This window comes from Globicephala melas, chromosome 2 (assembly GCF_963455315.2).
Source record: "Globicephala melas chromosome 2, mGloMel1.2, whole genome shotgun sequence".
NCBI classification, from domain to species: domain Eukaryota; kingdom Metazoa; phylum Chordata; class Mammalia; order Artiodactyla; family Delphinidae; genus Globicephala; species Globicephala melas.
The window spans coordinates 105883477-105955565 of record NC_083315.2 but is presented as its reverse complement, the minus strand read 5'-3'; positions in this window follow the sequence as shown (position 1 = coordinate 105955565).

Genomic DNA, 72089 nt, shown 5'->3' with positions numbered 1-72089 from the left:
ACATATAAAAAAAAAAAATCTTGCTGTGATTTATGTCAAAGAGGGTTCTTCCTATGTTTTCCTCTAAGAGTTTTATAGTGTCCAGTCTTACATTTAGGTCTCTAATCCATTTTGAGTTTATTTTTGTGTATGGTGTTAGGGAGTGTTCTAATTTCATTCTTTTTTTGTTTTTGCAGTATGCAGGCCTCTCACCGTTGTGGCCTCTCCCACTGCAGAGCACAGGCTCCGGACGCGCAGGCTCAGTGGCCATGGCTCACAGGCCTAGCCGTTCCGTGGCATTTGGGATCTTCCCAGACCGGGGCACGAACCTGTGTCCCCTGCATCGGCAGGCAGACTCTCAACCACTGCACCATCAGGGAAGCCCTCTAATTTCATTCTTTTACATGTAGCTGTCCAGTATTCCCAGCACCACTTATTGAAGAGACTGTCTTTTCTCCATTCTATATCCTTAGATTAGTTGACCATAGGTGCGTGGGTTTATCTCTGGGCTTTCTATCTTGTTCCATTGATCTATGTTTTTTCTTTTTGTGCCAGTACCATATTGTCTTGATTACTGTAGCTTTGTAGTATAGTCTGAAGTCAGGCAGTCTGATTCCTCCAACTCTGTTTTTTTCCCTCAAGACGGCTTTGGCTATTCAGGATCTTTTGTGTCTCCATACAAATTTTAAGATTTTTTCTTCTAGTTCCGTAAAAAGTGCCATTGGTAATTTGATAGGAATTGCATTGAATCTGTAGATTGCTTTGGGTAGTATAGTCATTCTCACAATATTGATTCTTCCAATCCAAGAACATGGTATATCTCTCTATCTGTTGCTATCATCTTGAATTTCTTTCATCAGTGTCTTATAGTTTTCTGCATAGAGGTCTTTTATTTCCCTAGGTAGATTTATTGCTAGGTATTTTGTGCTTTTTGTTGCAATGGTAAATGGGAGTGTTTTTATAATTTCTCTTTCAGATTTTTCATCATTAGTGTATAGGAATGCAAGAGATTTCTGTGCATTAATTTTGTATCTTGCAACTTTACCAAATTCATTGATTAGCTCTAGTAGTTTTCTGGTGGCATCTTTAGGATTCTCTATGTATAGTATCATGTCATCTGCAAATAGTGACAGTTTTACTTCTTTTCCAATTTGTATTACTTTTATTTCTTTTTCTTCTCTGATTGCCATGGCTAGGACTTCCAAAACCATGTTGAATAATAGTGGTGAGAGTGGACATCCTTGTGTTGTTCCTGATCTTAGAGGAAATGTTTTCAGTTTTTCACCATTGAGAATGATGTTTGCTGTGGGTTTGTCATATATTGCCTTTATTATGTTGAGATAGGTTCCCTGTATGCCCACTTTCTGGAGAGTTTTTATCATAAATGGGTGTTGAATTTTGTCAAAAGCTTTTTCTGCATCTATTGAGATGATCATATGGTTTTTCTTCTTCAATTTGTTAATATGGTGTATCACATTGATTGATTTGCATATATTGAAGAATCCTTGCATCCCTGGGATAAATCACAATTGATCATGGTGTATGATCCTTTTAATGTGTTGTTGGATTCTGTTTGCTAGGATTTTGTTGAGGATTTTTATATCTATATTCATCAGTGATATTGGTCTGTAATTTTCTTTTTTTGTAGGGTCTTTGTCTGGTTTTGGTATCAGGGTGATGGTGGCCTCACAGAATGAGTTTGGAAGTGTTCCTTCCTCTGCAATTTTTTGGAATTGTTTGAGAAGGATGGGTGTTAGCTCTTCTCTAAATGTTTGATAGAATTCACCTGTGAAGCCTCGACTTTTGTTTGTTGGAAGATTTTTAATCACAGTTTCAGTTTCATTATTTGTGATTGGTCTGTTCATATTTTCTGTTTCTTCCTGGTTCAGTCTTGGAAGGTTATACCTTTCTAAGAATTTGTCCATTTCTTCCAGGTTGTCCACTTTATTGGCATAGAGTTGCTGGTAGTAGTCTCTTAGGATGCTTTGTATTTCTGTGGTGTCTGTTGTCACTTTTACTTTTTCATTTCTAACTTTATTGATATGAGTCCTCTCCCTCTTTTTCTTGATGAGTCTGGCTAATGGTTTATCAATTTCGTTTATCTTCTCAAAGAACCAGCTTTTAGTTTTATTGATCTTTGCTATTGTTTTCTTTGTTTCTATTTCATTTATTTCTGCTCTGATCTTTATGATTTCTTTCCTTCTGCTAATTTTGGGTTTTGTTTGTTCTTCTTTCTCTAGTTCCTTTTGGTGTTAGGTTAGATTGTTTATTTGAGATTTTTCTTGTTTCTTGAGGTAGGCTTGTATAGCTATAAACTTCCATCTTAGAACTGCTTTTGCTGGATCCCATAGGTTTTGGATTGTCGTGTTTTCATTGTTATTTGTCTCTAGGTATTTTTTGATTTCCTCTTTGATTTCTTCAGTGATCTCTTGGTTATTTAGTAACGTATTATTTAGCCTCCATGTGTTTGTGTTTTTTACATTTTTTCCCTGTAATTGATTTCTAATCTCATAGCATTGTGGTCAGCAAAAATGCTTGATATGATTTCAATTTTCTTAAATTTACTGAAGCTTGATTTGTGGCCCAAGATGTGATCTATTCTGAAGAATGTTCCATGCGCACTTGAGAAGAAAGTGTAATCTGCTGTTTTTGGATGGAATGTCCTATAAATATCAATTAAATCTGTCTGGTCTATTGTGTCATTTCAAGCTTCTGTTTCCTTATTTATTTTCGTTTTGGATGATCTGTCCATTGGTGTAAGTGAGGTGTTAAAGTCCCCCACTATTATTGTGTAACTGTCAATTTTGTCTTTTATAGCTGTTAGCAGTTGACTTATATATTGAGGTGATCCTGTGTTGGGTGTATATATATTTATAATGTTATATATTCTTCTTGGATTGATCCCTTGATCATTATGTAGTGTCCTTCCTTGTCTCTTGTAACATTCTTTATTTTATTTTATTATTTTATTTTTTTAACGTTCTTTATTTTAAAGTCTATTTTATCTGATATGAGTATTGCTACTCCAGCTTTCTTTTGATTTCCATTTGCATGGAATATCTTTTTCCATCCCCTCACTTTCAGTCTGTATGTGTCCCTAGGTATGAAGTGGGTCTCTTGTAAACAGCATATATATGGGTCTTGTTTTTGTATCCATTCAGCAAGCCTGTGTCTTTTGGTTGGAGCATTTAATCCATTCACCTTTAAGGTAATTATCGATACGTTTGTTCCTATTACCACTTTCTTAATTGTTTTGGGTTTGTTTTTGTAGGTCCTTTTCTTGTACTGTTTTTCCTACTTAGAGAAGTTCCTTTCTCTTAGCTTTTGCTTGTCTGTAAAGCTTTTTTTTTTTTTTGTTTTTGCAGTACGCGGGCCTCTCACTGCCATGGCCTCTCCCATTGCAGAGCACAGCCTCCGGACGCACAGGCCCAGCGGCCATGGCTCATGGGCCCAGCCACTCTGCGGCATGTGGGATCTTCCCGGACCGGGGCACGAACCCACGTCCCCTGCATCGGCAGGCAGACTCTCAACCACTGCACCACCAGGGAAGCCCAAAGGTTTTGATTTCTCCATCAAATCTGAATGAGATCCTTGCCAGGTAGAGTAATCTTGGTTGTAGTTTCTTCCCTTTCATCACTTTAAGTGTATCATGCCACTCCCTTCTGGCTTGTAGAGTTTGTGCTGAGAAATCAGCTGTTAACCTTATGGGAGCTCCCTTGTATGTTATTTGTCGTTTTTCCCTTGCTGCTTTCAGTAATTTTTCTTTGTCTTTAATTTTTGCAAGTTTGATTACTATGTGTCTCGGCATGTTTCTCCTTGGGTTTATCCTGTATGGGACTCACTGTGCTTCCTGGACTTGGGTGGCTCTTTCCTTTCCTATGTTAGGGAAATTTTCGACTATAAGCTCTTCAAATATTTTCTGTTGTCCTTTCTGTCTCTCCTCTCCTTCTGGGACCCCTATAATATGAATGTTGTTGCATTTAATGTTGTCCCAGAGGTCTCTTAGGCTGTCTTCATTTGTTTTCATTCTTTTTTCTTTAGTCTGTTCTGCAGCAGTGAATTCCAGCATTCTGTATTCCAGGTCACTTATCCATTATTCTGCCTCAGTTATTGTGCTATTGATTCCTTCTAGTATAGTTTTAATGTCAGTTATTGTATTGTTCATCTCTCTTTGTTTGTTCTTTAATTCTTCTAGGTCTTTGTTAAACATTTCTTTCATCTTCTCGATCTTTGCCTCCATTCTTTTTCCAAGGTCCTGGATCATCTTCACTATCATTATTCTGAATTCTTTTTCTGGAAGGTTGTCTATCTTCACTTCATTTAGTTGTTTTTCTTGGGTTTTATCTTGTTTCTTCATCTAGTACATAGCCCTCTGCATTTTCATCTTGTCTATCTTTCTTTGAATGTGGTTTTTGTTCCACAGGCTGCAGGTTTGTAGTTCTTCTTGTTTCTCATACACACTGTCTTAATGACAAGCATCACTTAGCACCCCAACAGTCAGCATCACCCTACTGCTCTCTGCACTTACACCCCAGTATGCAGTCCTTCATCTCTACCATATCACCACTCCATTACCACCATAACATATCATCTTGCTCCTGGACTTTCCCAGGGTCCACATCCCTTCTTTGTCTACTTTCAGAGGGGCCTTTTAGAAACACAAGTATAGTCATGTGTATTTCCCTGTTTAAAACACTTTGGTGGACTCCTTCTGCTTAGAAGATCAATATAAGTATTCTCAACAAGGCCCTGCAGTGTCTTGTCTCCACTTAGTTTCCAGCTTCATCCCACCACTCCTTCCCTCTCTCCTTCCAGTCCCGTCCACTCCTACTTCCAACCGGGAGTCCTTTCCATTGTGGAAGGGGCAATCACTTGTCTTCAGCAGAATAAAGTGCATTCTCTCCCCACCTTCCTTCTTCAGATCTTCATCTTTGGATTTAATGACTATCTTATACACACTATATTATTGTACCTAAATTACCTCCATCAGGATATTCTCTTCACAGTGAAAGAAGTGAAGATATACTTTGGCATTCATGGATTTACCGATTTAATCAGGTGCTCCATAATCCTCTAATATCTGATTGGTTACTCTTTTCATTTCTTTTTGTTTCATACCCATTCACTATTTTCACCCACTTAAGCATCAGTAGTACAATATATTTTAATAATTTTTAGATAAAAATTTTTACAAAATATGTTGTATTTTCTTTTGTCTCATTGATAATACTAAATATTTTCTTCATCCTCCAATATTGTCAAAATGTGCTAAAAATATTATGCTTAATTATAATTTAGCAAGGCCTTCAGACACTAGTGTGGCTCTTAGGGTTATTTTGCTCCACTCCAGATGATGCCAGAGAACAGTTTTATTCCTTTTTTCCCTATGGTCTCTTCTTTCAACAGCCATTTCTCATTACTATCAATGCATGTTTTTTCTGCTTCTAATTGGCTGCCACGTGTTTCAAGCTATTCTAAGTGAATGCAGTGTCTCAGCTTCAAAACTTTCTTATAAGTAAAATCTTACATTTTGTATCTTTTATTTGAGCTGAAAGGCTTGATTCATGTTTTTCTGGTTTCAATCACTTTCCTGGATAACTAAATTTGTGGTAGACTCATCTTCAAATAAATCAAACATAAAATAATACTTGAATTATTGAATTAATACAACATACAGATCTTTAAGACTGGCACAGTTTAATGATACATTTGATTGGCCAAAAAGTGCATTCAGTTTTCCCATGATCTGCTATGGGAAAACCAGAATGAACTTTTTGGCCAGTCCAATATACTTTAGGTTATGGAAATCATCATAAAGTGTGATTATCTCTAAATAATTCGAATGTGTTTTCATTTGTGTATATATTTTAGAATAAAAAAAATCAAATTCCAGCCAAATCAAATGCTCTTAGTGTCCTATTTATGTCATCATGGTGCATTTCTCTTTGTAAAATGCCATTTAACATAGTAAGATGTTTATATCACATAACTTCCTGATGATATGAAAGAATTAAAATCGTTTTGAAGATGATCACATGACACCCAGAGATGTCTTGTGACATTATATCTCTCTGGCTCATTGACTTGGTTTTAGAATCCTAAGCATTGGGATCTTAAGTGAGAAAATCATCTGATCATTGGTGGAGGGGTTAAGAAAATGAAGCACAGATGTTTGCACACCACGTTACTTACATCCACAGTAGCCCTAAAATTATAGGAGTGGGTACATGTGCAAAAGTGGCGAAAGAGGAGTGGTGGGGATTCTGTGTACTTGTTTTGAGGGTAGAGTAGCCACTCAGTATTCAGCATGTTTTAACTTGGTCTTGCATCCTGTCCTTTTCTTAGCCTCTCACCCTTCCTTCTTTTGTTCTCTTCTCCCCCTAATCTTCCCATCATCACTTTCCTCTTCCCCTCTATTCTTTATCAACTGTTGGCTCTCTCCAAAGTGTAAATTAATTTGTGGACAAATTATAGTTATGCTTGGAGAAAGCAGGAGAAAAATGTTTGGCTCCTTCTCCCTATCTCAAGCCCTTGTTATCCCTACTGTGGTTTAATTTCATTTCTAGGATTTGGATCAATAAATTTGTAGGAAACACAAAGCCAGTTTTCTCAGTTTATTGACCTTCTGTTGAAAGCAGACACAATTTAGACAACATCTGGACAATATTTGTCAAGGCCAAGTATAACCCAAATCCAGGCCAGAGAGTGAGTTGGTGCATTTGTTAGTTAAGCCATTTGATGTGCTTATAAATAAGATTAAAACATAAAAATAAAAATAAAAAAGCCAGCTGCTTTTAATCCCATGCTAGGTTTATTTTCAGCAAGGCACTGATATTCAGGGTGAACTGACATGCACACACCATGTTTTCTTTCTTTTTGTACCTAGAGGATGCTCTTGAACCCAAGTTTCTCCTCCTGACTAAACCACTTACTGTCTTGGACATTGGCCAACTTTGGCAGCTGCCTTATCTCTTTCAAATGTTCACTTTCTATTTATTTACAAGGACCATTATAGATTGTCTCACTCTCAGATTGACCTGGTAGAGGTGATAAATGGAGGGCCTTCTGGCTGCATTCAATAACTTGGATTTGCTATGGAGGGCAAATGGGAACCAAGGAACAAACCATGGGAAAGATGCAAGCATGGATTTTAAAAGGTCAGTTACGGGGAGATTGGGGTCATTTATGTACAAGGCAAACAGTGCCTGGATCCTCAAGGTGGTGCTAAGTTTATATGACATAAGTGATGGAAAGGTAAGCATTGATCTTTGAATTTGAAGCTCTTTAATGGTAATACTATATTCAAATTCCTCATTGGTACAATTGAACTTAAAAGGCTTCTCAGTGTTATGGGCAGAGGTTGAATGGCGCCTGACCTGGGGGAAAACTTGCCAGTACCTTGTTCAATGCATATATTCTGTCTATTACCTTATTTGTGACATTTACACCAAAATAAATATGTGAGGAAATAGTTAGACCCCAACTTCTTGTGGATATAAAGTTAACATTAGCCATAAAATGAATAACATGATACTTAAAATCCCTTTTGTATCTTTTTGTGTTTCCTGATTTACGTTTTTTTCAAAATTAGTTTAATTCGATTAGTTATTTAATTTGATTAGTTATTTAATTTCTGTATTTCTCCTAACTAGTGTATGTATGTGTGTGTATAACTTACACATACTTAACTGGACTTTGGAGAGAAAGTTCATGAAAATGCTTTCCCATCATATTCCATTGTGGCAACACACCTTGAGAAGGCACCAGATTTCTCATCTATAGAGGTGAAAGGAGAACAAAGGTTTGTTCTGAAGGGTAATTGCTGATTCCCCCTTCAGCTTGGCCAGGATGACCACTTCATCAGAGGTCGCTGAAAGAGGTCAAATTGTAAAACTCATTTGCAGTTCACTTTGAAGTCTGCTAGGTCATAATTTTAGACTAAGGCTTGCAAAGCTAACTGGCTATTAACTCCTTTGATCAGAATCTAATCAAGTGGTTGTAAAACAAAAAAACACTGAAGTTCCCAAAGGAAGGATTTGATTATTGGGCAATGCCCTGCTGGATGACCTTTTCTTTACCTTTTCTTCTTGGCCATCTTAAATAGATACACGTTATTCTTTCAAAGTCTCCAAAGTGACTGATTCGATTTTCATCTATTCTAAAAATATTTTCTCCCTCAGCAGAGGCCTAATTCTCATATTAATGAAGACCACGGAATAAAATGGTATTAATCTGTTTCTTTGGGTAAGCAATTTTCTAACAGTGTATGAGCGCTTTACAACATTTTATGAGTATAAGTACCTTTATATTTACTTCTTAAAAAGCAAATGAAAATCTATTAATGAAAAAATGTGGTTAGTAAATCAGTGAAACTTCAAGAATATTCACATCCCTTTCTCAAAATCTAAAGCTGGTAAAATGTACTATAGTACAGTACTTGCGTTTCTGAAATATTATTTATGAGTCATTAAAATTCAGACTGGTAGTTTTTAAATGTCTAATTCCATGTTTCTTCTAGCCACGTTTATTGCTTATCTAAACTTCTTTTCAAATTGGTAATCTCGATTACACTTCTTTGAATTTAACTGAAGACAAAATAGCTTGCTTTTGGATGTCTCCATGTAATTACAATTTAATTTTGTCTGGTTGATATGCTAAAGATAATGGCTTCTATTTTGCAAAATGCGACCTAGCTACATGCAACACCACTGCCAGAGCCTATTTCAGATGCAGGAGCCAACTGTTCTCTCATTCCTGCAGAGTTCAGGCTTTCAGATTTTGGCGACATTTCCGTGCTTGAACGGAATGAAAATTTCTGTTGGTCTCTGTAAAACTCCAGCCTCCCAACTCAGTGATGTGCATTGTGGAACAGTAGCGGGCTGCTGAGCCCCTGTTGCCTGCAAAACTGGAACTGAGGCTGGTGAACATTGGACTTTTCTCCCCTTTCAGTCTCTTGTCCAATAAGGATATTGCCACTGCTCATGCCTCATCATTGCTGTAAACAGGGATTTGGGAAGGTAGTCACTTGACCGACCCTAATAAATGTTAAACATTACCAAATCGTCTCAGAGAATAGAGTCTGAAAAGTTCCATCTTTTTCTAACCTGAGACATTCGTGGTCTTTTCTTATCCTTGTCATTGTTGATCTTATATGGCTTTTTGGTTTCTGCCATCAGGATTATCCTCATCCGTGGAGCACATAGGCATTGTATATAGATCTAGAAATCTATGGTTCCATTTGGAAGGCAGAGCAGCAGTTTCTGTCAGGCAGTGCAGTGTTCTGTAGTATAATAGAAAAGGCACTATTTCTTCTTCAAGAGTTAGAAGATGCGAGTTCCAATTCGAGAGCTGTCAACTGACTCTGAGGCTTTAGGCAACTGTCTTCATCTCTCTGGATATCACGTTTCCTCAATTAAATTAACTCCAAAAACCACTTCCATAAATTTGCCTGCTTGATTCTGGAGACAATTAAAAATAATCATATGCTGACTCATTTTGGAACTTTCTTATTGATTTGTTTTACCTCTCCTTTTTTCCTCCTCCCCTTAATGTCTTCTTGAGGTGACTGCAAAAGAGGGAGCAACTTGGCAAAGAGAAGTTGGTGAAATCAGATAATAAGAAAACCAACAAATGTATTGAAATGTTCAAGTGGACCCGTTTGAAAATTTCTACCGTCTTTAGGAGAGAGTCCACTGACGTTTAAATTCATGTGCATAGATAGCAAAGAAACAGGATGATCAAAAGGTAAAATACCTTTCTCAAGATCTTAGTCAAAAACTCAGAGAGAGAACCAGACCTACAGCTCAGCCCAAAAAGTGGGGGACAAATTAAAAGTCCCTTAAAATACTATTATAAAACAAACACACCCAAAAATTGTCTAACACAGTTTTAATATCTTAAAACTATCCCATCCAACAGAAATTGCTTTAAATTTATGATTAGTTTAAGAAATAATTAACTTTGGATAATCAGTGGGGGGGGTACTTTTCTACTAATGGCCTACTTTTACACCACCCCCCAAATTTGTTTATCTTTAGTCATGTATGGACTACAATGAAAACATGAAACCTGGTTTCTTTTCATGTATACTATTTGTAACTTAATACTTAATTTTTCTATAACTGTTAAATGATTCTACTGCTTTTTCATCATTAAATTTGACAGGTGCCAAAATGATAAAAGGGCTAAAAATATGACCCATGGGATAATTGTTTTAGTCACACTAGCTTGACAAACAATATAATAAAAATCATGATTTAAAATTCAGCATGGAACTTGCGAAACATGTTATCAAGTACTGTATCAAATGCTTGAACATGTTTTTAATTGGCAAAACTTTAATGCCATTAAGAGTTTTGCATATGCTTCAACTAGCTTTTGTGCAGTTGAGAAAAAAATATCAATACCCATCTGTCACTATGAGTGGAGCACATATGGTAACAGAAGACCTTAAAATACATCAGATGTGGTTTCTATTATCCAAGTCACTTCAGCACCAAAAGGACTTCAGCCACCTTGATGTAGCTTTGGCTATTAGAAGTTTAATTTTGGCAATTAAAGTTGTTATTTTGCATGAAACTATAACAATTTTGCCTGTATTCCTCTGCTGTATTATTGACAGTCATAAATAAGAATTCTTAGCGTGCATAAATCCTTCTGTTCTGATTTGAATTTCTGAATAGTAAAGGCAATGGCTCTGCTTTTAAGTAGACACCCTCTGGGTTGGTTAAGTGATCATTGTTGGCAGGGGTCCTTTGTAGATGCCTTCTGTCCTTTCTGGAACTGCCCTAGTCTGACTTCCAAAGGCAAGTGAAAGGGGAAGTTGAGTCAATATTCCAAATTTTAAAGCCCAAAATACAAATGTGCAAAAAGCAAGATTTTTCTGACATGGGAAAGGAGTTGTATAGTCAGATCTCATTCATTTATCTAATGAGGGGCTTCGCTATGGCAGACACACTGCTAGATATCAGAGATGAAAAAATAGACTCATGGCACCTGCCTTCAAGAGCCTGTAAAGATCTAGTGAAGGAGGAGCAGATACAGAAACAGTGCAGTGTAAATCCCGTTATAGAGTTATCTAGAGGATGGTCTAGGAACATAGTAGAAGAATGATTCTTAGGGCAAAATCAGAGAAAATATTAGAGAAAGAAGAACAGGAAATTACCATAAGACACGTTGGGAGAAATGCTGCTAAAGTCAATAGGAAGAACACACGTAAAGACATAAACATGGGAAAGAGTGTGCAGAATTTGTGGAATGGTAAGTAGTTCAGTGGAGTAGGAAGTGAGGGGACTATAAGGAAAGATGGGCTGCAAAGAAGGCAGAGACTAGATCACAGTAAGTTTTCTATTTCTGGATTTGGAACTGTATCCCAAAGATATTAGGGACCTTTAAAGCACCCTTGAGCAGACAAAGGGCATAGTCATGTTGCAGCTTTGTAAAAAGCACTCTGATTTACAATTGAAAGGATCTGGGGATTAGAGGCAGTGAATTTATTTTCAGGGGACTAAGAGGCAGTGGCAATGGGGTGACAGAGGAGAGGATAAATCAGAAAAGAATATTTAGATTATGAAATCTACAGGACTCAGACTTACTCTGATTTCTCTACTGGTTGAGTTTACCATATAATGTTTGATCTTGTCTTTGTTTGCTGTATCAGCATAGACCTCCCCAGGTCCAGTTAATATAGGGAAATGGGAGGTGGCATGGGGAAAATAGACTTTGTGCTTATTTATACATTCTACAAGTTTGTCCAAATTGAAGAAGAAATGCAGAATTTATAACTGGTGCTACATTTTAACTGTACATGAGAAAGGACCCTCAACATTTATATTTTTCTAGTTATTTTGTAGCAAATTAAGGATGAAACCATCATGATGTTCTCTAAATCATCATTCATTTTGATAGTTTTGAAGTTCTGTTAAGCATTTTCAATGTTTATTCTCACCTTACCTTAACAGGAAGCTCTATACTTGGGCTGAAAATAGTCGGTCCTAATAAAGTAATAAAGTAAGAAACTGAACGGTCATCAGTGTTAGGATAGGGGTTCACCTGCTGTAACCAACAGCGGCAGTGACAATGATTTTCACAATCCAGGCATAAGCAGTCCAGTACTGATTTAGAGACTTGACACTATCGGGGACATACAGTCCTCTCACTTTATGTTTCCAGCCATAGTGTGTTCCTTGGTCATCATAATCCCAGATAGTTCACTATTTCCTCCTCATTCCAGCCAGTGTGACAAATTACAGGATGACGCCTTCTTCTTTTGAAGGACACACATCATTTCCACATCCATCCAAAATATCCCATGGCTAGAACTTGATCACATGATCACACCAAGATGCAAGAGACCATGGGAAAAGTGGTCTCTCTTTTCTGGGGGCACCTGAGCCCAGCTAAAAATTATATAACTTTAGATGAGGGAGAATGGATATTGGGGGACAAATGGCAGTTTCTGACATAGTACCCGCATGACATTTTGGAGTTGCTCCTTCTAGATGGGCTATGCCACATCATGCCTCCACCTCTTTTGAACTGGCTTTCAAGAGCAACCAATCCTCTTACAGACATGACTGTTTACGATCCCACTGATTTCACTTCTTCAGCAATCATTTAGCGAACACCTACCTGTGACAAGTTATGCCATAGGAGCTGGAGATAGAAAGTTAAATAAAGCTCGGTCTTTTCTTCATATTGTTCACAGCTTGACGATGGTGACCTAGAGAGTAAGTGGGGAATTGCCATAGACCATGTTAAGAGCCGTACTGTATGGTAGGCGCTCTCCTCAGGGCATTCACATCCCTCAAGGTCACAGAATAATTTGCTAAGACACTGATTTCTGTGTTCTCACCTCCACAGGAGGGTAATGTTCCCTTCTTCTTCCTTGCCTTTTGGGATTAAAAGATGGAGCCATGGTGGTCTGAGTTCTGGTCTCTTGCATCAGGCTGTTGTAAAAGGTCCTTTCCCTTCAGGCAGAAAACAGAAGAGTTTGGCACTTTGCTCTGAGGCTTTTGTTTGTGTTTCTAAGCAGATTGCCTAAAACTGAACCCTGCCTTCCCTGTGGGGTCAGGGATGTACTGGACTTCTTCTGTCTGTACGGGCCTCTCACTGTCTCCCGTTGCGGAGCACAGGCTCCGGACGCCCAGGCTCAGCGGCCATGGCTCACAGGCCCAGCCGCTCCGCGGCCTGTGGGCTCTTCCCGGACCAGGGCACAAACCCGCGTCCCCTGCATCGGCAGGCGGACCCTCAACCACTGCGCCACCAGGGAAGCCCTGGACTTCTTCTTAAAGTAGAAGGGCTGACCCCTGAGAAAGAAGGCGAGCTTCACGCAGAACTGTTGCAAAGAGGAGACTAGAGGGCAGAGAGCCAGTGGGGTGGCAGGGAGCCGTGTCCCTCTTTGATGCCGTCGCCTCAGGGAGCCCTTATTAGAGACTGCAGGGCCTTCTGTTCTCAGTCCCTTTGAACTCTGACTTCATCTCTATCACTTTCTCCTTCTGTTTCACTCCTCTGGCCTCCCAAGTGTTTTGCCAGCCAGGCCTGCTCCCTCCTTGAGGCCTTCATGCTCCGTGTCCCTTCTGCGTGGGCTGCTCTTCCCCGAGTCACGTGACTAACCTCTGACTTCCTTCCGGTCTTTACTCACCTTCTCTGTGAGGCCTTCCCTGGCTATTTCAAATATGTCAGCCCTTCACCCTGATTCTATATCCATTTTCCTGCTTCACTATGTCTCCCTAGTGCTGATTCTTCTCAATTTCTACTGGGAACAGAGGGAAATAGATAATAAGGACAAGTTAGTTCCAGGGGAGCCGCGATTGTCATCTGTTTTATTCAATACTCTATCTCTAGGATGGCTCCTGGCACATAGTAGGTGCTCCATAAATGTTCGTTAAATGAATGAATGATGATAAAATCCCTTAGGTCCCAGCTAGACAAACAGAAAGTAGAATCTCCTTCATTGAAACTGACCATATGATTTGGAAAATTGGAATCTTAGTAGAAATTCTTGACTTGAGAATAGAAGCCTTCCCTATGCTTTCTGGCTAGTATAGGGAATCTTGCACCTGAGTAACAGAGGGCATAACATCACCTAATTTTTGATTTTTTAAACATGAAGGAGATGTGGCATCTCTTGCACTGCAGTGTCTTGAGCAAAATCTAACCAGTTCACCTTGAATGGGCACAGGGGCCGGTCTCACCTCATCCTGCTAGTTCATGCTGGTGCTAGTATTCCTGGCAGTTTGGCTTCAAAATGGCATTAAGGACTTGATATGGTGCTGATGGGAAGTGAGCAATGGCAAGTGCCTGAGACTAGCACGAGGAGCAAAGGGTTAATGTTTTAATACCAGCCGTGACTTAGTTGGTAGGATACTGCAAATGAGTACTGCAGGTGCATGTGCATGTCTGTGTGTGCGTATGTGTGTGTATTTAAGAAACATACATTGTGTTATGTGCACAATGGCCAGTGAATTCGATGCCTCCATTATTGATGTCATTGGCTGTGTCAGCACTTCTTCCATTCCTTTCTGTCTTGAGGTGTGTGGAAGTTTCTTCTGTGCCATTGGCTTACTTTGATAAAGGAAAGGTCTTATTGAAATAAAGGTCTTATTGAAAATAAGACCTCTTCTCTCTGCTTTTGACTGCTCCATTCTATATAATCAGTTTTCCTCCTTTGCTCAGCGCTCTCTATGGTCACATCATATTACAAATTGTTATAGAATGAAAGTTGTTGCCTTCTATTTTATTCCCTACCTATTTCCTAGAGAACTCAGGAGAAATAAAAGGAATTGGCCCAGGTTAAGATGACAAAAATCATTATCCTTTGTTTAAAAGAAGCAAAGTTTACATTAATAGACTAATTCAAATTTATTTAATTTTCCACAGAATTAAAAATAAAAAAACCAGCTTACAGAAAAATACATGAAATAGAGAGAATATGAAAATTCTCAACAAGATAAGAGGTTAGGAACCACCATTTATTGACTATGTATAGGGTACCTTCTAGAAATTCAATAATTGAGTGGAGAAATTGATATTACTCATCCCATTTTACAGGGAAAGAAACCAAGCTTCAGGGATGTTAGTAAATGCCAAGGACATATTGCTAGGGAGTGGTAGAGGCTGGATGTGTATTTAGATTCCAAATAAACTTTCTACTCTGCTATGCTGGTTTCCAACTGTCTTTAAATTCAGAATGTTCTTAAAATTTTAGCACTGTACATTCTAAACTGAAAGCTCTATATTTCATTTCTAGGTAAGATCATCTTTTCCCTTTGCCAGAAATAATGCCTTTGATTGCTCTAGTGCTTGGTTTGTATGAATTGCTTTCCTTGTTTTCTCAATGCCATGCAGGGATTTAAAGTTCCTTGCTGTTCAAAACAGAGATGAGTTACTTCATTTTTGAAATTCCTACAATGAGTGAGTCTCAAAAGCAAAAATCTGTTGTTAGGGGCTCAGGCTGTGAATCTGAATCACGTCTGCTCTACTTACTGCATAATGGTGGCCACATCACTTCATGATGCTGTGCCTCAGTATCTTTATCTGTAAAGTGGGGGTAATAATGTTAATATAAGGATTAAACTAGTTAATATGTGTTAATACTATTAAAATGCTTTAGACTGAGCTTGACACATAAAAATCACCAATAAAATATTTATATCTACCCAGACACAGCAATCATAAAGAGGCAATCATTTTCATTTTCTAGAGCACAGGATATTAAAGTTTCATAAGAGTCCTTTCTCTCAATGTCTTCCTATTAACTAGCTCCTAAAATCAGGGCTTCTGAGGCATGGACTGGTGGGTTACACAAGCTGGGAATGATGCGTTTTCACTGAAGAGCAAGACATCTGAAAATAGGTCTATCTGCCTCTTTTATTTTTAAGTCCATGCATTTATAATGAAAAAACAGAATTAATTAATAATCATTGGAGGATCCTACTATACCCACTCAATATTTTGAAAATTGGTCAATATGGCAACAGGTTAAAGGTGTACCTTGCATTACCTATGTGAACTATCCTACTAGGTAACCAAATAGTAGAAAATGGAATATTTCTTTTCACAGAAGAATGAATGGATCTAGGCACTGGTCATCAACATCTCCTAAAATCAAAGAGAGACATAGAGAGATAGACATTATGCGCTTCCATTTGGATGAACATACCATCTATAAAGTGGTCTTATCAAAAACTATAACTCACAAGAAATAGAGATGGCAAAAACACGTAAATCTACACGGAAGGGGTACACGCAACAAAATCTAGAATGAGAAAAACCCTATAGGACAAATCCTTATTTCTTCAATAAATAAAGAAATGCAAATATTGGATATTTGATAATACTGTGGAACTGTCAATTTTCTTAGGTGCAGTAATGATAAATGAGTGTGCTTAACAAACGAAAACAAAAACAGTCTTCATCCTTTCTTTACAGATAAAAGGATCTGACTTCCAAGATTTCCTCCACAATAATGTGGGGGAAGTGTGTATGAGAATGGGACGTGACTGTTGTGAGAACTGAATGATGGATGTGTAGAGTAGCCAGGGTTTCATTATACGGTCTTTATTTTGTGTACATTTGAAGTCCTCCATAACTTAAAAAAAAGAAAAAGAGGTTTTTAAAGTGGTCTTTTAAAACTTTAGGTTCAGACCAGAAAGCATATATAACTTAAAAGATATGAAAGTATTCACTTGAGTATTATAGTCCGTTTGGGTGTGCTTGCAAACTCTAAATTGACTTGAAAATTAGGTAATGATAAGCTTCAAAACCAGAGGACATGGAGTCCATGGTCACCTTCTTTAAGAGTCTGAAGTTGTTGAAATAACCACATGAAATGGCCCTCCTCATTTCCTATCAACACTGCAGACCAGTAGGTATGACGGATATCGGTTGGTTATTTAAGAAACCTCGGCAAGGTGAGGCCATTATTTTAGAAAGACAATCCCCAAACTATATCTAAGACATATTTTTTTCTTGATGAATTAAAAAACTTTAACTTGAAGATTTAGAAGTAATTGAAGAAATATTTAAGAAAATCAACTGCACTGTACTGATGTTTTTGTAGTTAGAAATCCGAGTGTTTCAACCTCAAGTATTACATCATGTAAGAGAATTGGACCTATGAGAATAACAGGTCAGTTTATAATTCCAATTGAACATGTTAATTGCATAACAGATTCATACTTGTCATTTTTTGTTCTCATCTTACCGAATCTACTCAGTTTGGACATTTAAGAAACCTTGAGGTTCACCATGGTACGAGTTTAATTTATAAGGGTTACCATACTAAAATGCATAGGAAAGATTGTCAATCAGATGGTTGAGAGACTTAAATAGGAAATATTCAATTGATAAATCTAGTTTAAAACGTTTGAAATATTTTTTAAAGTTTTGTAAATGGGACCAAATATTAATCAAAGTCTCCCTTATAAAATTGTTGCTAAATTTATTACACTTAAGAATCGAATAAGATTTATAGCTGGAAATCAAAAGCCTCAGAAAAACTAGATTTTTAAATTTATAACTTTAATCTGTCATGTATTAATTTTGAAAACAAAGTAACCTTTCATTAGTGGTTACATTGTTTAAGAAGTTAAAGTGGGTTTTTCTGTGCACCTAATTCCCACCCTCCCACCCCCAGGACTTAAAAAAAAACAAAAACAAACCTCAGATTTTTAAAAAATGAATTGTTCATTACAGTTCTAAAAAAAAAAGTTTAATACGATGAACAGAAGTGAATTTTGGGAGCCCTGATAGGAGCGACACACTCCTGAAATGTCACTTTCCGAGGCTGTCAGATGAGGCAAAGGCAGGGGCGGGAGGGCGGGGAGGGCCCGCATTAACATATTTCCTAGACGCTCCATCTTCTTGGTCCGGCGTAATGGATGCCTCCCAGCTCCCTGCGGACACGAGAGCCCATCAGGCCAGAAGCAGATTAAAGCTTACACACTTCAAATTGGCGGCTTGCCGCAGCTTGCCAGAAGGCTAGAGTTCAGCGCAGCTTTAACCGAGAAGTCTCTAAGCCTCCTTCTCCCCATCTCCCTTTCGTCTTGCTGTAAAAGGAAATCGCACCCTCTGCAAACGTCGGGCCGCCCCCTGTCGGTCCGATTGTCCCGGGGTGGGGGCGGCGGCGCGGGGTGGCGGGTCCCGGGCTCCGGGAAGGGCCGGTCCTGGGGCGGGAGTCGGGTGTGGAGGGTTCCGCGCCTGGGCGAGCAGCCCTCCTCCCCACCCAAGACAATTGCGCTGCGCACAGTGAACTGTCAGCCACGACTGATTTATAAGACCGATTTACCTTCTGGAGAGTGTAATTATGCTCATAGTTAAGAATTAATCAGGTGAGAGAATTATGGAATAGTCATTCTCCGGACTTTGAAGGACAAACTAAGTGGAGACCCACCAATGCGGCTGCAGAGCCTGCCCGGCGGGAGTCCTTTGCCTCCGTTTCTGGGCTAGCTGTCTTCTTTGTAAAAACACAAAACGAAAAATCTAGCTGAGTTTCTTCAGAAAGATGATTCCAAGTCACCCAGCTGAAAAGGTGGAGAGATTTCGTAAAAAGAATTCACAGAGATTGGATTATCTCTGAATAAGGGTTTGGCTGTTTCCTATTAGAATTATTAGCTTAATTATTTTAGCTTACTCTGGAACAGGCAGAATTTCAGAAATATTTTCTTTCTTGTTTTTACTAATATGTATTCCCTTCACCTCAGTTATGTGGCTTGGAGGTTTTCACATTCAGAGTTGTGTTCCTTTTAAATGAGGAGGGATTTTTCTTTGTTTGTTTTGTTTTGTTTTCTCTCTCCTTTGTGGGCAGGGGGTTTTCAGTTAATTTAGCTTGTTTCTCAAAGTGTCTCTCATGTGCCTCACCACACATCCCTTTCAAAATTGGCATTTCTTTGGGGATACGGATTATCTCTGAGGAGAATCTCTAAGAGTCCCATGACAGTTACCTTGCAGTCCAATCACATATCCCCTTACTATTAAATTTTGCAGAAAAGTGGCTGCGGTTGAAGCAAAGATGGTACAGATTGAATGAGATTACTACAGTATCTGAAAACATCCTACCATTTCTATTGTGAGATAACCATAATTCTAACACCATGCGTCATAACTGGAAGAGGGAGGGGCCTGTGCAGTTCATAACCCCAATGGCCTATTTTTTAGCCATTCAAGTACATACATGTGGCTGAGAATAAGGTTTGAAACGTCTTTGTTATGCCATCTTCTGTCACCCCCTTGGTCCTCCAACCTATTTCACTTACTGGTTGGAAGCCCCCATTCTCTGATCTGGAAATTGCCCTCTACCTCAGGGCTATGGGGATTCTCCTTTGTAGCAACCATTTCTTCTCCTGTTTCCTCATGGACTGGGGGTCTTTGTTCATTTTTTCTTGGGCTAGTTGTTGGTCCTTAAGCTCCTGCTAGCTACAGCAGAAGTTAGATCCTGGGAGTAGAGGAGGAGGGGAAATGAGACAAACCCTGGTGGTGCCCCTTAGGATGTGGCATTTAGATATGCAGACTTTTCAAGAACCAAATTAACAAACCTGTCGGTTTCTCATCTGCTTTATTATGTTAAAGGTGAATTTTTAGGAGGAGAAACTCCAACCTATAGATGGGATGAAAAACAAATCAGATCTCCAGGTAATGAAATTTACATAATGGTACTCCACTGGGGCCACACTCGTCTTTTTTTTCTCAGAAGGAAAGGTAGAAAACCCATTACCTCTGCCTGCTTTTTATTCAGCTGTGGAACTCAGCTGTCTTCTCTGCCTCTTGGCAAGTGCCAAACTTCCCCCACTCTTCATCCAACCACAAGTCCTACAGAGATCTCAGGGCTAGAGGGAGGTGAAAAGAAGATGTTTTTCACAGAGAGGCTAGATACCAAAAATATGTCAGTAATTCTTATTTAAGCAGAACTATGAACAATTACTTCTGTCTCATCACTCTTGCCCATCCAGATTACTTATTCCAACAATCAGTCTGTAACTGATTTTTTCATTTTATGACTGTTGCTCTTTTCTATGCATTCTTAATTAATTGGCCTGGTGGCAGAGTGGGAACAGCCCTTGACTGGAAGCCAGGAGACAGGTTCCAGTTTTGGCCCTGCTCCCCCAACAGCTGGCTGGCCTCAGGCATGTCGTTTACCTTTTGGACCTTGATTTCTGTGGATGTGTAGTGAAGGAACTGGACTGGATCCGTCTTTCCATAGAATGTGATACTAATGAGAAAGCAGGCTTGGAAAACACTGCATAGTCTCATTCTCTCTTCTTAGCAACCCACTATGCACATGGACATCCAGTTAAAGAGAAATCTTTTACATTTGGTTTAGCCAAGAGTTTCCTCATCTGATGTGACCAGAGAATACGCTAACTTGTTTTCTTTTTTCCTTCCTTCCTTGTTTCTTTCTTTTTATATATGTTTTGTTAACATTATGCAGAACCAGCATTCTAAGGAACTCATTGTGGGAAATGCAGGACTCAATGAACCTTCTGTAGGTTGCTTTGTTTGTTTTTCTCTATGTATGGAACCTAGACCTACTCAAATGTTACAATACAGGAACCAATATATATTGTTTTAATTATTGTTTAATTATTATATAATTATACTGCTTACAGGATTCCTCAGCACTAATGAACAATGGACTAAAACAAACAACATAAAATGTGTTTTTAGCCCAAGAGAGTATCATCCTATTTGTTTAGCATTCTTGGGAAGTGAGGTGATAGGTAGTTTAAAAAGTCTGTGTAACTAGAATTTACCACTAAATTCCAATAATATTGTATTTCTGCTATTCATTTATTCACTCATTCAAAGTAACACAGAAGTTCTTAACGTTCTGTTATGCCTGAGCCCCACTGACTGTCTGAGGAATCTTTCTCAAAGCAGTGTTTTTTAATGAATCAACCAAAAAATATATGATTGCAAAAGACGCTTATTAAAATACATTTATCAAAATATTTTTAAAATTTTGTGATACGTATGTGCTTCTTTATGAATGCATCAAATGACAAGATCTAGCAGCAGACCTAATAATGGCAATAATTTTAAAATAATGATGGCATACATTTCTGTAACAATTGTAATGTGACAAAAGCAATAGATATATAAAGAAAAAAATTTATAATAGCATGGTATCTTTTGCAGATTATGCTTTCCAAAGATAGCCACAACAATGTGAGTGAAGATGCCTTCAGAGGATGCCAGCTCCCAGCCATGGAGTCATCCCCAGCCTTGGAATCTTCCTGAGATCACACATATCATGAAGCAAAGAAATGTCACCTTCATTATCTTCTGTCCAAATTCCTGACCCACTGAATAAATGAGCATAATAAAATGGTTGCTTTATGTCCCTAACTTTTAGTATTTGTTATGTAGCAATAATAACCATAAAAGTACCATCATAAGGTAAGTGTGAGTCCTAACAAAAGTGCTCCTACCTGCAATTTTGGTGCCAAGATTGAAGGACGAAGAGTGAGGACAGCAGGTAGCTTTCTGGTTTGAGCAACTTGGTGGGTGGGTTACAATTCAATGCGGTGAGGAGTAGAGGACTAAATAGACTTTTGAGGTAAAGAAGGGTGGAGATTATGAGCTTCATTGGGACACATTTTGAGTTTCTCATGCTTGTGACCATTCGAATGATTGAAATGTCAGTCAGAATCTCAGAAGGAAATCTTGGGTTAGGGACAGCCAAAAAAAAAAAAAAAAAGAATAGCTTAGTGTTAATGAGTAGCTTTTATGCATGCAAGTGACTTATGGGCAGAAAAGAAAGATTGAGAATTGCAGCCATAGGTTAAAATAGGTAAGACATGAAAACTCTGTTAGCTCTAACAATTAAAATACTTATAAATAATCAATTCCTTCCCTTCTAAGACTACTCAGAATGGAGTTTAACGTTTTCAAGGTGACCCAAGGGCCACTTTTATGAATGTAATAGCCAACCTTAGAGTAAATGATGCCTTCAGAGGCAGTTGTTATAGGGATGATGTAGTTTTCAAGGAACTCCCATTGTTCTGTGGCTGACTACTTAGCGGTTTTCTGCCCCTCTCTCTCAGGGGTTGTTGTGGTTTGTTGTCTCCCCACGCTATGATTTTTTTCCTCCTTGGTGGTTTTACTCTCTCCTCTCTTCAGGCACTCCTTCCAGCTATCTGTGGGTCTACTTCCACTGGGTGCATGACTCCCTCTTCCCCATCTGAGCTGCTGTTGTTTGCCTCAGTGCTTTCTCTCTCGTCCCTGTAACTAGTGTATTAGTTTCCTATGGCTGCTGTAACAAATTACAGCAAACTTAATGGCTCAAAGTAATTATTATCTTACAGTTCAAGAGGTGAGAAGTTTGAAATGGGTCTCCTGAGCTAAAAACAAGGTGTTCATAGGACTGCATGCTTTTATGGATGTTGGGGAGAATTTATTCCTTATTCATTCCAGCTTCTAGAAACCACCCCACATTCCTAGGCTTCTTGTCCTCTGTGTGCATCGTCAAAGTCAGCAACATTGGGTCAAGTCCTTTTCATGTTACTGCCTCTCTGGTTCTCCCCTTTCTGGCTCCCTCTGTCACTTATGCTTTGTAGTTACATTGGGTCCACAAGGATATTCCAGGACAGTCTCCGCATCCTGAGGTTAGTTGATTAGCAAACTTAAATCTATCTGCAATCTTAATTCCCCTTTGCCTAGAAACATAGCATATTCACAGGTTATGAGGATCAAGATGCAGATGTCTTCAGGGGGTCATTATTCTGACTACCTTACCTAGGAAAATACTAAAATATTTCAAGAAAAATAAGACTACCAAATAATGTGTGTAAAATTAGCCCAACGCATCTGTATCTCAGAAGAATATAATTTTGTGGTAGCTGTTTTTACTAGTTTTGGTGGCTTTTTCTCTTCAAACTTAAAGACTCTTCTGGACGGTTAAATTTGCTGAAACCTGACCATAAGATCAGAGAGGTAGAGGTTGCTCTATATCAGTTTTTATACTGGAGCAATTTCTGAGGAATGTTCTATATGCTCAGATAGTAAAAGGATTATTCCAAATATTCAAACAATGAATAACAAATTACTGGTAGATGTCAGTGTTCTTAAGTCTCTCTATGATGTCTAGTTTGTGGCATTTTGAAGTTATAAGTACCAGGGTCAATAAGGATCTTCAGGTTGTCTCTAAATTAGTATCCACTTTCTCAGAGAAGCAGGCATCAAGAAGGATTTTGTTTTTGCTAGATTCTACTCCAGGGTTGAGGTGGGAGCAGAAGAAGTTTATACATCTATTGAATTGAACTGCATTGTAATCAGCTGTTCAACGTTTCGTAGTGTACTTGAAGGCAGGAGTTGTGACTTGTTCAACTCGATTTCCCAATCTTGAGGTGAGTCCTAAGTAAGTTTCTGATCTGAAAGGGTAGTAGGTATAATAGTCTTTAACAAGGGGCATTGGTTGGGAAGATCTGTTAACCAACAGGGTAGCCTTGAAGGGACAGCTCTATGATAAACCAATTTGACCTTAGTGAACAAGCCTGGGATCTTGCAACACATGGATTCAGACCTAGGCAGCTGCAGGACTAGGTCTCAGCTGGATCTCACCTTGAGCCACCTAAGTGTACCTGATAATGGTATGGGTATATGTGAATTAAATGTGGCTAAATGACATCATTTTAAATATAGTATGGGTATATGTGAATTAAATGTGGCTAAATGACATCATTTTAAATATAGATGGTGTAGCATTGTGTAAAGTGCTAATTTTGAATCAGATAGAGCAGGGCTTGAGGCACTTATTAGGCTGTGCCATTTTATTGTCTCTGTGCCGCAAGGCTTTCCTCAGGCTTGGGAGACCTGCTACATTTGATCTGCACCCCAAGGAGTCTGAAGCCTCACCATGTCTGCTTTTCCTTCTTTTTCCTTTTCTCCTACAAGTAAAAAGTTTCATTATAAAGACCCCCTTTCTGCCACTTACTCTTCCAGATTTGCTCCCTCTTTTTCATTCCAACACACGTGAGCGTGCACACACACACATACACAAACCAGAGTTTATAATTTGATAGAGTATTACTCCAGAAGCAAGAATATTTCTAAGTATAAGAATCATAGAATATCCATTCCAGAAGGGTCTACCCTGGGTACACCTACACCTAACCTTTGCAGAATCCCACCCACTCACCTCATTGCAGTGTCCTGGAGTCACAAGCCAAACTTGATAGTCTTTAGAGATCATTAGTTTTAGGATGTGATAAATTATTTTAAATACTGTAAGTTTTAGACAGCATCAGATATAATCAGGAGTAGGAATAAATATCTCACTCTTTTTTTTTTTTTTGCAGTATGCGGACCTCTCACTGTTGTGGCCTCTCCCGTTGCGGAGCACAGGCTCCAGACACGCAGGCTCAGCGGCCATGGCTCACGGGCCCAGCCACTCCGTGGCATGTGGGATCTTCCCGGACCGGGGCACGAACCTGTGTCCCCTGCATCGGCAGGCGGACTCTCAACCACTGCGCCACCAGGGAAGCCCACGAGTTAAGTTTTACTGGGGGCAAAATGAGGACTGGGAGAGAGTCCTCAGATAGCTCTGAGAAACTGCTCCAAGGAAGTAGGGGGGAAAGTCAGTATATATGTGATTGTGGTGAAGGGGGAAAACATGCAATCAAGCATATATATATATATATATATATATATATATATGTTTTTTTTTTTTTTCTCGGTATGCGGGCCTCTCACTGTTGTGGCCTCTCCCGCCACGGAGCACAGGCTCTGGACATGCAGGCTCAGCGGCCATGGCTCACAGGCCCAGCCGCTCCACGGCATGTGAGATCCTCCCGGACCGGGGCACGAACCCATGTCCCCCGCATCGACAGGCGGACTCCCAACCACTGAGCCACCAGGGAAGCCCCCCCACTCATTTTTGAGAAAATAAAAACTCGACAGAGGTTTGGCAGACTTCAGAAGTCTTCAACTTCCTCTTTATTTTAGACATCTTCTTCCTGTTTATTTTAGAGAGAAAGTTTGGGAAAGCTTTAGAGCATGGATCTAAATTTCTCATTAACTGTGGAGGAAACTAAAGTGTAACCTAGGTTTAAAGCTCGGTTCTCCCGGCCCAGGCTCTCCCCTCTGAAGCATGCTGCCCAGTCCCAGAGACAGAAAGGTTGCTTCACTTTCCTTTTCAAGGTCCCCATTGTGTTCTGGGGAGAGTGACCTACCTGACCCCTATCATGATTAATGTGGTTTCTGAAGCATGAGATCTGATTATGACCCCATGTTGTTATATTTAATTACAAATCTCATTACGGCCCTAGCCATACCACCACGTAGCCATCATTGCACTCACCTTTGCTGATCTGACTGCCTGAAGGTCCATCTTTATGATTTACTCTAAATTGTTTTAGAATCATAGACTTCTAGAGCTGGAAGGGAAGTTTGAGATCACAAAGTTCAGTCCCCTCATTTTATGGATAAAATTACAGTGGCCCCAAAGAGAATAAGTCATCTTCCAAAGGTCACTTAGTAGATGTGGGATTGGAATGTGGGACATCTGATCCCCAAGCCAGCAGTGGTTCTCTCTATACCACACTGCCCTGCTGGGTACCACAGCTTATAACACCATCTCCTTACGCCCCTTACTTTGTATTATGTGACAGCTTCATAACTTGCACAGGTTATATGGTAATACTTTTCCCAATACAAAGTCACAAATTAAGTCAGAACTGAGGAGTATTTTGAGTTTTGAGTCAGAGGATGCTTGGTCAGATTATCCAGCCTGTTGGGCCTCAGTTTTAGTTTCATAATACATATGCAGACTAACCTACTCTCTATGAAGAAAGATATGTTTAAAGTGGTAGCTAAGTAAACATAAGTATTGTCAAACAAATACAAATCCAGACTTGGATAGGAGAGACTTTATTTGAAAAGACTATTGTAACAGGAAATGTTCAGACTACAAGGTCTGTAAGCATCTCAAAGGTCAGATAGAAAATGGCTTTTCTTTTACAGAAAGGAGTAAACAAGGCTAGAAAAACAGTGGGCCAGGGGCCCGGGAGGAGTGTATGGTGTGCTTGGACAGTTCATCAGGGAATGTTTGTCTTTGTGGTCAGCTGATTTTCAGGAGGAGTCCTTAAGGAGATGCTGGCTCAGGCTGAGGTTCAGGGTCTTGTCCAGCTGGAAGACGCCTGGAAGTTTGGATAAGTTAGCAAGTGTTTTGTCCAGACTGGTCTGTGGCAAAAACAGTTCGGGTATTCACTTATAAGACAAAGAATGAGAATTTGGAGGGTCTGTGTCTAACTTTGTCATAGGTAAACAAGGAAGCCATCTGTGAGAATCTTCTCTAAGTCATATGGGGAAAGTTTTTTATTTTTTATTTTTTTACAGTAAGCCATTTCCTGGAACACAGCAAGGAGAGAGGGGACTTCTTGACCATAACTCTTTTCCAGGAGCACAGGGCTCAGGTAAAGTTCAGCATTAATGGTGCTTAGTGATTTCAGTAAAGCTTTCTCATATCACATGCCTGGCTTTCTGACTTCCTCCTTCCTTTTGGACAGGGGAACATGGTAGCGGGTATTGTGTTATATCGGAGAAAGTTAATTTACTAATCAGCACTTGACAGATCCTTCTTTGCCTTCTTAAAATGAGCCTAAACACCCACTTATGCTGTGGAGTCTACATTAAGGGCATAAAGCATCCTCACTCCTTTTTTCTTCTCTTTATAAGCACTGAGTAATGCTTAGAATTGAATGGAGTAGGCAGGCTCTTTAGGGCTCAAACTTTTGGCTCCGTGAAGTACAGCGTGCAACTTGCATTGGCTTAGAAGCAGCCCAGGTACGAATAATAATTCCTAAGATCATGTGAACCTTCTTGTAAATGCTCTGCATCGAGCCCTATTGAATGTGAGGCTGCAGAGTTCTGTGCAGTCAGTTCCAGGGATAGGAGGGTGGATGGCAGGAGTCATTCCAATTCCCTAAGAGTTTCTTGCCAGCCAAGAAGGGAGGCTTAAAGCTTTCCACTGTTTCCAAACCTGCTCCTGAGAATTACATGGAGAACTTGCCAGCTATGTGAAATACTTGACCATTTTGCTATGATGCGAAACATGCTACGAACAGGCAAGTGACTGCTGGAGGTCAGAATAGAAGACAGTTTGTTCCATCTTGGATCAAGTCAGTCTTTGCAGTTTCTAAACCTCAAGATGGATAAGTAGTGTGCAAACTTAGTGACTCCATTGAGGTGGCCAGCAAAGTTCAACAGTAGCTGACTTTTTGTTCCCATGTTCATTGTGGAGAAAAAACAGGTTTTTTTCTTTTCTTCTTTTTTTTTTTTTTTACTTTTACATAGTCTTACTGAGATTTTATTTTAAAAAACGAAATAAATCACTGCAGCCGAAGATAACCCAGAGACACAGATAATGAAAGTCAAACTTGTTCTGACGCAGCATCTTTTGCTTAGGGATCCCGTATCACCTTTCTAAATTCCTGGACAGCACAGAGGCACATGCTGAGCATTCTGGCAGGACCTTTCTTACCTGAAGGGTAAGTAGGTCACTGCCTATTACAGGGCTGGTTTGAAGGCCCTTGAAATTGCTCTTTCCCATGCCAGCCTGCAATTCTACCAGTAGATTTATTCTTTTGAATAAATCGTGTACTAAAACGCAGAGTAGCCTTGTGGGAGAAGAGAGGTGAGAGAAATTAATCCATCACTAGTCTAATTGTGATTCCATTTTTTGGAGCTGGTTTGGATTCCGGGCAGGGTGGAAGAGACTTTCTAGGCTAGTTGAGCAGGACGAAATGGCAAGGTTGGCTTGGGGGAATAGTACAGGGTAATCAGGCAACAATTCTCTCAGCTTCCCTCTGCACTTTCCTTCCAACTCTCTTTCAAATTTATCTCCACCCCCAGAGGAAGGGAAGCTTTTCTCCATCTATTCTAGGCTAATCTCTTCACCTGCAGTGTCCATCACTTAGTCTCATCTGAGACCTTTCTTCATCACTCGTTATCTTGCTTTCCTATAGATCCATTTCCTCCCTCTCCATTGATTCCTTCTCATCAGCTTACAAATTAGCACGTTTCTTTTCTTAAAAAAAAAAAAAAAAATTAATTAAACAAATACCTAACTTTTCAAACAAAAAAGCAAAACATACCTTACCACAAATTTCAACTACTTACAAACCTAGTTACTGTCCTATTTACCCTGATAGACAAGCTTTTTATTTTTAATTTTTTTAAATACAATTACTTTAATAATAAAACTGTTTTTTCATAATTTTCTCATTTTGTAACAGACTGAATAAGCATAGTCATGGACAGGCATTAACATGGAACTGACATTTGAGAACTAATGGTGTTAATTATGTTAAAAATGGAAGTGAAGGGAAAGAGGGCAATAATTAAAGAAGGCAGCAGGGTCAAGGGAAGATCATTGTCTGTCTGCTGTTATTGGTTAAGCTGTACTATCAGGTACTATGATGAGCCACATATTTCTTCATATTTTTGGCAAGCACTTTGAATAATCATAAGATATTTGTTTTCAGACATTCAATATATATATATTTTTATACATCTTTATTGGAGTATAACTGCTTCACAGTGCTGTGTTAGTTTCTGTTGTACAACAAAGTTTATCAGCCATGTGCATACATATATCCCCATATCTCCTCCCTCTTGCATCTCCCTCCCTTCCACCCTCCCTATCCCACCCCTCTAGATGGTCACAAAGCATTGAGCTGATCTCTCTGTGCTATGCTGCTGCTTCCCATTAGATATCTGTTTTACATTTGGTAGTGTATATATGTCCATGCTACTCTCACTTTGCCCCAGCTTCTTCTCTCTACTCTGTCCTCAAGTCCATTCTCTACGTCTGCATCTTTATTCCTGCCCTGCCACTAAGTTCATCAGTACCATTGTTTTTAGATTCCATATATATGCATTAACATATGGTATTTGTTTTTCTCTTTCTGACTTACTTCACTCTGTATGACAGACTCTAGGCCCAACTACCTCACTACAAATAACTCAGTTTTGTTTCTTTTTATGGCTGAGTAATATTCCATTGTGTATATGTGCCACATCTTCCTTATCCATTCATCCATGGATGGATGAGTCTCTAGGAATAAGACTCTTTACATTGCAAGTTGTCAAAAACCATAATATATCAATACTGAAAACAAATAAGAGTTTATTTTTTTTCACATAAAATATCTGGAGTTAGACTTTTACTGGTATTGGTCACTGATGTCATTAAGGATCATTTTACTATTCTGTCATCCTCAATGTGACAGCTTTTCATCTGTAGGTATGTCACCTCATGGTGCCAATACAGCTGCTGCAGCATCTGGTATCATAACTGAACTCAAATGGAGGAAGTGAGGATATGGCCAGTACTTCTCGCTCTCCATAACTGTCCCCCTCCCCACTACTACCGTAATTATTGTTATCTGGAAGATAAATATCTTTCCCAGAAGACCCATAGCATATTTCCCTTTAGAGCTCATTGCCCTGAAATGGTAATTCTTATTTGCAAAGGAGATTCAGAGAGTAGGTAGTGGTGTTTTAGCTTACAGTGTGGAGTTATGTAAAGGTAAAAAAAAAAAAAAATTGAGAATAGCTTCAATGTGGCTAAATAATGTCTACCACAGCATCTCTATTTCCTCTTCTCCCAGTCATTTCTAACCCACTGAACTATATCTTCAGCCCCCATTACTCTGTGACCTGCTAATGTCATCAATATTCTTCTAAAGTATATCCAATGGACACTCTTTAGCTGGTGCTCCTTAAATTCTTTGTTGTGTTTCCACTCTTGGTGACCCCTTGTTGAACTCTCATAAATTTCCTCCTGCATTTCTGGTTGCTCATGTCTTTCTTGGTTTTCTCTTCCTCCATTCACCTGTTAAATGTCAATTTCCTTGGGTTTTGTTCCTGGCCTCTTTTCTCTTCTTTCTACATGATCTATCCAGACTATCTCACATATGTCTAAGGCTTCCACCTGCATAGTAGTGATAACTAAAACTCTATTTTGAACTCAGATGTCTCCCTCGTGTCCCAGATCTACATACACAATTGCCTACCTTTACCTGAATTTTTAAGCCCGACCTTCCCCAAACAAATTTATTACATTCCTTAGAAAACACTCTGCTTCCTGTACTTCAAATTATTCATGATTCCCATCATCATCCAATGAAAACAAGAAAACAGGGAGTAACTTGGACTCCTCATTCTCTCACACACCCTGTGTTAGGTGGAAGTTTAAGTAGTATGTAGTCTACTGACTGAATGTTTTTTACATCCATTTCTTCCTTTCTATCCTCACTTCTGCCTTGGTTTAGTCTTTTATAATTTTCACCTGCACTACAGCCTTAACTTACTATCTGGTTTTCTTCTAGTCTTACCATTTACATTCTGTATTACACATTTCCACTAACGTTTTCCCCCAAACTTGACTTGAATCAGGTGACCTTCTGTATTAGCCAGGGCCTCCCTTCCCCGCCCCCATTGTCACACCTGGCCTATAAAGGAGAGCAACCATGGAGTTTTCAAGGATAGAGCAGGTATTCTCTAATGTATTTCTCAATGCCTTAGGGAATGAGTGTCTTCTGGGTTCTCTTGTGGAATGTAGGTGTGGGGTAAGTGTGCAGATTGCACATAATACGTATCTCCTTAAGCCTTTGGATTCCCTTAAAGGCAGCCAAAGCTCATTAATGGCAGCTCACCATGGAATCTAAGTTTCAGCGAAATTGCCAACTAAGCTATTAGAGGCGCCTCTAGCTGATGAGCTAACACATTAAATCCAACGTCTCTAGTACACACAGGTATATTAATGAATTCATCCTGATCTTGTGTTATCTTCCATTTTCCTTGGTCTAACACTTTTAGAATCGACTCGTACACATATTTTCCAGGTTTCTGCCAAAGTACATAAGCAAAGTCTTGCAACATTTTGGTGTATAAGCTATTTTCTCCTGGGTCATAGTATGTACCTGTTGTCATGAGATTTCATCCTAGTTGTGGGTCGAGTAGCAACAACATGGGGGTAGTTGTGGGGACTCTTGAGAAGAATGAGCATCCCTCTTGAGTGTATCTACCCCAGGTGAGCTTATCACAGGGTTTTCAAGCAGAGGAAGGCTAATCTGCTCAAACATTGTAAGGCAAGTTACTTTCATTGGCAAAGGAGACCCAGAGTGACTTGGGATTTAAGAATGTCAGTTTTATCTGGGTCCAACCAGATGTCTCTGAATTTTCAGGATCCCATACTTTCCCAGTCAATGCCCTGACATTCACATAAGAAACATATGTGGTTGTGAGTCAACTGTTGTTGTAAATTTGAAAACTGGACAATTAAATATTATATTCATTTTTAGCAATAGCAGCTAATAGCTATATTTAATAAGAGAACCTAGTTCTCAAACCTTGACTTAGGCTGAGAGTTAAAGTACCTCAACTCTTTATTTCCTTTCTGTAAGCATTCTAATGCACTCAGGAGAATCCATCCCACATCCCAGTCATTCTAGTCATCCTTGGATTATTGTCATAAGAGTCAAGTGCCACAGCCACTTGAGCTTATAAGGCACATGCTTCAGTTGACATCTCATCACAATTATCAAGGTGATAGCTTGAGTAACTGTGATGACACTGCATGCCACAGATTCCTACCATCCCACTTTGCATCCGCAAGGAGCTCAGCACTCAGCTGAAGCCCAGAGGCATGACCCAACCAATCTCAAATCCCATCTTTCTGGCTCTATCTCCTGGGATCTCTCCCACTACCAATTCTGAGTCATTTGGGATCTAAGCAGAAGATATAAACAACACAATAATTTGAACAAAAAGAGTTCAACATAAAGAATTATTAACTCTAACAGGGAACTGGAGTAAGTGGACTGGCAGATATAAGGAGTACAGGGAGTAGCCACTGCCTGGAGGGCTGAAATAGAATTTTCAAGGTTGGAATGAATCTGGAAGAGTACCGTCATCCCAACAAGGCTGATATCTAGCCCTCACTGAAGAGGGTGTGAACATGGGCCAGGCAAGTTTGCTGAGAGCTTCTAATGATAGGACTCTCTGGAAAGCCATTTACTGGAATACCCAGAAGCCTACCGTAAAAATTGATCAGAATCTAGGAATAAAGCCCTTCTTCTTCCATGGTCTCTCCAGCATCCTCTGTGGACGAGCCGTAGGATCATGCCGGTTGTCAATGGAGAAATTTTCCAGTATCACAAGCAGGGCCATGAGGGGTAGATTTGGAGCCGAGTAGCAATAGATTGATAATGGCACATCTGGATCTTCTCCTTCAGGATAATCTTCAGAATCCTTGGGATGACATAGAAGGATGGCATTATCTTCCAGCCATGTTAATCTTTTTGGACTCTCCTAAGAAGAGCCATACTCTTCCCTCCATGCCTTTGCATATGGTTTTCTCTCAATACCTTAACTCCCACATTGTCAACCTGGTCATCTCGTATGTGTCCTGCTGGGCTTGCTCAGGGAACACATTTTCAAAGAAACCTTTCAATAAGTACTAAGTAACTGTTGACTAAATAACCCCCACCTCATCCTGAGGCTGAACTGAGTGTTCCTCATCTATGATACCTTATGCATTCCCCTAGAATAGAATTAATGGAACCATATAATGGTGGGTGATCTTCTTTATTTCTCCTGTGATACTCTAAACTCACCAACGTCAAGAATTGGGTCTGGCTCATTTTCATAGTATCTGCACCTCACATCATGTCTCGGATACAGTGAACTCAGTGGATACAAAGAGAACTATAAAAAAGAAACAGTCCAGGGGCTTCCCTGGTGGCGCAGTGGTTGAGAGTCCGCCTGCCGATTCAGGGGACGCAGGTTCATGCCCTGGTCCGGGAGGATCCCACATGCCGCGGAGCAGCTGGGCCCATGAGCCGTGGCCGCTGAGCCTGCGCGTCCGGAGCCTGTGCTCCGCAACGGAAGAGGCCACAACAGTGAGAGACCCGCGTACCGAAAAAAAAAAAAAAAGAGACAGTCCACGTTATTATTATCATTATTATTATTTTCAAAAAATAAAAATCTTGATGTAATATCAATGTTTCCTTACAGAATATCAAGTCTTAAGAGAGAATAATGAATAATTTACTCAATGGCTAATTTGCCCATGCTGCTTTGAGATATAGTTTTTATCATGTCAAAAAATATTTTTAAAAATAAATAATATAAATCACTTTGGGGGACTTCCCTGGTGGCGCAGTGGTTAAGACTCCACACTCCCAATGCAGGGGACCTGGGTTTGATCCCTGGTCAGGGAACTAGATCCCACATGCCACAACTAAGCGTTCTCATGCCACAACTAAGGAGCCTTCCTGCCACAACTAAGACCCGGTGCAACCAAATAAATAAAATAAATCACTTTGGGGATCTAAAAGTAGTTTATTTGCTGGAGTTAATGATGTAAAATTTTATTTTAATTAAATAATTTTTGTGATGCTAGTAGGCAGGAGGCTAAGAAGAAATGTTTTATTTAACTACACAGATCCAAAACATTTCTCACATGAGTCTTTTTAATTGCTTTTTTTTTTTTTTTTTTCCGGTACACGGACCTCTCACTGTTGTGGCCTCTCCCGTTACGGAGCACAGGCTCCGGACGCACAGGCTCAGCGGCATGGCTCACGGGTCTAGCTGCTCCGCGGCATGTGGGATCTTCCCGGACCGGGGCACGAACCCGTGTTCCCTGCATCGGCAGGCAGACTCTCAACAACTGCGCCACCAGGGAAGCCCTTAATTGCATTTTTAAAAGAAATCAATTTCACAGGGATGTTGTACATAGAGAACATTAAGAGAGAGAGAGAATTAGGGCATAATTCAGACAATTGAATGCGTACTTTCTGAAGCCTCAGTCCTGAACCTCTTACATAATTCTCTTCAGTGTGTGGGATTTTCAAGTGTATTGAGGACATGGTGGAAAAAAGGTAATGTACCATTTCCAGTAACTGCCAAGTTTGGAGTTAGTAGTACTTTAGCTATAAAGTCACTGCAATGAACCACAGAGAACAGTCCATCCGTCCCAGGTAAATTGTGAGGTCAGTCAAAACACACCGAGTGTTTAGCACCTTGAAAGGTTTAAGTTCATGAGAATTTTTCTGGAAACTTGTGAAATGGTGAGGGGTTTCAGAACATGTAGAACACACGGGCAAAAGCTGTTCTACCTTTTCTTCTTTTAAGAAGAAAAACCATGTGAAGAAATACTATGTGTGACTTAATGGTAGTGACAGAAGTGGTGAGGCATAATTCAGTTTAGGAAAGTTTTCCAAGTTTATAGCTCACTTTACATCTTTCCCAGAAGTTCAGATGTTCTGTGAAAAAAAAAATTTTTTTTTGTAATTATTTAAAAGAATGTGAATATGGTTGGCTATTTTCAACACAGAAGAAAAACAAATGATTATAGGCTGTTTTGAATATTGTCTGACCTGGCAAAGAGTTAGTTTCTGAAAATAATCCCAGCCCTAGTGCTTTCCAGTAAATAACTTGTAAAAGGAGAGCAACCCAAGCCCAATTTCTATTTATTTTATGTGATGGCTTAATAAGAGAGGAATTCCAGCTTTGCAATCTCCTGTGCTGTTCCTTCTATAGTCTTGTCCAGATGCTGATTGTGAACATCCTTCAGATTCTTTTTTTTTTTTGTAGCCATTTTTTTTTTTGAGAAATATAATTGGGGGAGCAAATTCTCAAAGATAAAACTCAATAAGGGTAAGAAAAAGCACAAGATAGTATTTTGCTTCACCACTTCTCCTTCCTCACCCATATCACAAGAAAAAAAAAAACATTGTCCTGAAATAAACAAGCAACATCAATGACGACTACCTTGGAGGGTTCTGATTTCCTTCTCTGCTGTTCCTGCTTAGAGAGTTGCTTCTCTCCTTATAGTATTTTCTAATTTCTGCTGGCTTTAGAGATGTCTCTTTCTCTTTACCTCCAGGCCCTCTGCTCCCTGAGGCTTTCTTTGTGCTTTTTCAAGTCTCTATTGTTTCTCAGGCTCCTTTCCCCCACATCTAATCCTGGAGAGCTGTGACAGCCACTCGCATGTTTCAGAGTTTGTGTGAAATTCATCTGTGCTGTGGAAGGAAGCCCTTTTGCATTCTTCCTCCCTAGTTTGATATCTGAAAGGCTGAAACTGGAGAAAAGGGTTAAGCAGGATTCCCAATCGCAGTCACGGATGTCTATTGAGGTCTCACTGCGAGCCAGGCACTATTGTGAGCGCTTTGCATGTGAGAGCTCACTTAACTCACACAGCAATCCTATATATGGCACATTTATAGTATATTCCCATCGTACAGATGAAAAGAAGCTGAGCCCAGAGACCTTAGGTAACTTGCTCAAGTCTAGGATGTTCTGGAGTTATGATTCAGGCCCAGGAAATGTGGTCTCAGAATCTGCTCTCTTAACGATGAGGCTATAGAATTAATATTTCATGTTGTAACTTCCTGAGCCAAAGTCCTTTCCTCCTCGTTGCACTTCCTGTGGTAACAGTCTTAAGCAGTTACCGTTCACTACAAGTAAGACGAGATCACCAGACTGGAACCCTCAGTGGTCTGACATCACCTTGACACTATGTGAAGGAACACATGTGCATCTGGAAGTAATACAGACTTTTACTACGCACTATAGTCTGATCGGCTTTGCTGGATTAAATAAATGAGTACAATTTGTACTTGGAACCGGCTTCCCTTTTTCTGGTTTCTTGGCCTGACGGCTCTGGATAGCCTGTGTGTGTTTTTTTTTTAATCTGGCCATGCTGATTGGGGGATGTGAATGTCCATCACCCGTGGTATCAGTGTGTTTTCAGGCCTTTCACAGGCTCCTAGTGGCAGCAACCCAAAAACCCTTCCTCTCCTTTGACCACCAGTGCCGCTTGCTCTCTTGTCTCATCAGACAAATATGTTCGCTGCTCTACTATTTCTGACTACATAGGCCGTGATGAGTAGAACATTTCACCTTTCAACATAAACACGTAATATTTGCTCTGCTTTAGTAAGAGTACCCCAAAACAGAATTTTAAAGTTTTGCATGGAAATTTGATATCTGTTTGGGTTTATTTCACCAATTTTTTGTTTCTCTTTTTTGTTAATTAAGAGTTCTAAGTAAAATGGAATTGTGTTTTCAATTTATTGGGCCTGATGAATAGATATCGTCCTGTGTGTTCCATTCTGCATTTCCCAGGTAGACTTCCTAAGAAAATACTGGTAAATAACTGGGGGATTTAATGGTGATGGTTGTGGTGTCTGTGGGGTTTCAGATTTATGTCCCCTGAACATTCTTATCAATCACATTGTCAACTCCTCCCGGGGCAAGTTGATGCAGAACACAAGTAGCTGGTTATTATCTCTGATCTTCAGATCATAATTACTCCAGAACAAATTAAAGAATACCTGGGAGTTCAGGCCTTCTCTGATGTTTATAGCTTTAGCCTAAGAAAATCTAAGGGAAAAAAAATGCTAAATTTGATCTGAACCTAAGGGAAAGAGAAAAGCTTGTATTTCTAATTAAATTGCTGAGTTGGTTTCCAATCAATACACACCTGAAAAAGACTTGAAACAAAAGAAAATTAATATTTGCTTTGGTCTTGCTAGCTCCTTTTTCATCTTTTTTTGGGGGGGGGTGGTGTTTACAGCAAAGGGGAGAGTCTCATTTAGATGATACACAGTGTCAGGGGTAATAATGAATTTGCCTGCAATCAGAAACATCTCACCTATTGACTTAGTGGATGCAAAATTATACCTGGTTGTGTAGCAATTCTTTCTGTATTGCTCCATATAACTGAACACGAGTGAGTTATATTCTGTATATATAGCCACAGGAAAGATCACAAATTAAGATGAGGAGGAAGGTTGCCCACTATGGGTTTCTAAAAGGCTGAGAGATTAATTCCATAGATACTACATCTGAAAACCAGTAGTGTTCAGAATATTTCTTTATGGAAAAAATATGAATATATTTTTCAGAAGATGTCCTAAAATGTATAAAAGGAACTTCAGGTACCCTTGAAAATAAATGTTGCTTCTATAATTTTAACCCCTCCAGGACCACTTCTGGGCATTCTGTGAGTCAAGATGCTGAGACACAGTTTCAGTGATTCTTGACATTCTGACTGCAACTGAACATTTCAAGTTCAGATGAGAAAGTTCTCTGTAACACAGGTTTACAACTGGATACATATCAAGACTCTCTGGTTACACAGAAAAGAAGAGGCAACATTGCTCTATCACAGTAGTGGGCCCGTTCAAAATTGGCTTGAAATAGGGGCTGCTTTTAGATTTTCAGTGTATATGATTTAGAGTATAAATTACAACTTCAGTTGGGATTTGAGGAGTGTATCTGCCAATCTGATGCCCCATTGTGAACACTTTGAAACTGACAGCTCTTCTTTGTTGTTTTTAGCTACCACTGATCTGGAATTTATTTATTTTCATTTACCTACTGCAAAACTTTTCAAAAACAGAAGAGAATAGAGGGAATATTATAATGAGCTCACAGGTACGTGTCACTCAGCTCTTCATTTTGCCAATGGAATTGGATCTTGTATTTGTCTGTCTTGTCTTACACTGGTTTAGAGAATACAGAAATTCTTTGGAATCTCTCTTCCTATCAAACAGCCCTAAAAGAGGTGAAGTCATCACCACTGATGAGTTCCTTCTTTGTAGCTATCCAGCTCCTAATGCATGACATCTTCTATCTTAATGCAGTCATTTCCAGATGTTCCATTTTTCAAAGTGCCTTTTTTTTTTTTTTTTTTCTTTTTGGCACAATTCTTCTTTGTCTCATGCCTAGTTAGGGTTCACACATGCATTGGGAACAGTCGTGAGGTCTGGTGTGTCCCTGAGGACAGACGCAAAACCAGGGCGCCAGACGTGTGCACAAGCTCCTTTCCAGAGATACCCGTGGCCTGGAATGAGGCAGAGGGAGAGCTCAAAGATGGAAACTGCAAGCCTCAGGCTTTGGTAAGTATTTCAATAAGCCCCTAGATGTGTGTTAAATTAGATGCCTGCTCCTCAGGCTGAGGCTTTAAGGTAAGCAATTAGGTCTCTTTCACAGAAAGACAATGCTTTTCAGTTGGCTGCCTCTGTGCTGGGCCCAGGGGTGTAGTCAGGTCTCAGAGAGCCCTTTAAGAACCATTTCTCAGTTTGCTACAGCCTTGTGGGCCTTATGAATGCAAGACCCATTGGCTTTCAAAGCTAGACGTTTTGAGGGCTCATCTCTCAGGTGCAAATCTTAAAAGCTGAGGTGCCAGAATTAGGGTTCAAACCAGTCGCTCCTCAGGGGTTTTGCGTTCCCTTCATACTGTGTGTTGCCACTCCAGGGCTGAGGTTTATGGCAAGAGTGTGTCTCAACCTCTCCTACCCATTTCGACGTGGTTTTTTCTCATCTACGTGATGTGCAGGAGTTGCTCAGCTCGTTTTGGGGTTTCTTTCAGAGGAAATTGCTCTGTATGTAACTGTAGATTTGGTGTGTCTGTGGGACGAGGTGAGTTCAGCAGCCTCCTACATTGCCGACTTGAACCAGAAATCTCAAGTTTTCTTTTGCATCCAGTTATCACTAAAGGTTGCTTGTCATAGTAGAAGAAGCCTTTCCAGATGTCTATTTTCTATCTGTCCCGAATGTTTCTGCTTCTCTCTTTCTGATTATAAGATCTGCGGTTTACCCAGTGACTTTGGAATAGCCGTTGACATAATGGCAAGTAGTTACACTTTACTACTACTATCAAAACTACATTACAGAGTGGAAAATGGTAAAAGAGATAAAAAGCAAGATGAAAAACCAAAATTGGTGTATTACTTGCTGTGCATCCTGTGCATATGGATTCCCTCTACTCTGGGATGAGACCTGCTTTTAGACATCAATAATATAAACAATGACTCACTCAAAGAGGATTTGTCCATTTTATAATGCTGCCTGGAGGCACAAAAAGGAGAAACAAATAAGAATGTGTAAGACTCACCCATAACCAAGAAAGAACATGTCCCAGGTCTTCCTTTTACAGGTGTGGCAGGATGTGGTGCTCTGCTCTCTTGATCATGTTTACTGTCCCCACAAGAGGGGTGATAATTGTTTGTCTGCCCCTTTGTTCCCCTTTCCCCATCTTACCATCTCTCCAAGAGTGATGGGAGTCCTTCAGTAATATTGCTTCAGAAGCCTGCTAAGAGTGGCGAACAATGGTAGCAAGAGGAAGCTGCCCCCCTGCAAACTCCATTTATTGTAAATAATGTGAAGAAACAGGACTATTAGATCTCCTGGCTTGAATTCAAGGGCCAGCAGTATAAAGGGGAAATTCAGTGTTGAACACATGGTATAGCATCAGACTGAAGCTGAGACACTGGAAGAAAAGGAAGAAGTGTCTTTTTTCAGGCTGATATAACAGAACACCATAGTCTGGGTGGCTTATAAATAACAGACATTTATTTCTCACAGTTCTGGAGGTAGGAAGTCTGAGGTCAACATGCCAGCATGTTAGGTTCTGGTGAGAACCCTCTTCTGGGTTGCAGATGACCATTTTCTCATTGTAGCCTCACATGGTGGAGATAGCAATCATCTCTCTAGTGTCTTTTCTAATAAGGACACTAATCCCATTCACGAGGGTTCCACCCTCATGACTTAATCACCTCAGAAAGGCCCGACCTCTTAATTTCATCCCATTGGGGGTTAGGATTTCAACATATAAATTTTGGGGGGGACATTCATATGCTGTTATTGAGCTTCCTTCTCACTCTAGCTGATACCTTTGTATCTTTTTTTGAGATCCAGAAGGAACAGAGATAACTTATCCTAGACATATCTTTGCAGAATTATGTTAAACTTTTCTCAAAAATATAATAAATGCTCATTGATGAACATGTATAGAAATGAAAAAGAACATATATGACACAAAAATCACTCTAATTCCAACATTCAAAGGAATCCCTGTATTAATTAACTCTTGTTAAAAATCTCAAAACTCGATGACTTACAAAAAGTAATAATTTATTAATGCTTCTGGGTTTACAAGTCAGCTGGGAAGTACTTCTGATTTGGACTGGGTTTGGCTGATCTTGGCTGGGCTCAGTTTTGCAACTCTCATTAGCTGATGGGGCAGTTGGGGTCCTCTGGGGGCTTCCTAGAATCTGGTTGGTCTAGGATGGCCTCAGCTTGGATGATTTGTCTCTGTTTCATGTGGTCTCTCATCTTCCAGGAGGCTGACCCAGATTTATTGTTCTCCTGGCAGAAGTAGCATTCTGAGAGGGAAGGGAGAAATGGTCAAGGACTCTTGAGGCCTAGGCTTATAGCTGGCACAGTGTTAACTCAGCTGAATTCTACTGAATATTAAAGAGTAAGAAAATAACTTTTAATTCTTGGTGGTAGGAGCTCCAAAGACACATTGTAAAGGGAAGGGCAGAAAATTGAGGCTCTTTTTACAATTAATCAGCTACAACTCCTTTAAATTTGTGTGTATATAGATAGAAAGATAGGTAAGTAGAGAGACATTTATATGTAGAGACAGATGTACTTTTAAAATTCAAATCTAATAATAAAGTTATAAAAATTTATATACATGAAATATATGTATATGTAGCTATGTGTTTTATATATATTAATCATTATGTACATTATAATACCATATAAATGTGTGTAATACATATTATTTATAATATAATTATAAATAATATAAAAAATGTACAAACTAGGATTATAGGACGTAATATTCTGAATTTATTTCATGTTCTTCCAGAACTATTTCTTATTTTATAAAATAATGTTTGAAAATATTAATCTAGTGGTACAAATACCTAATTGTACAAATAAACTATAATATTTTTAACTAAGAGCCACTTTATTTCATTTAGTTTTTTGAAACGTTCACTCTGTTTTAATTATACTTTATGGTAAAAAAAAGCAATGAGCAATAAATTCTCTTCAAAATAGAATTAAATAATTTTGTAACAGTGATAAAACACGAAAGGCAATGATCAAAAATATATAAAAATATATTTTTATAACTTAAAAATATAACATATTAAATAAAGAATTCATGAGTTATCTTAAACAATAATAAAATCCCAATCATACTAAGTAATTCTGGGAAACAGTGAGGAATGAAGTGAAATTGTGCGTGTCTCCTTGTCTTGCATGAGAAAGGGCTCTACACAGTATCTTTGTACATAATTCTACTCTAAAGTCCATAGCGTAGAGAAACCCTCACATATAATGCCATACAGATATACAAAAGTGTCACAATGGCTTTATTTATAATGATAACAAGGCTGGAAACATTCAAAATGCCCATCAACAAGAGAATAGAAAAATATATTATATGTAGCAGCAAAAACTAATGAACTCCAACAGTAGTTCAGAGCAGGGCTCTGATACCAGACTGCCTGGGTTCATACATAGCTCCAGCTCTTAAAATCTGCCTGACCACTAGCAACATACTTACTCCTTACCGCATATTCCATATTCCATTTTCCTCATCCCAAAAGTTGAGAAAACAATAATTATAAACACATGTGAATTATTTATAATAGTCCCTCGCACGTAGCTCTTCAGGAAGGGTTTTTTGTTTGTTTTCCTTTGGGGTTTTTTTTTTTCCCCTCAGATGTGGAAGAAACACATTTTTTCATTGCAAATCAAAAAATTTCTAGGTGGTGTCTTTTTACCCATCCTTCTTTGGGTATAATTGCTCCCTCCTTGGACCTTTGTAGTGACTCTTCCTTCTGCCTTCCCCTTTATCCATTTAACTCTTCATGTATTTTCTCAAATTTCACCTTCTCAGTGAAGCTACACTGACAATGTTACTTAGAATTGCAGACCCAGTCTCCACTGCTGGTAGTTCCGATTTCCCTTACTCTGCTCAATTTTCATCCCCCACCTCATCTCCTAAAGTACTGTGTATTCCATTTTTAATTAAGCTTTTTTTTTTTGCTGTGCGCGGGCCTCTCACTGTTGTGGCCTTTCACGTTGCGGAGCACAGGCTCCGGACGCACAGGCCCAGCAGCCATGGCTCACGGGCCCAGCCGCTCCACGGCATGTGGGATCTTCCCGGACCGGGGCACGAACCAGTGTTCCCTAGCATCGGCAGGCGGACTCTCAACCACTGCGCCACCAGGGAAGCCCAAGCTTATTGTTTACTACCTGTCCTTTCTCACTAGAATCCAAGCTCCTCATGGGCTGGAATTTTTGTTTATTTTGTTTGATGCGGATTCAGAAAACTAGAGCAGTGTCCGGCACATAACAGGAACTCAAATATTTTGTTGAATGAGTAGTTTTGAATTCTCGCCTGGTAACTATCTGGCTTACAGACTTGGGAAAATCACTTAACCGTTTGAGCCTCAGTTTCCTTATCTGTTCTTTGGAGAGGAGAACACCTGTGTTTGAGGTTTGTTGTAATGATCCAAGCTGGTATCTTGGATGTACTCAGTACAGTTCTGACACACTTACGGGGAGCAGAAAAGGCTGCTGTTCTTCTCTTCCCCTTCTCCTCTTTTCCCTCCATTATTGTCATCCTCAGTTTCCATTAAAATTACTGAGCTGCTTACTAAATCTTTTAATTTTTAAATAATGCACATTTTGGGTTTCCTTGGTGGCGCAGTGGTTGAGAGTCCGCCTGCTGCTGCAGGGGACATGGGTTTGTGCCCCGGTCCAGGAAGATCCCACATGCCGCGGAGCGGCTGGGCCCGTGAGCCATGGCCGCTGAGCCTGCGCGTCCGGAGCCTGTGCTCCGCAACGGGAGAGGCCCCAACAGTGAGAGGCCCGCGTACCGCAAAAAAAAAAAAAAAAAAAAAAAAAAAGCACATTTTGAAGTAATTAAAATCTCAAAAGTAGCATGGACTAAGGGCTAAACGTTCAGAGGAAGGACATGCTGTTGGGGATCAGGGGTGGTGAAGACAGGGAGAGTCCCGAGAGGAAGATGGAAGCCTGAGAGTGGAAGATCAGTGAGTTTGGAGAGCCTGTGTTTAGGCTTAGGTATTGCTCATGACCAACTGGATGCCTTGCCAGGGCTTAGCTTCTCTCAGTTTGGTTACACTTATGAAAATTGGGGATCATAATATCTTCTTTTTGAGTTTGAATGGAGAATTACATGAGGTAATTTTTGTGAAAGCATCTGGACTGGGCTGTCACATAGTAGAGCTTGAAAAAAGTTAGTTGGATCTGAGGAGACACTTGATCCTTACCTAGGTGAGGAGAATTTCAACATTTAGAGATGATGGAAATAAAGGAGGGAAAAAGAGAAAGTTATAGATGCAATGAGATCCAAGACATAGATGGAAAATATCTTGGGATCATTGATTTAGCCTTTATAAGCATCTATAAGAATTTATCAGCATAAAAACATTGATTTTAGCCAGAGACTAGGAAGTCTTCACTTTCATGTAAATGTTTGAAATTATTCAGTGGTCAGTGGTAAACCTTAAGAGCAGTTTGAGCATGAAATTAATAAGATGGGAACTATGCTTTAGTGAGATTGATTAATATGACAGCAAATGTGCAAGCTCCATTGGAAGAGAAGAGACTCCAGGCAGTGAGACCAACCCCTACTGGGTGCCTGGCGCTTAACCAATATTTGCTGAATTAATTGAATATTAAAGAATGTATTTGCATTTTGTTAGGTGCACTATTCACCATTCTAATTGGTGTCTAGAGACATTGTGCACATGATAATTCTTTGCTTACTCTTTCCATCTCTGATGCATGTAATGGGAATGAAGAAAATGGACATTTCCAGTGACTCTCAGGATTGACATACTGTCTCCTCTTTGCCTCATTTGAAATGCAGAGATTGAAAGTCAAATTTAAAGGATAGAGAAGATTGCATTAAGTCATTAAATAAAACGTCCCTTGAGGCTGAAACTCTGATGGGATGTAAATAGCCACTTGTCAGCAATATGGGATTAACCACCTTAAACATTTTCTTTTTCTTTTTTGGCCTAACAAAATGATGGCTCTTGCAAAATGGAGCAGGCTTCTGGTTTGAAGTGATCTTTGGTTGACACTTGTGTGCCCTAGTGGATCTGGCATCCCACTTTGTGAGTGGGCGCTCAGCCAACTTGCGAATGGGCGTGAGCACGGGCAGCCAGTCTTAGTGGCTGATGTGCATTGATTATGCAGGATGTCAGGCTAGTAAAGTTGAAATGGCCGTCTGTCCTCAGCTTCTGTGCTGGCCACTGAAGGGATGGGCTGTCAGGAGTCCAGCTTTCAGCTCAATTAATTCCAAAAAATAAGAATTAGCTTCTGCAGTGAACTGCAGCAAGTTAATATGCCTCGGAAATCAGAATAGGTATTCTTCCAAAAGAAAAAGCAGAATCTTTCACTTTATGGCTGTTTCTGTATAAAGTGAAAGATAGACTCTACAATGAAAAAAAAAAAAAGTCACTCACCCCCCCCAGGTTTTGTTATTTTACTCTCTCTCTCCCTGGAATGGGTGTGGTTCTAAGCAATAGCTGAATTTTACTCATGTTTTCTAAGAGAGTAAGGAAGTCTAGGGCACTGTCATTTCTAAGTCTTCTTTATTTTTTCCTGTTTTTGATTAAAAAAAATAATCTAAAGGCACAGATCAGATCAAAACTTATGTTGTTGGTGCATTAAGGCAAATGTTCCAGTGCTGATGGTTCCGGGATTGGCTCTCTAAATTTTGGGTCTCTTCAGGTTTTTTCTGAAGAGTCCAATAGCAGAAACTTATTTCATCTAGAGACGAATTTGTGTGATGGTCTCTTGGGTTTGTATTGTATTAAAATGATTCCATCAGAGAGTAAACTGCTGAAGGGCAGAGTCTCTCCCTTTCTCATGGACATGCCTCTAGTCACTAGCATTAAGTCTGGCATTTGCCAGGTGCTCAGTAAATATTTTTAAAATCAGTGTATGAAACTCATTATGTAGGATCTGTTTGGATGGGTTCAGGGGACATAGAAGAGATGGGGAAGAGAAATGCGATTCACTGAATCTTTATACATACATGGGTATTCCTTACCCAGCTTTTAATTAGCAGCTTAGATGTCACCGTCTTCATTCAGCAAAACCTTCATAATCATTCAGGTCTGGTTTACGTATCCCTCGTATATGTCCCCACCTATCTGTCAAGTGTATTCTTATGATTGCTCTTTTATGGGCTATGCCTCCCCACCGGACTGCAAAACCCATGAGGGTGGGAACAGCATCTTTCCTGTTCACTACTGTAGCCCAAGGGCCTGTGATATTGCCTACTTCTTCAGTCTCTACAGTGGGTTGTTTGGTTTCATTTTTACCATGTTTCCATGACGGAAGCATTAAATTCAGGCAAGAAAAGTGAGGTTCATAGCTTACATGACTTACTAAAATCAAGAATCTTATAAATGGCAGAGCCTGAATTAAATCCAGATCTAGCCCGGTCTATATTTTTTCATCTATATAACACTGCTGTGCTACTTTATGATAGTGATGGTTTGGTGCCTCGAGCGTGTGAAGCGTTCACGCAAGGAGAAAAATGTTGCTAGAGATATGTTTAGGGAAGCCCACAGATCTGCCGCCTGAGATATAGAAGCTTCCAGTCTTATGTTGACCATTCCTGATATAGTAATGTTGCTCCTGTCTCTTGCAACTGCATCTCCATAGCTTTATGTTTGTTTTCAATATTTCATTTATAAAAGTAAATTCAGTGCCTGGACATCTGGGTATATAGGCAAACAATAAGATATCATACATTTCAATTTCAACATGAGCCAGAGGGACTATCTATCAAATCAGGCAAAAGCCTGTCTGGAAAGAAGGGATAAAATTTTATCAAGAGAATATATTAAAAAACAGATGGAATTGGGAAATACGTACAAGTACAAATCATACATACAGTACCTCTGCTGCCCCTAACTATATTGTGGAAGCGTAGACGACAGATTCCTAAAGCCAATCTAAGGACAAAATAAAAGAAAAGTGGACAAACCTCCTCAGGGTAACTTTAAGTTAGTCAGTTAAGTCTTTCTCTAGTGCTCTCGGCTGCATAGTCAGAGTCTTGGGAGACAAGAAACAAAGTTTCAGAATTATTTATTAGACAAATAAGAAAAGAAGGTAGAGAAATGGCGAGGGAGACATAGAACACCTTCAGGCTAATGTTACGCAGGGCTCCTGTCTTTAGTAAGGTGGAAGAAAAGTTTAAAACAAAAATTTTTTAATTATGTCCTCTGCCTATAATCCATGGCATTTTTTGAAAAGCCTTCAAAGATATTTCAAACCTCTCCATTTATTAATGTCTTGGAATAAACGTGGCTGAAAACAAATTCTTTATTTTCAGTCTTTGTCTTGATGATGCATAAGATAAGGGATCCAGATTGATAAGACTTTTTTTTCTTTCATATAAAGCACTTTTTCTTTTTTTCACCTCTGCCTCATACATTACTATGGCTGATAGGAAACTTTAAAGGTTATTTAGCCCAACGTTTTACTTCAACGATCAGAGGTTTAAACATTTGACAACATGAAGCAACTCTTTGCACCATGCTCCGCTATCCTTGACCCTTAGAAAAAGTTCCAGATTTAGCGTTGGTTTCACAGCCGAGATGCCATCATTTACCCGCCTGATAGTCCTTCCCAGAGGGTCAGATTCTACCAGAGGTTGGTCAGCTTTCAGCTTTCCTTGGATTATGTCACTCAAAGCCTTTCTTTACCTCTTAAACCAAGTTAAGATGGTGTTACTAGGGCAGTACTCCGGATTTCCACTCCCCAGTTTATAATGTTAAATATCTATTTCTCTATCTACAATAATTATTGGGGTACAGTAGGAATAGGCACCTGTAGGCACAATAGGAAAAGAGAAATATAATAATGCATAGTTTTTATTACATTCATGTATAAGAGGGGCATGGGGGAAAGTTGGTTGAGGGGGGCATATGGGAATTCTTTGTACCACTTTTTAAATTTCTTGTAAATCTAAAACTAAAAAAATAAAGTATATTTTGTAAACAAATAAGAAAGTAAATAAGTAAATAGATAAAGGCCACAGTCTGCAGGTTTTCTGCTACCTACATTTTCCCTGGTCCCTTAAGTGTTTTATTCTAGGTCCAAAGCTGCTTAGCTAACTGAAATCCCAAGTTGATACCTACAGGTAGAAAAAAACCTGTTAGTTCTCTTGTAGACTAAATAGAAACCTCAATCCCTTAGTGCTTAGAGCTACCTTTAGGTAATATTCTGAAGAAAAGAAAAGGAAAGGAACTAACAACAAAAAATGGTTGTGTCTTGTTTGAGTAACATGGCCTCTGAATAATTCTACCTTAAATCTTGTAGGAAGCATAGATTCCCTGAGGCCAGCATTTATAGGGATTCTTTCACTCTCTGCAGTTTCCAAGTAGGATACATTTTATGTGCAGTTATGGAGAAGAAAAATTATGTTTTTACAGGGATCACACTTTGTAATGATTATGAACCAAAAAACCTAAAATTAGTTTGTGGCCTAACAAAAAAAACAAAACAAAACAAAACAAAAAAAACCTTCTAAAAACAGGGAGTATGATTTAGAAGGAGAATGACAAAAAAAATCGTTGTTGTTTTATGTTATGTTCAGAAAATGAACACATCGATGCTTAATGTTATGGAGCAATATAAACCAGCTTCAGCTATTTCTCTTGAGGAAAGTGATGAACTGGCTGAAAGTAGAAGGGATGCAAAATAAGTAGCACAGCTCACTGACATGTAGTTCGTGTGTCTGTGGAATATGTGCATCAGGGATGTTTTCTTTTGTTCGTAGTTACCAATACATTATTTAGAAATATTATGAGCTCGTATCCAGAATTCTGCTTCTAAAAGAAATCTGCAGTGAGAGCAAGAACCCATAGCATATTAAATTCATAGGACGTGGAGAAGTTAATAAATCATTTTTTATTAAGGCTAGATTTCCTCCCTTTTCTTTGACACAGTGATATATGCATGCAACTAAATATCATAAACCCAATATTTGGGTGCATGTGGATGAAAGTAAAAATATTCAGCTATTAATAAAAATTATTTCCTAAGGCATACATTCAAGTGGGGGATTAGTTCAATCTGAGCTCCATTCTTTTAAAAAGAACATTAAAAGGCAAAGTCCTTGCTGCTAAAGTCACCTTCCTCCATCTCCCTACTTTGCCTCTCTCAGCTGGAAAACTACCTCAATTCTCTATTCTGTTTGGGGTGACGAGACCTCCTGATCTTGTGACTAAAGGAAAAGCTGGAAATGTTCTTATTTACTCTTGTACAGAGTCAGCCATTTTGAACACATTTGTATTCACAGGGCTGTTCTCAGTCAGACCAGGCTGCATTCCACACGCTGTGTCTCTGATGCTCCAATGAGCAACTGCTCCCGCAGCCGGTCCTGGTGCAGCTGAGTTACCTTCACATCCATCTCTCGCGCGATATGTAGCCGGAGGACACACCTTAGGACTTGGGAATTGTGCTTTGTGCAGGCTCTCCCCCTTGTGTTTCATTGAAGATGTGAGCAAAGGAGAATACGAAATGGGGCATTTTGGTCACATTAATAAACACAGACATGGATCTTGTGAGTGGTACATAGTAAATGAAAAACAACCGAAATTAGCTTTGGCTAATTATGTAATGACTGTGGGTGAATCTCCTCCCTCTCTTCCAAAACTCTATTTTCTCTCTTATGTTCTTAAGAAAGACATTTGAATTCAGGTTCCCTGTATGGCAGTGGTGATTTCACATATATAATCTAATTTTTTACCACAGAAATATAGTTTTCCAAGAGTGTGTGTATGTATGTGTTTGCATAAAATGTCTCATAAACTTCTAAAAGTCCCAGGAGAAGTGGAAGTGGGTATGTATGCATCCTCCAACGGAAAAACAATTCTGAAGTTATTTACAGTACAAAGACCTTTTAATAGATTACAGGCTACATTTTTCTTAGGGAAAGATGTTAGGGATTGAAATACCACCCTCCTGCAGCATTATTGTGCACTTATGAATCTCTGAATGAGGTGGTATGAAGTGGTGCTTAAAAGAACAAACTCTTGAACCACACTGTCTGCTTGAACCCCAGCTATACCACACCTCAGACTTGTGGCACCAGCAAAATTTTGTAACTTCCTTGTGCTGAAGTTTCCTCTCCTGTAAAAGGGGGACCTTAACGGTCCCTAACTCATAGAACTGCTGAGGCAGTTAAATGGATTTCCATGAATAACTTGCTTAGAACAGTGTCAGGCCCACAGTAAGTAAGGACTGAATAAGCAACGGTGACTATTACTCCTTTTGGGGACTTTCAGAAAAATGGGCTGTTTCACCTCAACCTCTACTCTCACGGTAACGGATCTCAGTGTCACCATTTCACCAACTCGGAAAAAACAGCAGATGAGTTTATCCCAGATTCTTGAGGACATGCTGATGTGGCCATGTGGTCCTTGCCTTCAAGGAAATTGGAATACGATAGAAAATAAGATTTCCAGATACTAATATGACAAATGTATATCTTCCCAAACCGGTGAATATTTAAGTAGGAATAAAAGTCTCTTAACTCACTCCAGGCAAATGGCACCAGAGCTTTAAAAACGTGAAAACCAAAGCAGAAAATTACCTAACCGTGAATGAATATTAGGACCTGCATGGCTTGTTTTTAGTTCTTTCTTATTTAGCAATAACTCTTCTTCATTCTGCTATAGAAAACACTGTTTTCCTTAATAGGCGTTAAACCAGCACTAATTACTGTGGTTTCCTGATCAGTAGCAAAACGACTGCCTATATACATATTTTTTTCATGTTGGACTGGTGAGTTATTTCCCTTCTGATGCTGTTTTTACATTCAGGACTTCTAGGTATCATTAGAAACCAAATTAAGAGTAATATATGTTCATGTTTAAAATAAGCCAAACTAAGCTATAAAATTTTAGATGCCTTTGAGTGTACCTCAAAGAATGTGACATCAGCAGTTATATAATTTTATTGCTGATGTTAAGTCTGTGACAAACTCTCAGCTACGGTTTGCTCTGGATGTCGGAAAAATGAACCTTATGAATTTTAATGCCTTTTACTTTTGACATTGATTTATGTTTTGTACAGCTGTACTTTTCTATACACTGATATAAATAAACAAGCATCCTTAATAGAACATTTGGAGAATGCCTTGTTCTAAAGTGTTACTTCTTAAACATCAGCTGGAGGTTGTTTAAGTAATAATATTCAAAGTGTGTACACTTATCACAACAATTTGAAGTGACATAAAGATGTCTATAAATGTTTGTGTGTTTTACAGATTCAAACTCTTAGGTATGAAAACAGTGTTCAAATAAAGCTGCTAGAGGTGCTTTCAAACACTGCCAAAAACAAAGATGACATGATGATAATCTAATAGACTTAGAGCTAGCATCTGACAGTGAGTCATTTAGATATGAGGTGTTGGGCTCATTCAAGGGCAAAGCTTGGCCTCTACGATGGGGGAACAGAGGACACAGAAAGGGATATTTTTCTGTACTCTTTCTGTTTATGCATCATTAGATGACATCTTAATGAACTTGACTTTATTCACATAACAGACATTTAAAAACAAGTTCTGTGGAAGTTGTAAGGCACCCAGACAGCACAAACTTCCTTTCTCTACTTCTTCATGGGACCAACCAACTTTTCAATGATCTTAATCTTACTTTCTCTCATTAGTAGGTGATGAACTCAAAGGGAAAGGAAGGTCTCCATCATAAAGAGATTTTGGTACATGTTGCCCCGAACTCTGTTATTTAGGGGTCTCAGTGATCAAAGAATGTTCACAGAAATGCAAGTGTCCATGTGTTATTATGAACTATTCATATATTTAGCAGGTATGATTTTTACTCCACAAAATGCAGTGAAGAGAACTATCCCATTCCTTTATTTTGTGAGTCAGTTAATACGCTCTGAGTCCCCACATACCCGGCTGGCAGGAAATAAAAATTTCTAAACATTTTTAAGGGAAACTTTTCACTCTTGTTAGGGCAGTAAAAGAACCTCAGTGGTCTCCTGAACGCCGGAACATTTTGGAGAAAGTCTTGAGTGTTCAGCTGGTACTGATCACTAATAATATTATCCAGCCTTCACGATCCATGCACTGTAAACTCTCCCAATGAAAGAGAAGACATGTCATATACAATTAAATTCCGAATCCCCAAATTATCTTTTTCAAGGTTAGTCTTCTGTGAAATGGTGGGCATTGTATACGTGAAATCTTTTGTGTGGTTTCTCAGCAGCAAAGAACTAAGGAATTGACAAATCACTGGAAGCCCATATGGCAACTGAGGAAAAGATATCCTGCCCTAAGACACTTAAGCTTCCTCTGCTGTAAATTGTCTCCAAAGTGAATGGTGTCCCCTAATTGAAAAAGACCGCATGACTGCATACGGCAGTTCGGTAGAGCTTAGAGATTTCTTTTTAATTTTGTTCTCCTCAGCACTACAAATGTTCGAATTATGGAGCTGAAAGAGACTTTATGATAATTTGACAGTTAGGAAACTGAAACACAACAGGTAAGATGAGTAGTCAAATGTATTGGTAGTTGGTGAAAGCCGTAGAATTAGGACTTGTATCTCCTCACTCCTTTGCTGCCAGCTGCCGTATTTTTCCATAGATAAAATTCTAAAACACAAATATTGGCTTAAAAAATTCTGAGCAAAACAAAAATAATAAACATATGAATATGAGAAAGTTAACTTCATTATCCGAAGTTTCATCCCATTAAAAATAACAAAAACAAGTTCTCTATGCTGTTTAAAACACAGCTACTTTTCCAGAAGCAAATGTACATGCAACCTCTAGGAATGTGTTTTGTTTGGAGAAGGATGCTCCTGGGTAAGTAGTGGTATGATATTAGGGTCTGTATGGTACATAAGATGCTAAAAGCCGTGGCACCTTTTCTTAAGGGCTTCCCTCCACAGAGTTACTGAAGCGTGGACAGAAGTTAGCCACAGCCACTTGCTAGGGCTAGGAAACGTGTCTCCAATGACCTGCATTATTTAAAAAATAGTTAATGGCCATCTTGGAGCTGCAGTTTCATTATCATTGTCTCTCTTCAGCTTAGCACAGCCAGTCCACTTCTCCCCCAGCTTTTACTCTCTTGATTTTCCTTTTAGTCGTTTGTGAGACCAAAGCAGGTTCAATGTCACTTTTGAAGGTACCTAATGATGCTGATGGAATCAGCAATACAATTAACAAGGAACAAATGGTGTAGCTCTTGGTGTAAGCATCCTCCTTTGTCCTTTATGTATGTTTGCTTTTGATGAAAAATGACGCAGACTCTCTGGGTTCAGGGACTTAATAGCTTCTTCTTTCAATAAAGGGTAATTCTTCCAAGGGCAGAACAAATTACATAGATTTATTACATTTTTACTCAGTCCATCTATACTCTACCTCATGCTTTGCAAAATAGAGTATTTTGTTCTCCATTAAAGTCTTTAACTTTTTTCTAGAACTACCTTATTTTTTATACTTTAAAGAGTCACTTGGGCTTTGGAGACCGGTGCTTTGAAGAGATTTTATATTTTGAATAGTTTCTGTGCATAGAATGCTGGATAGTAAAGAAAAGCCCAAGGACAGAATATATATATATTTTTTTAATAGGAAGAACTTCTGCCCCACCCCCATCTCACCTCTTATTTCTGTTTGTCACGTGCATTCTTCTCTTTACCAAATCAATCTTCTTTCATCCCCCATCTTCCATTCAGGTCCCAGAAAAGGGCAAAATCACCTCACAGGCCTCAGAATCTAGTTATTATCCAAACAGGAACATTTATAATATCTAACTAGAAAAATGAGGTAAACAAAATGTAAGTACAGTACATTGCCTCAATTTTATATGATGAAATGGGAACAATAAAGCTTGTAAGGTTGTAAAAGTAGCATAATAAACATCATTATGCATCTAATGGGATGGGAATTAAGGGTGGTAGATTGCTTGTTCTAGGCGTGACATTCTTTCTTCTTAGCCACCTTGCATTACCAGGAAAATAGAACACTGAAATGACTGTACTTACTGGCCACAGGATGCTAAGTGCAGGCCCTGGACTTCTTTACTTACTAAGTAATCTGAGACAACATCATGCAAGAGCTGTGAGCTTTGTTTGTTAGGAAGGGAGTACTGTATTCTGCTCTTAAAAATCATCAGAATGAGACAATTGGAGAACATTCCTCCGCCCCCTCCATCCCTAATATATCTTCTTTCTTTCTTTTGATTGACATCAACCATGAGACTAGTTGACAAAATTATGCAATTTGTGACATTTTTTTTCCCCTGCTACAAAATTTCCATTGAATTTGGCAACATTAAACCCTAAGCACTTCTTTTTCAAATCTCTGGTCTCCCCAGTGGTATTTCCTTCCTCAGCCTAGTGTAGGGTAAGGGAACAGAATTCCTTGGTTAGCCGCCTGGGGAATTTTCTCACAAATTGTCCCATGAGCAGTTTAACCATGTGAACCAAACTGTCTAGTCACAAAATCAGGCACTAATGAGTTCCTGTTTCTTAATTTGATTATCTGGATTAACTGATATTGAGGGACTTTCCTCCTCTTTAATAAGAACAGCTTTCTCATAGAAATTTTCCAATATGGGATGGATTGTCTCATTATAGCTGCTGAATTATAAGTGGTGAAAATGAACTGATATTTCAGTTCAGTCAAAACAGCAGATCTACTTTCTATCTGTGACACATTCTGATAGAGCATAGAAAAAAAGGACCAAATCATTGGTTGACATGCATGAGGTGCAGTATGATTTCCTCTAGCCTCAAGACATATGAGTCAATGATATTTTTTTGTGAATAATATATATAATACTGTTTTTAAAAATCTGCTTCCCAACCTAAGTGTCCATCAGCAGAAGAATGGATAAAGAAGATGTGGCACATATATACAATGGAATGTTACTCAGCCATAAAAAGAAACGAAATTGAATTATTTGTAGTGGGGTGGATGGACCTAGAGTCTGTCATACAGAGTGAAGTAAGTCAGAAAGAGAAAAACAAATATGGTATGCTAACACATATATATGGAATCTAAAAAAAAAAAAAAGGTTCTGAAGAACCTAGGGGCAGGACAGGAATAAAGATGCAGACGTAGAGAATGGACTCGAGGACACGGGGAGAGGGAAGTGTAAGTTGGGACGAAGTGAGTGAGTGGCGTGGATATATATACACTACCAAATGTAAAATAGATAGCTAGTGGGAAGCAGCCGCATAGCAAAGGGAGATCAGCTCGGTGCTTTGTGTCCACCTAGAGGCTTCCAAAGAGGGTTCTTCAAATATATGACATGAACTAGCATATCCCCTTCAACAGTTTTTCTTGCCCAGCTTAAGACATGATCAGCTGTTATTTGTGATATAGTTTCTAGGTCCCTATCAATCCTAGGCTCTCACTGGACATTATGGAGCATATGTTCAGCTCATTTAAAAACCTTTGCATATGAACTGCTTTCAGTACAGGTATTATATTTTTTTAGATTATTTTAACAAAATGGTTATTTTGTAAACACTTACACAGGAGTTTTAAATTACATTGGTTATTTTCACTGAGATTTAAACTCAGTATTCTAGCTAAAAGAGATTTTTAAAAATTCTCATTACTTCTTTCAGCATTAACTCTCCCTACCAACTTTAGAATATATATAAATGTCATCAACATGATTTTCATATCTTTGTCTAAATTATTCATTGAATATTAAATATTGATACAAATTTTGAACAGAACATGAAAAAGGCAGGAGCCTAGGGAATATCACTATAGATGATCCCTCTAGAATGGTGTTTTTTATTCTTAATTAATATAGTATTTTTTTAAGGAGAAAAATTGTTTATCCTCAGTGTTAGGTTTTTATAATTATTAATGAAATATATGCAAATATATTTATATGCATAATACATACAGTTACAAGAACAGAAATTTACAAATTGTTCAAGACAGAAATAAGATTAACAACATTCATTAAAAGAAGTGGACATTTTTTTTCATATTGACTATAAGGCAGTGATATTATACTTAAGCAGAAATATTACCTTAGTATGTAGTTTTAATTTCATCAGTTTCTTGACTATTAATAGTGGAAATAGTTGCCTTGTACCCAACTTTAATGGGAATTCTTCTAATGCTTCGTCAGTGTGTACAAAGTTTGCTTTAAAGTTTTTTTTTTTTTTTTTTTTTTCTGACCAGGGATGTGGTTTTTCTTTTTCTTTTTTTTAACATCTTTATTGGAGTATAATTGCTTTACAATGGTATGTTAGTTTCAGCTTCACAACAAAATGAATCAGTTATATATATACATATGTTCCCATATCTCTTCCCGCTTGCGTCTCCCTCCCTCCCACCCTCCCTATCCCACCCCTCCAGGCGGTCACAAAGCACCGAGCTGATCTCCCTGTGCTATGCGGCTGCTTCCCACTAGCTATCTACCTTACGTTTGGTAGTGTATATATGTCAATGCCTCTTTATCGCTTTGTCACCGTTTACCCTTCCCCCTCCCCATAGCCTCAAGTCCATTCTCTAGTAAGTCTGTGTCTTTATTCCTGTTTCACCCCTAGGTTTTTCATGACATTTTTTTTTCTTAGATTCCATATATATGTGTTAGCATACGGTATTTGTCTCTCTCGTTCTGACTTACTTCACTCTGTATGACAGACTCTAGGTCTATCCACCTCATTACAAATAGCTCAATTTCGTCTCTTTTTATGGCTGAGTAATATTCCATTGTATATATGTGCCACATCTTCTTTATCCATTCATCCGATGATGGACACTTAGGTTGTTTCCACCTCTGGGCTATTGTAAATAGAGCTGCAATGAACATTTTGGTATGTGACTCTTTTCGAATTCTGGTTTTCTCAGGGTATATGCCCAGTAGTGGGATTGCTGGGTCATATGGTAGTTCTATTTGTAGCTTTTTAAGGAACCTCCATACTGTTCTCCACAGTGGCTGTATCAATTTACATTCCCACCAACAGTGTAAGAGGGTTCCCTTTTCTCCACACCCTCTCCAGCATTTATTGTTTCTAGATTTTTTGATGATGGCCATTCTGACTGGTGTGAGATGATATCTCATTGTAGTTTTGATTTGCATTTCTCTCATGATTAGTGATGTTGAGCATTCTTTCATGTGTTTGTTGGCACTCTGTATATCTTCTTTGGAGAAATGTCTATGTAGGTCTTCTGCCCATTTTTGGATTGGGTTGTTTGTTTTTTTGTTATTAAGCTGCATGAGCTGCTTATAAATTTTGGAGATCAATCCTTTGTCAGTTGCTTCATTTGCAAATATTTTCTCCCATTCTGAGGGTTGTCTTTTGGTCTTCTTTATGGTTTCCTTTGCTGCGCAAAAGCTTTTAAGTTTCATTAGGTCCCATTTGTTTACTCTTGTTTTTATTTCCATTTCTCTAGGAGGTGGGTCAAAAAGGACCTTGCTGTGATTTATGTCATAGAGTGTTCTGCCTATGTTTTCCTCTAAGAGTTTGATAGTTTCTGGCCTTACATTTAGGTCTTTAATCCATTTTGAGCTTATTTTTGTGTATGGTGTTAGGGAGTGATCTAATTTCATACTTTTACATGTAGCTGTCCAGTTTTCCCAGCACCACTTATTGAATAGGCTGTCCTTTCTCCACTGTACATTTCTGCCTCCTTTGTCAAAGATAAGGTGACCATATGTGCGTGGGTTTATCTCTGGGCTTTCTATCCTGTTCCATTGATCTATCTTTCTGTTTTTGTGCCAGTACCATACCGTCTTGATAACTGTAGCTTTGTAGTATAGTCTGAAGTCTGGGAGCCTGATTCCTCCAGTTCCTTCTTTCGTTCTCAAGATTGCTTTGGCTATTCGGGGTCTTTTGTGTTTCCATACAAATTGCAAAATTTTTTGTTCTAGTTCTGTGAAAAATGCCAGTGGTAGTTTGATAGGGATTGCATTGAATCTATAGATTGCTTTCGGTAGTAGAGTCATTTTCACAATGTTGATTCTTCCAATCCAAGAACATGGTATATCTCTCCATCTATTTGTATCATCTTTAATTTCTTTCATCAGTGTCTTATAATTTTCTGCATACAGATCTTTTGTCTCCTTAGGTAGGTTTATTCCTAGATATTTTATTCTTTTTGTTGCAATGGTAAATGGGAGTGTTTTCTTGATTTCACTTTCAGATTTTTCATCATTAGTATATAGGAATGCCAGAGATTTCTGTGCATTAATTTTGTATCCTGCCACTTTACCAAATTCATTGATTAGCTCTAGTAGTTTTCTGGTAGCATCTTTAGGGTTCTCTATGTATAGGATCATGTCATCTGCAAACAGTGACAGCTTTACTTCTTCTTTTCCGATTTGGATTCCTTTTATTTCCTTTTCTTCTCTGATTGCTGTGGCTAAAACTTCCAAAACTATGTTGAATAAGAGTGGTGAGAGTGGGCAACCTTGTCTTGTTCCTGATCTTAGTGGAAATGCTTTCAGTTTTTCACCATTGAGGATGATGTTTGCTGTGGGCTTGTCATATATGGCCTTTATTATGTTGAGGAAAGTTCCCTCTATGCCTACTTTCTGCAGGGTTTTTATCATAAATGGGTGTTGAATTTTGTCAAAAGCTTTCTCTGCATCTATTGAGATGATCATATGGTTTTTCTCCTTCAGTTTGTTAATATGGTTTATCACATTGACAGATTTGCGTATATTGAAGAATCCTTGCATTCCTGGAATAAACCCCACTTGATCATGGTGTATGATCCGTTTAATGTGCTGTTGGATTCTGTTTGCTAGTATTTTGTTGAGGATTTTTGCATCTATGTTCATCAGTGATATTGGCCTGTAGTTTTCTTTCTTTGTGACATCCTTGTCTGGTTTTGGTATCAAGGTGATGGTGGCCTCGTAGAAGGAGTTTGGGAGTGTTCCTCCCTCTGCTATATTTTGGAAGAGTTTGAGAAGGATAGGTGTTAGCTCTTCTCTAAATGTTTGATAGAATTCGCCTGTGAAGCCATCTGGTCCTGGGCTTTTCTTTGTTGGAAGATTTTTAATCACAGTTTCAATTTCAGTGCTTGTGATTGGTCTGTTCATATTTTCTATTTCTTCCTGATTCAGTCTTGGCAGGTTGTGCCTTTCTAAGAATTTGTCCATTTCTTCCAGATTGTCCATTTTATTGGCATAGAGTTGCTTGTAGTAATCTCTCATGATCTCTTTTATTTCTGCAGTGTCAGTTGTTACCTCTCCTTTTTCATTTCTAATTCTATTGATTTGAGTCTTCTCCCTTTTTTTCTTGATGAGTCTGGCTAGTGGTTTATCTATTTTGTTTATCTTCTCAAAGAACCAGCTTTTAGTTTTATTGATCTTTGCTATTGTTTCCTTCATTTCTTTTTCATTTATTTCTGATCTGATTTTTATGATTTCTTTCCTTCTGCTAGCTTTGGGGTTTTTTTGTTCTTCTTTCTCTAATTGCTTGAGGTGCAAGGTTAGGTTGTTTATTCGAGATGTTTCCTGCTTCTTAAGGTGGGCTTGTATTGCTATAAACTTCCCCCTTAGAACTGCTTTTGCTGCATCCCACAGGTTTTGGGTCGTTGTGTCTCCATTGTCATTTGTCTCTAGGTATTTTTTGATTTCCTCTTTGATTTCTTCAGTGATCACTTCATTATTAAGTAGTGTATTGTTTAGCCTCCATGTGTTTGTATTTTTTACATATCTTTTACTGTAATTGATATCTAGTCTCATGGCGTTGTGGTCAGAAAAGATACTTGATACAATTTCAATTTTCTTAAATTTACCAAGGCTTGATTTGTGACCCAAGATATGATCTATCCTGGAGAATGTTCCATGAGCACTTGAGAAAAATGTGTATTCTGTTGTTTTTGGATGGAATGTCCTATAAATGTCAATTAACTCCATCTCGTTTAATGTATCATTTAAAGCTTGTGTTTCCTTATTTATTTTCATTTTGGATGATCTGTCCATTGGTGAAAGTGGGGTGTTAAAGTCCCCTACTATGAATGTGTTACTGTCGATTTCCCCTTTTATGGTTGTCAGTATTTGCCTTATGTATTGAGGTGCACCTATGTTGGGTGCATAAATATTTACAATTGTTATATCTTCCTCTTGGATCGATCCCTTGATCATTATGTAGTGTCCTTCTTTGTCTCTTCTAATAGTCTTTGTTTTAAAGTCTATTTTGTCTGATATGAGAATTGCTACTCCAGCTTTCTTTTGGTTTCCATTTGCATGAAATACCTTTTTCCATCCCCTTACTTTCAGTCTGTATGTGTCTCTAGGTCTGAAGTGGGTCTCTTGTAGACAGCAAATATATGGGTCTTGTTTTTGTATCCATTCAGCCAATCTGTGTCTTTTGGTGGGAGCATTTAGTCCATTTACATTTAAGGTAATTATCGATATGTGTGTTCCTATTCCCATTTTCTTAATTGTTTTGGGTTCGTTATTGTAGGTCCTTTCCTTCTTTTGTGTTTCTTGCCTAGAGAAGTTCCTTTAGCAGTTGTTGTAGAGCTGGTTTGGTGGTGCTGAACTCTCTCAACTTTTGCTTGTCTGTAAAGGTTTTAATTTCTCCATCAAATCTGAATGAGATCCTTGCTGGGTAGAGTAATCTTGGTTGCAGGTTTTTCTCCTTCAACACTTTCAATATGTCCTGCCACTCCCTTCTGGCTTGCAGAGTTTCTGCTGAAAGATCAGCTGTTAACCTTATGGGGATTCCCTTGTGTGTTATTTGTTGTTTTTCCCTTGCTGCTTTTAATATGTTTTCTTTGTATTTAATTTTTGACAGTTTGATTAATATGTGTCTTGGCGTATTTCTCCTTGGATTTATCCTATATGGAACTCTCTGTGCTTCCTGGACTTGATTAACTATTTCCTTTCCCATATTAGGGAAGTTTTCAACTATAATCTCTTCAAATATTTTCTCAGTCCCTTTCTTTTTCTCTTCTTCTTCTGGAACCCCTATAATTCGAATGTTGGTGCGTTTAATGTTGTCCCAGAGGTCTCTGAGACTGTCCTCAGTTCTCTTCATTCTTTTTTCTTTATTCTGCTCTGCAGTAGTTATTTCCACTATTTTATCTTCCAGGTCACTTATCCGTTCTTCTGCCTCAGTTATTCTGCTATTGATCCCATCTAGAGTACTTTTAATTTCATTTATTGTGTTGTTCATCGTTGCTTGTTTCATCTTTAGTTCTTCTAGGTCCTTGTTAACTGATTCTTGCAATTTGTCCATTCTATTGTCCATTCTATCTCCAAGATTTCGGATCAACCTTACTATCATTATTCTGAATTCTTTTTCAGGTAGACTGCCTATTTCCTCTTCATTTGTTAGGTCTGGTGGGTTTTTATCTTGCTCCTTCATCTGCTGTGTGTTTTTCTGTCTTTTCATTTTGCTTATCTTACTGTGTTTGGGGTCTCCTTTTTTTTTTTTTGCAGGCTGAAGGTTCGTAGTTCCTGTTGTTTTTTGTGTCTGTCCCCAGTGGCTAAGGTTGGTTCAGTGGGTTGTGTAGGCTTCCTGGTGGAGGGTACTAGTGCCTGTGTTCTGGTGTATGAGGCTGGATCTTGTCTTTCTGTTGGGCAGGTCCACGTCTGGTGGTGTGTTTTGGGGTGTCTGTAGACTTATTATGATTTTGGGCAGCCTCTCTGCTAATGGGTAGGGTTGTGTTCCTGTCTTGCTAGTTGTTTGGCATAGGATGTCCAGCACTGTAGCTTGCTGGTCGTTGAGTGAAGCTGGCTGCTGGCGTTGAGATGGAGATCTCTCGGAGATTTTTGCTGTTTGATATTATGTGCAGCTGGGAGGCCTCTTGTGGACCAGTGTCCTGAAGTTGGCTCTCCCACCTCAGAGGCACAGCACTGAGTCCTGGCTGCAGCACCAAGAGCCTTTCATCCACAGGGCTCCTTAATTTGGGATGATTCGTTGTCTATTCAGGTATTCCACAGATGCAGGGTATATCAAGTTGATTGTAGAGCTTTAATCCGCTGCTTCTGAGGCTGCTGGGAGAGATTTCCCTTTCTCTTCTTTGTTCTCACAGTTCCCAGGGGCTCAGCTTTGGATTTGGCCCCGCCTGTGCGTGTAGGTCGCCGGAGGGCGTCTGTTCTTTGCTCAGACAGGACGGGGTTAAAGGAGCCGCTGATTCGGAGGCTCTGGCTCACCCAGGCCGGGGGTAGGGAGGGTCACGGAGTGCGGGGCGGGCCTTCAGCGGCAGAGGCCGGCGTGACGCTGCAGCCTGGGGCGCGCCGTGCGCTCTCCCGGGGGAGCCGTCCCTGGATCCCGGGACCCTGGCAGTGGCGGGCTGCACAGGCTCCCCGGAAGGGCGTGTGGCTAGTGACCTGTGTTCGCACACAGGCCTCCTGGCGGCGGCAGCAGCGGCCTTAGCGTCCCATGTCCGTCTCTGGGCTCCGCACTCTTAGCCGCGGCTCGCGCCCGTCCCTGGAGCTCTCTCAAGCAGTGTTCTTAATCCCCTCTCCTCGTGCACCAGGAAACAAAGAGGGACGTAAAAGTCTCTTGCCTCTTCGGCAGGTCCAGACCCCTCCCCGGACTCTCTCCCGGCCAGCCGCGGCGCACCAACGCCCTGCAGGCTGTGTTCACGCCGCCAACCCCAGTCCTCTCCAGGCGCTCCGACAAAAGCCGGAGCCTCAGCTCCCAGTCCCGCCCGCCCCGGCGGGCGAGCAGACAAGCCTCTCGGCTGGTGAGTGCCGGTCGGCCCGATCCTCTGCGCTGCAATCTGTCCGCTTTGCCCTCCGCACCCCTGTTGCTGTGCTCTCCTCCGCGGCTCCCAAGCTCCCCCACTCCGCCTCCCGAAGTCTCCACCCGCGAAGGGGCTTCCTAGTGTGTGGACACTTTTCCTCCTTCACAGCTCTCTTCCGCTGGTGCAGGACCCGTCCCTATCCTTTTGTCTCTGTTTAGTTTTTTCTTTTGCCCTAACCAGGAACGTGGGGGGTTCCTTGCCTTTTGGGAGGTCTGAGGTCTTCTGCCAGCGTTCAGTAGGTGCTCCGTAGGAGTTGTTCCACGCGTAGATGTATTTCTGGTGTATCTGTGGAGAGGAAGGTGATCTCCGCGTCTTACTCTTCCGCCATCTTCCCGGAAGTCCTGCTTTAAAGTTTTGATAAAAGTATTTTAACAGGTTAAGGATGTGTCTTGCTGTTTTTAGGTTGTAAAGTATATGTATGTACATATGTTTGCATGATGTATGTATGTATATATCTGTGCATATGTGCATGTAGGTGCATTTACATACAGACATCTTTGAGAGAGATGGAATTTTATTTAATGTCAATGATATGGTTTTTCTTTTTCAATATATTACCGTGTTGACCACGATATAAAATTATTCATTTTTCAATCTCTTATTAGAGTTACTTTGATAATAATTTATTTGGAATTTTGCACCTATACTCCTAAATGAGGTTGGCCTTTTATTTTCTATCCCTGTACAGTTCTTCCTTCTCTGGTTTTCATATCAAAGATGTATTAGTCTCATGAATAATTTTGGTAGATTTCTTTCTTATTCTATTGTATAGAAAATTTTAAGGAAGTATTATCTCTTTCTTGAAGGCTTTGGTGAACTCCACATGTATAACAATTTGAGTCCAATGCATTTTTGTGGGGAAAGGACAGCAAAAGAGATATTTTAGTACTGCTTTAATTACTTAAAAGGTTTTTGCTGTACATATCTTAGCAAGGCATAATTGATACACAATAAACAGAACATATTTAGAGTGTACAGTTTAGTAAGTTTTGACATACAAACACATGCACACACACACACACACACGCAGAGGACGCTATCACCATAATCAAGACAATCAGCATATCATCACACTTCTACCTGCCCCTGAGTACTCAGGCAACCACTGCACTATTTTCTTTCAGCACAGATTTTTTTTTTTTTTTTTTTTTGCGGTACGCGGGCCTCTCACTGTTGTGGCCTCTCCCGTTGCGGAGCACAGGCTCCGGACGCGCAGGCTCAGCGGCCATGGCACACGGGCCCAGCCGCTCCGCGGCATGTGGGATCCTCCCGGACCGGGGCACGAACCCGTGTGCCCTGCATCGGCAGGTGGACCCTCAACCACTGCGCCACCAGGGAAGCCCCTCTGTACAGATTTGTTTGCACTTTTTATAATTTTGTGTAAATGGAATCACACATTATATACTCTTTTTCACAGGGTATGTGTGTGTCTGTCTTCTTTTACTCAGCATATTTATTTTGAGATCCATTAGTGTTTCTTGTATCAGTAGTCAACTCTTATATATTGCTAAGTAGTGTTCCAATGTATGCTTATACCACAATTTGTTTACCCATTCACCTGAAAGACGTTTGAGTTATTCAGTTTCTACCTATTACAAATACAACTGTTATAAGTATTCATGTGCAAGTCTTTTAAAGGATATATGATTTTATTTATCTTGGGTAAATACCTAGGGTAAGAATGGCTAGATCATTTGGTATGTGTGTGCTTAAACTTAAATTGCCAAATTGTATTCTAGGGTGGTTATATGATTTTTCATTCCCACCAGCATTGCAGGAGAGTTCCAGTTGCTCCACATGGTCAGCAACACTATGTATAGTCAGTCTTTTAAATTTTAGCCATTCTAATAACTGTATAGGGGTATCTCATTGTGTCATTTGAATCTACGTAATGAAAATGATGCTGAGTACATTTTTATGCACTTATTTGCCAACCATATATCTTTGATAAAGTGTTTACTCAAAACTGTTGTCCATTTATTTGTATTGGGTTGTTTCTTATTCAGTTTTGAGAATTCTTCATATATTCTGGATACAAGTCCTTTGTCAGATAGATGATTTCCAAGTGTTTTCTCCAGGTCTGTGACTTGTCTTTTCATTCCCTATACAATGTCTTTTAAAGGGCAGAAATGTTTAATTTTGAAGAAGCCCAGTTTATCAGTTTTCTTTTATAGATCATATTTTTATGACCTAAGAAAGCTTTGCCTAACCCAAGCACATAAACGTTTTCCTTTATGTTTTCTTCTAGAAATTTCATAGTTTTACATTTAGGTTTATGATCTATTTTCAGTTGATATTTTATGGTGTGAAATTTGTGTGTGTGTGTGTGTGTGTATGTGTGTGTGTGGATGGATATAAAATTGTTTCAGTACCACAACTTACTGAAAAGACTATCCCCTCTCAACTGAATTGCCTTTGAACATTTGTCAAAAATTAGTGTATATATATGTGTGTGTGTGTGTGTGTGTGTATACACACACACACACTGAGATGTATATATACACATATACATATATATACATATATTTATATGCCTTTGTTGTCTTGATTGGCATAGCATTATAACATGTCTTTAAATCAGGTAGTGTTAATCCTCCAGTTCTGCTTTTCTTTTTAAAAGTTGTTTTAGCTATTAGATAGAGGAGGTCTTTGATTTTTCCACGTGAACTGGAGAATGAATTTGTCAATTTTCTCAAAATGGCTGCTGAGATTTTGACTGGGATTGCATTGAATCATGACCAGCTTGGAAAGAACTGACATTTAAATGATATTGAGCTTTCCAATCCATTTGCCTAACATATGGCTCCCCTCATTTTGTCTTCTTTTCTTTCTCTCAGCAGTATTTTGTAGTTTTCAGTGTACAGATAGCATACATATTTTGTCAGGCACATTGCTAAGTATTTGAGATTTTTGATAATACTCTATAAATGGTATTTTTTTTCAATTTTAAAGTATTTGTTGTTAGAATATAGAAACATAATTAGCTGTCATAATTGATTATATGCCCTGAAACTTTGCAAGGCAAATTTATTACTTGTAGTAGCTTTTGAAAAAGATATTTTAGTATTTTATACAATTGTTTTATCTGAAAATAGATTTAATTCTTCCTTTTCAATCTATATGCCTTTTATTTATTTTGAAAACCTTATTGAAATGGCAAGAATTTCTAGTAAAATACTAAATAGAAGTGTGACAGAAGACATCTTTGTTTGTCACTTGAACTTAAGGGGAAAGCATTCAGTCTTTCACCATTAAGTATAATGTTAGCTGTAGGATTTTTGTCAGTGCCCTTTGTCAAATTGAAAAAGATTCCCCTACAGCAAGTTTTCTGAAATTTAAAAAAAAATCAAGAATGACTGATGGATTTGGTCAAATTTTTTTTCGTATCTATTGAGATGATCATATGTCCTTTTTTTTAAATTATGTTTTTGTAGTGAATTAGATTGGTTTTCAAATATTGAACTCATCTTGTAATTCTGAGATAAACCCAACTGGTTCATTGTGATAGGCAGAATTCTAAGACGACCCCTGAGATTCTCCACCTCTTTGTGTACACAGTGTCCCCTTAAAAATTGATGGGACTGTGAACAGGATGTAAGATAGTCACTCCCTAGATTATGTTAGATTGTATAGAAAATCATTGTAGCTGCCTAGAGAGATTCCAATGTTGGCTTTGAAAAAATGAGTTGCCATGTCGTGAAAGGGCCATTCTGCTAGGGGACCTTAGGGCAGCCTCTAAGAGCTGAGAGTGACCTCAGACAATAGCTAGCAAGAAAATGGGGGCATCAGTTTTACAACCACAGGAAATTAGTTTTGCCATTGACCTGAATAAACTTGGAAGAGGACTATGAGCCTCAAGTGAGACTGCAGCCCAGGTTGACACCTTGGTGTCTGCCTCATGAGATCTTGAACAGAGGACCCAGCTAACCCACGTCTGGCCTTCTGACTTACAGATACTGTGAGATAATAAATTTGTGTTGATTTAAGCCACTAAATTGGTGGTAATTTGTTATGCAGCAAAAATAGACAACTAATACAGTCACAATGTATCTTTTTATATACTGTTAGGTTTGATTTACTAAACTTAAGAACATTTTCATATATGCTTAAGAGGGATATTTCTTTTCTTGTTAATGTCTTTATCTGATTTTAGTATCTGGGTTATTCAGGCCTTATAAAATAAGTTTAGAAATATTGTCTCTCTTTCACTTTTCTAGAAGACTTTGAATAGAATTTCTTCTCTGGATTTTTGGTAAAATTCACCAGTGAAGCTATATGGGCCTGGAGTTTTCCTTGTGGGAAGGTTTTAAACTACAGATTCAATTTATGTTAATAGGATGACTCATGCTACCTATTTCTTCTTGAATCAGGATTGTGGTGTGTCTTTCATGGAATATGTCCATTTCATCCAAGTTGTAAAATTTATTGGCAGGAAGTTGTGTATAATATACCCTTATTATCATTTGAATATCTATAGAATCTGTAGCAATGTCATTTATATCATTGTGGATATTGGCAGTTTGTGTATTTTCTCTTTTTTTCCTGATCAGTGTGGTTAAAGGTTTATCAATTTTATTGATCTTCTCAAAGAACCAGCTGTTGGTTTTACCAATGTTCTCTATTGTTTTTCTGTTTTCTTTTTCAATCATTTGTACTTTGATCTTTACTATTTCCTGTCTTTTGTTTACTGTTGGTTTCATTTTCCCCCTTAATTTCTTAGTCGAAGCTAAGATATTTAGTTTGAGAACTATTTTATCTCAGTACTATTTATAACATCATCCTACAATTTTGATATGTCTTTATATTTTTATTTAGTTCAAAATAATTATTTCTCATTTTGATTTCTTCTTGTCCTTATTTATTATTTAAAAGTGAGTTATTTAATTTCCAAATATTTGAGAATTCTCTTTGTATATTTCTGTTATCTATTTCTGATTTCATCCATTGTGGTCAGAAAATACACTTTGTATATTTTAAATCCTTTTATATTTACCAAGACTTGTTTTATGACCTAGAATATTGTTTGTCTTTTTTTGTCGTTGCTGCTGGCCATGCTGCTCAGCTTACAGGATCTTAGTTCCCCAACCAGGGACTGAACCTGGGCCCTGGCAGTGGAAGCGCCAAGTTGTAACCACTGGACCACCAGGGAATTCCCTAGAATATTGTTTATCTTGAAACATGTCCCATGCACACTTGAAAAGAGTATGTTTTGGGGTGGAATATTCTATAGCTATCAATTATTTGAAGTTGACAGTGTATATTCAGAACCTGAGCTACTGGGCAGTGTACTTTCAGAGTTTTATCAATTGTTCTATTTCTCCCTATGTCCTGGCACAAGCATTTTGCTTGAGGATATGATTCTGGTCTTTTGGGTAGAGATTTTCTAATCACTTTTCAACCAATGGCAGCATGTTTCTACCTCCTAGAAGAATGCAATGAGCCCAATGCCACCTATCCAAAATGCTCAGAGTCTGTGGCCTAGGAACCCCTCCCTTCAGAGGCATTAAGATTCCAACTGTTAAAGGATTTACCTGTTCTGTATCGTCCTGTGCATTGCGGTACCTCAAATCCAGGCCCACTATGAGTATAGATTTTCTTCATTTCTATCACCTGAAGATTTCCCTTTCTTGCTTTCAAACTTAGCTATAAATTTTTCATAACTTTTCAAATATTTTAACTAGTATGTCTGTGTGTTTGATGTGAGGTGAAGGAGGCTTTTTGTATCTTCTCAGTCTGGTATTTGACTGAAAACTTCTAATCTATGTTTTTAAAAATTTTTTTTAAATTTTGGCTACAATCACTCTAATTCAGAGAATTACTACTTGAATAAACATGTTTGACACGGTGACATTAATAATGCTAAACTTTTGTTTAATAATTTAGCACAATTAGACCTCTTTCTTACCAAATCCATCTTTGAAAGATTTTTAAATGGTAGTTTTAATGATGTGTCACTTAATAACATTGTAAAGCATTCTTGTTCATGTTAAAATATGGTTTTGCTATCTTTTTGGTATTATTAAAAATGAATTTAGATGAATTTCCTGTTCTCTTATTGCTAGAATAAGAGACAGAAATGGAAAAGGAATTAATTGAGTATCTCTCTTATTCCGACTGCTAATGAACTATTGGTAATTACAAGAACAGGATTAGTTGTCCTATGCACAGGTCCTTCTGACTTTGGCTTGTCAATAAAACCATATGATGTGTGTTGCCTCAATACCTCTGCAACTTCTATTCAAATTACTTTGAAAATTTAGTTCATACACTATGTTTCAGCTTTATTTGTCCTTCCTTTGGCACATGCATACAACTATATACACAGATGCAAACATAGGCAGTGAAATTGCATTACCTGGTACTTAATTACAACACCAGTGTTTGAATAATTCAGAGTAAGTTTATATTAATTTTTATAATTAAAATTAAGCCACAGAATTCTAAATTTTATTTAAGACTACTTTTTGAGAAATATTGTTTTAGGCTCTAGCATATATTTTTCAATGAAGAACAGGAGAGTAAGCCTACTAAGAACTTTGTCATTATACTGTGAATGAAGACAAATCACATGGGAACATTATAAACTTCTCAGATTTGCCCCTGCACCAACATTTGGTTCTCTTGGTGTCATATTCTCCCTAATTAGTCAGCATGCCATTTAGACTGAGCCTCTCTGTCTTCGGGAGTGGTAAATCAGGTAAGATTAGGATTTTTTAAAAGTTGGAGAGTTTCAATGAGGATGACATAGTAGTTCATCTTAATATAATCCCCCTCCCCTATTCTTTAGACACGCAGTAATATTAAATGAAATATTGAAGATATAACCAGAAAGACATAGCTTGTCTCAAATATTATACAAAATTCACTGTATGCATATGAAATAGAACAGCTATGTAAGGTGGTGAGTTAGGGTAAAATTTGGGCCTTCTGGTCTTCAGGACAGATGTAGGCAGTAGTATCTGAAAGTTTACTAGAGACAAAATGTGCCACAGTAAGTAGAGTCTGGAGGCTGGGATATGCTCCTGCGTACTAAAGGAGGCTGAAAAATTGCTGACTTACTGCTTGGGGTCTGGTTTTAGAGGAAGCTTTGGGCTTAGGGAGACAGGGAAAGACAGAGCCTCAGGATGAGAAACTGATTCAAACAATTTACTGGCTAACTGACTGGATCTACTGATATTATTACCTAATTACTTGGTGCAGGAGTCCCCAAATGCCATTTTAAAACTTGAGGGTAGAACAGGGGCCAAGCACATCAGGCAGAAGCCATCACAAAATACCAGATCCAGAGGAAAAGAGAAACAAAAACAAGAACAAAATGAACTGATACATTATTCTTCAAAAATATTTACTCCCTCCCTCCTACCATGTAAGAAGGAGATTTCCTCACCTCACTATGTTGGGCTTGATTTATGTGATATTCTTAGATCAAGGGGATATCAGCAGGTGTGATACAAGCAGAAGTGTGACTTGTGCACGTAAGGTTGGGCTACCCTCCTTGAGTTCCCTTCATGGCCATGAAAACATGAAGATAAAAGAAATGCAAATCAGACATGAAGCCAAGCCCAGCCAAACACTTCTTAGATCCAAGCCCCCCACTGACGACCTATAAATCCATGAGTGAGAATAAATGGTTGTTGTTTTAAAGCACTGAGATTTGGGAATCTGAACATTATTGTGGTGATAGCTAAATACACTAAGAAAAACCAAAAAGATATTCCACTTAAAATGACTGCAACACAAAAGTCTAAAATGTATGTAGGGCCTACAAGCACATGTAATCTTAATAAGGACATGAAAGAAAATAAAAAGTTGAGTAATTAATTCACTCTGATGAAATAAATTTATGATAGTTTGACAAAGCTTTTAATATAATTATCGAGCTATATTAAATTATTTTAATAAATTAAAATAATTATTTTAGGCTATGAAAGTAGATAAATAATTTAATAATAACTATTAAAAAAGAAGACATTTTAAAATAAAACCAGGAAGGAATGAAATGGAGTTGGAAAGAAAAGCATACTATAACTCTTAGAAATAAAAAGCACAGCATTTGAAAATTTAAAAATCAATATAAAGGATAAACTCAAAACTAGAGTTGAAGACTGACTATTTCAGCCAATTTTAGCACAGAGTGGAAACGAGGAAAAAAAACCTATTTATAAAATGAGAAATGTAGATTAAGAAATTCTTGTATATTGGGAGTTTACATACATACAACAGGAGTTTCAAAAGAGGAGAATGGAGAAAAATTTTATATGTGTTGTTTTTGTTTTGTTTTTTAACTTTTTATTTTATATTGGAGTATAATAACTCCAATATATATTGGAGTTATTTTATATTGGAGTATAATAAAAAGTATAATAACTTTTTATTTTATATTGGAGTTGATTAATAATGTTGTGTTAGTTTCAGGTTATACATATACATGTATCTATTCTTTTTCAAATTCTTTTCCCATTGAGGTTGTTACATAATATTGAGCAGAGTTCCCTGTGCTGTGTTTAAAGGGAAAAACTTTCAGAATTTTCAAGATTTAAAGATATTCAGAATACTTGTATGATAAACTAAGATAAACCGTTCTATTTTGCAGGTAAAGTGAGGACCTTTCCTTTCAGATATCTGATGCAGAAAACATATTGTATTCAAACTTGCATATACACGTGTTAGATTTCATTAAAACATCTAGGGAATCCTCTTTTGGTGAGTAGATACCAAAAACCTACAATTATACATTTTAATAAGAATTGACAAGCTAAAGTTCAGGCCATAAGAGTCATGAGCTATAAGTAGTACTTTTTTAGGAAGGAAATTTTCTGTGGTTCTTTCCAGATTTCCATCCCATGTATTATAATTTCAATATTTAAACAGAGACAGACAATCTTTTAGAACTTTTTAAATCATTCGAAGTCAATTCAACTTTGAAAATGTACACATTTCATTCCAGGACTTATGCATATGTAAATACAATATAAAGTGGTCGAAAAAAGATAAACATATACAAAACTAAAATTTTATCAGGTATGGCAAAAAAATTGCTAACAAATGCAAGGACTTATTAGAAAAAAAGGAAGCCAAAATATTTGACAAAAATAGTAAATTTAACCATATACTGTTAGATAAGAATACTAATCAAAACATTACAAAGACTTGTAAATAGAATTCTAATATCTAGCAACAATAACAAGTTCAGGAATGAGTTTATTCAGTGAAGAATTAGACCCTGCTAGGGTTTCTTATTGCATTTAGAAGAAGGATAGATATATGTTAAATTAATTCATGGTTAACAGTGTATACTTTTTTAAAGGTCATCTAAAAGAATAGAATTAGAATATATAATTTCCAAAACAGGAGGAGGATAATTGAATAAAAATGAATACAGCCATAAGATCAAAAGAGTTTAAAGAAGAGGAAATTAAAAACAGAAACTATGAAAAAGGCCAAAATAAAGTGATAGAAAATATATTAACCAAAATAAAGTGGCATGGCAATATTTATATTTGAACCAAATAGACCTTAAATGAAAAACAATGTAAGAGTGAAATTGTATATAATATTTAAAGGAACAACCTGACAAGAAAATATAGCTATCATTAATTTGTAAGTACCTATCAGCATAACTCAAATATGGATGTAACTCATAAATGGACAGAATTAGAGGCTGACTTCTAGAATAGTGGTATGAGGCATTCAGGGAAAGCTCTCTCCCAGACAAACGTCTTTTAAGCCGGTCAAAATTAGCAAAGGTAATCATTTAAAGTCTCCTGGAGGTTGACTGAAGGGCTTACAGCAAGTTTGGAAGCATATATTCAGCAAAATGTACAGAAATTCAATAAGAACAATGAGGGGCCACGACATTCAAGCTACAACTGCACCCCTCTCCAACAGCTTCTGCCTTACAGAAGAACTGTTTCAGCTGGCTCAGCAGCCAAGTAGAAGTTCCCATCTCCCACAGCTCCCTAGGGTAAAAGAGCTATTCTGGGTGGGTTTGGCAGCCAATGAACATTGGCAGTTTCCATTTTCCACAGCGATGTCCTGTGGCAAGTCTATATTGAGTGACTGGAGGCAGCCAGCCATGCCTGTTCCTCCACTGAAGCTCTAACTAGTTAGGAGATATAGGCAGAGAAGTTGGTGAAGAAAGCAGCTTCACTTTCCTGTTGATCTGTGTTGAAGGAAGCTGCTCTGGTGGGTTTAGCGGGTCAGTGATAGTGCCTATTTCTCCCAGTTTTCTAGAGCAGAAGACCTATTCTGGATAATTTTGGCAACTGTGAACACCAGTCAATCCTATCCTCCCTGGGTCTGGGCTGCAGAGGATCCATGGTGACAGCAGCCAGTGGTGACACCACTTCCCCCTAGTTACACACTCCCATAGCTCCTACTCCACAGGGAGAATCTAGGTGGCGTGGCCATTGAAGAGAAAGTTCCTTATCTGCCCCAGCTGGTGCTCCTTAGCACCTCCCAGGGTATAGTCAAAGTAAGACACAGAAGCTGGCAATACCTTGCCCTTGCAAAGGGGCCCAAATTCA